Source organism: Triticum urartu, chromosome 6A (genome assembly GCF_056163025.1).
Source record: "Triticum urartu cultivar PI428250 chromosome 6A, HENAU_Tu73, whole genome shotgun sequence".
Taxonomy (NCBI): Eukaryota; Viridiplantae; Streptophyta; class Magnoliopsida; order Poales; family Poaceae; genus Triticum; species Triticum urartu.
This window is the reverse complement of record NC_141878.1, coordinates 477,409,149-477,480,726: the sequence shown is the minus strand read 5'-3', so window position 1 is coordinate 477,480,726 and position 71,578 is coordinate 477,409,149. Positions and strand designations below refer to the sequence as shown.

The window sequence follows — 71,578 nt, the reverse complement described above, 5'->3', positions numbered from 1 at the left end:
TCGTGTTTAGCCATGGTAACGCCATTTGATTAGCTTAAATAAAACTTTTCTTTTGCTTCACACTTTTCTTTGAAGGGGGGGTTTTTACTTTTTATTGTGTTTTTAAACCGACAAACTTTTATCGATTGACGGAACACAGTTCACGTCAATCCGGAGACTATTTGACCGGTTTGATCCGTGTTGTTAACATCCTCTTATGGAGTAACACGGTCTTTATTATAACCCGGCACGGTTTACATGGTAAACCAGCGTCATATATATACAGGAGCTGTTATCTCCTCCAACAGTGTGGGTTTGCAAAACTCCGCTTCAAGATTGGCCAAGCCAACTTCACACTCAATGACGACGGGTATTATGTATCTCAAAAATTTGGTCATATACTTAAACTTTGTTTTGATTTCATATATGCAGACATCATATTCCGCCTGACGGTACAACCGCGGTGGCACTTGACGAATTTTTTCATTTCAGAAAGTGTTTTGGAAAGTTCATTACCACAGGAAGAACAAATTATGCACGAAGGCATATCAACATCAAAGGTATCAGCTAGCCTATTACAAGGCAACATGGTGCCCATAATAATATAATTGTTTTTCGTAAAGGAGAGGCAGTTTTAAAACTGGCTTCCGGTTCAAGCTTGGTCACCAGCCTGGCCTGATGGTTGTGGGTCATCCTGCACCGCTTCAGCCTCCGTGTCCCTGCCTAGTGGCTGAAAATCCACAGTTGTCTAGTCGATTCCCATTAATGCTTGAAAAACAGCTTCATCATGGATCAGCAATGATGGGTCAATATCGGGAGCGTAAGTATGCTTACGGATTGGAGGGATCAGATTTTCCGATTCATGGATTGGTGCAGCTATTCGCTTGTTCTGACTGTCATATTGTGCTTGATAACGAGACAAGTCTGCTTCCTCAGCCAACTGACAAGCTAGTGGACGCACCTCCCGGTTTATCACTCGCAGATCCGCTTCACCAAATTCTGACCTGTCCTCCTTCAAGCTGGGATAGCCCTGAGCCGCTTCAATAGGATCAAAATCCGGCACCCAGGCTTTTGCCCGGATTAAAGCATTGATTGCGCCGGTTCGAGCAGCAGATTTCTTCAGCTCTTCAACCCGGGCAGGAAGCACCGACAGTTTCATCAGAGTATCTTGAATCAAAGTGGGCGCCGGTTTGTTATGAGATGCGGTACAGCTGATCCGCTGGGCACCAGTATACAATTTTTCAACCAATGTATAGACGGCTTTTAGTTTCTTCCGCACATCTGACCCCAAGTGACCAATGCGTGTCCCTGAAATACCATAAAGGGTTAATAAACTGGCGACTCTGTCAGAAGGCAGAGCCAATTCAGAAGGCAAACTGGTTTACCAAAGATAGCAGCAGTCATGGCATGCACGTGCCGCTTTATGCTGGTCAGTTCATCCACCACTGGTTTTAGTGCAGCCTCGGCATCCTCTGCTCGTTTGATCAAAGCGGACTTTTCAGTGGCCCAGTCCACCTGTTTCTTCTTGAAGTTCTCCTTAAGTTGTTCCATGGCGCTTAAAGCACTGGTCAATTCTTCTTTTGCTTTGGAGGTTTCAGCCTGTTGGGTTTTCAGGTTTTCTTGAAGATCGATGACTTGGTTCTCTTTCGTCTTCAGCTCCGCCTGCATGCATACAGATATATGTTTCAACAAATCGGTAGAAGGATTCAAGTACCAACCACATAACAAGTTATGCGCTTAGCACTTGGGGGCTAATGCATATTTGATCTTCATCTTTCAATTGTTTACAAAGTCCCAAGATCAATACAAGTATTCAACTCGGCACTTGGGGGCTAATGGCTATTTGATCATATATATTCTGATGCGGCAGTTTCAATTACTTAAAGTACCGGTTTAACTACGCTAAGTTGAACCGGCCCTTGGGGGCTACATCAGCAAATTTCAAAGCGTCAAGATTTATATTATTTAAGTGTCGGTTTGAAAGAATATTCCAAACCGGCCCTTGGAGGCTAGGAGAGTCAGCAAGAATGGAAGCATACAAGCAGGAAGGAGCATATGGAAATTACCTCATATTTATCTTTCATCATATTAACCAGACCGGCTTCGTAGTCACGACTGGTATACAGCCGGTTCAGATAGCCGGAATGGATATCTTGGGCGTTCAGAGCAGCGTAAGTCGTCAGGTCAGTGTTCCACTTGCCTTTGCCAAAGGCAGCAAATTCTTCCTTGGCAAAATGTTTGGATAAAGCGACAGGATTGTTTGGCTCAGTATGGCCAGTGCCAGTAATAACAACCTCATCATCCTTGGTACCGCTGGCTTGCACTAGAGCTGATGGCTTATCAGTAGTTTTTGCTGGACCGGTGGAGCTTTCAATCCGGATGGAACCCGTGGGCTGATGGGTAGGACTGGAGGTATCAGTAGGTCTCTCTTCAGCAATAAGATCATCATCTTGCTGCGGTGGATCGTTGGGAATATCCTCAGGAATAGCCGCTTCAGCATTGGGTGTCTTGCCTGCTTCAAGAATGACATCTTCTTCGGCCGCTTTATCCAGGCGGGCCTTCTTGCTTGGCCTAGGTTTGGCCCTGAGAAGAATAACAAAATCAAATACAGAATATGTTCTAAGGCAATGTACTGCAAATATCACAATAAGTATAGCTTACCCAAGCACCGTTTTGAGCGGTGGGAGCTGAGTAGCTGATGACTCGCCAGAAGATGAGTGGGAAGTAACCTGATAATCGGAGTCAGACGGATTAAGAGGTTGACGAAAGCAGCCCGCTTTAGGACAAGCACTGACAAGCAAATTAGAGACCTCGGAATGGCGTTTCCGAACCGGGCTGTTCGGTAAACCGGCGGAGGTAACTACCTGCCCGCTGTGCCGGGTGGTGCGGCGAGCTTCGTGTTGTTGGGTCTTCATAAGAAGTTTAGGATCCAAATAAGCAAGAGGATGAGAAAATTTAACTTTCCGGTTTGCCTGACGGATTTTTTGTGAAGGCAAAATTTCTAAATCGGAAGAGAGAATAATTACCTCTGCAGCATCCGCGTGGCTGGCTTCGGCATCATCCTGACAAATATCATCATCAATAAGACGCATGAAAAATAAACCAAGTGAGTCAAGCTCTACCTCAAAGTCCGAATTATCCACCTCATCGTCAAGGGCCGGATTAGAAGATGCAGTGGTTCTTTTCCTATGGGCAGTCTTCTTCACAGCTTTAGTTTTTTGCCGGGTTGCTTTTTCCGGTTTGTCTGGTTTTTCTGGTTTCTCCTGCGGCAATTTTTTGCTCCAAAACGGATCATCGCCCTGATTATGCAGACACTGATATTAAAAAACAATGACCAGACATATCAATAACAGATTCAGCAAAGAGAAAAATCAAAGTCTTACAGCTGGCGGTTTGTTGGTGGCACAGAAGGGAAGCAGGTCGGTTCTAGCGCAGACATGTTCCGATTCATTCAGTATCTTACGCACAGCCTCTGTGATTTTTTCACTAGAAAGCTGGAGTTTTGAATGTCGTAGTGGGTCATCAACACGATCAGTATACTCGCACATCAAACCGGAGCGCTGACTAAGAGGCAGTATGCTCCATGATATCCAACAGCGAGCAAGGTCAACCCCTGTTAAACCATTGGCCATAAAAGCTCTGAGCTTTGATAGCTGAGGAGCATATTTACTTCTCTCCTGTGCAGTCAATCTTTGTGGAAGAGGGTGTGTGTTGCTGAGCCGCTCCGATCGAAAGCCAGGCAAGGGATTCTCACCAGCAGGGGAGGTGTCTTTGCAGTAGAACCATGTCTGATTCCATTCTTTGGGGTGGCTATGCAGTTTAGCGTGAGGGTATGTGGCCTCTTTCCTTTTCTGAATCGCCACGCCACCCAACTCCGTATTGGAGCCGTCAGTAAATTTAGTACGACGGTTTAGATGGAATAGGTCTCTGAACAGTTCCACCGTGGGCTCCTCTTGAAAGAACGCTTCACAGAGCACTTGGAAGTGACACATATTTATAACAGAGTTGGGGCCAGTATCTTGTGGATGGAGCTAGAAATCGGCTAAAACATCTCAGTAAAATTTAGAACCGGGCGACTTAAAGCCCCGGGCTAAGTGATCTACGAAAACAACAACCTCTCCTTCCCGAGGTGTGGGAGGGCATTCTTTGCCAGGAGCCCTCCAATGGATGGTATCTTTGCTGCCTAAAGCACCAATCAGGACTAAATCGTCCAGTTCAGCCTCTGTGACGCGAGAAGGAACCCAATTGCACTCATACACTTGCTTGGCCATGATGGAATCTACAAGGTAAAAGATCCCGGTTCAAAAATGCATTGATTAAAGTGCACTGGCATGTACAATGTTAAACCGGAGATAGCTCTATCTAAACCGGAGTTTCATGAAGCAACCAACATCTGGCGGTTCAACAAGGGGACTAATGGCATATACCGGTTTGGAAAATTTTCTATAAGGTTAAACCGCCTGATCTAAACATTGAAGCAATTGAGATTGCGGATGGTTAAGTATGCAGAAACAGGTTTCACAAGGTCTTGTTACGGCGTTGGATCTGAAGCAAGTTCAGAAAATAAGAAAAATAGTCGAAGATCAAAGCAGAACAGTATTGAATCAATGGGCAGAAGTATATGTGAGATCTATGGTTTTGGGCAGGAAACTAGCGGCGGATACTAAAGGTTACCGCTACACAAAGCAAGGGTTCACATGTGCATCCAGGAGCTAGTACATGAGTATGAACAAGTGATGAACACCGCAAGAACACGAAGCCTTAGATCAGATCTACGTTGAGAAGAGCAGAAGACCTACCAGAGCTGAGGAAGACGCGGAAGGTCGCCACGGTTTTCTGGTGCGTTCAGGTTGATGCAGCGGCCAAGGATGATGCAGAAGACGACGACGGCGGCGGAGCTCTGAGACTGGCGACGTGAGGAAGACGAAGAGGAAGGGCACGAAGGGGAGAAAAGAAATGACCCTTCGGACCTATTTATAAGGCAAAGGACATGGGTCAGGCGCGTGAATCAAGGGACCGCAGATTTTGGAAGTAGAGTTGTCGCCTCGGTCATTGCGAATCTATTAAACAAGAAGATATCATGGATGTTTTCTTTATGACAGATGACGTCACGCCGGTTTACAGCAAACAGAGAAGATGACATCACGGCGGCTCAACAACTACAAGAAGAGGTTGAAGACGAAGATTTTTTGCTAAAGATTGACATGAACCTGTTCAAATCAATCTGGGGCCTAATGTTGGGGATATTACTACTGGGCGTAAACCGGCCTACCTGGGCTGGATTAACTTCATCAGTAGTTCAAAGGTGTTAAAGCCCAAAGAGGCAGATAAAGGCCCAGGGCCCGTAGTCGGTTTAAAACCTGTAGTCGTATACCGGCATTTGTACATATACTTGTACTGAAGTTAGGAACGAGGAGAGACCAACCCGGATACGAGTATGAACCGGTGTAAGGACTCTCTGAACCGACAGGCGTCACCCGTGTATATAAGGGGGCGACCCGGCGGCGGTTCAGGGAGACAGACAACAACTCGAGACATAGGCGAAGCTTGTTTGCTCCCTAGTCATCGAAACCCCATCAATTCCATCACAACTAGACGTAGGCTTTCACCTTCCTCGAAGGGGCCGAACTAGTATAAACTCTCTTGCGTCCTTGTGTCCGCTTTAACCCCTTCAAGCTAACCCGTCGCGATGGCTCCACGACTAAGTCCTTTCTCTAGGACATCTGCCGTGACAAAACCACGACAGTCGGGGAAGGCTCTGATTACCAACTTGTAACACCCTCGATGCGGCTATATCTCCCACGTGTTGAAGCACAACTTAGAGGCATAACCGCATTGAAAGCAATGTCGCAAGTGAGGTAATCTTCACACAACCCATGTAATACATAAGGGAAAGAGATACATAGTTGGCTTACAATCGCCACTTCACACAATACATGAATAAAGCATTACATCATACAAATACAATCAAGGCCCGACTACGGAGCCAAAATAAAAGAAGACTACCCCAAATGCTACACAGATCCCCGATCGACCCCAACTGGGCTCCACTACTGATCAACTAGAACGAAACAACACAAAGGACAAGATCTTCATCGGGCTACTCCTTGAGCTTGGTTGCATCACGTGCTCGGTAACATCGGCACCTGCAAACTGGTTTTGGAAGTATCCGTGAGTCACGGGGACTCAGCAATCTCACACCCTCGCGATCAAGACTATTTAAGCTTATGGGTAAGGTAAAGGTATGAGGTGGAGCTGCAGCAAGCGACTAGCATATTTGGTGGCTAACATATACGAAAAAGAGAGCGAGAAGAGAAGGCAAAGCACGATCGAGAAACTATGATCAAGAAGTGATCCTAGAGCAACCTACGTCAAACATAACTCCAACATCGTGTTCACTTCCCGGACTCCGCCGGAAAGAGAGCATCACGGTCACACACGCGGTTGATGCATTTTAATTAAGGTCAACTTCAGGTTTTCTACAACCGGACATTAACAAATTCCCATCTGCCCATAACCGCGGGCACGGCTTTCGAAAGTTCAAAACCATGCAGGGGTGTCCCAACTTAGCCCATCACAAGCTCTCACGGTCAACGAAGGATATTCCTTCTAGCGGGAAGACCCGATCAGACTCGGAATCCCGGTTACAAGACATTTCGACAATGGTAAAACAAGACCAGCAAAGCCACCCAGATGTGCCGACAAATCCCGATAGGATCTGCACATATCTCGTTCTCAGGGCACACCGGATGAGCAAGACGTCGGGTAAGCCAGCCCAGAGTTGCCCCCGGTAGCCTCGGACATCGCTCAGTTGGACCAACACTTGAGAAGCACTGGCCCGGGGGGGTTAAAATAAGATGACCCCTGAGCCGGCCGACTCAAGGGAAAGAAAAAGGCTAGGTGGCAAATGGTAAAACCAATGTTGGGCCTTGCTGGAGGAGTTTTTATTCAAGGCGAACTGTCAAGGGGTTCCCATTATAACCCAACCGCGTAAGGAATGCAAAATCCGGGAACATAACACCGATATGACGGAAACTAGGGCAGCAAGAGTGGAACAAAACACCAGGCATAAGGCCGAGCCTTCCACCCTTTACCAAGTATATAGATGCATTAATTAAATAAGAGATATTTTGATATCCCAACAAAATATTCATGTTCCAAACATGGAACAAGCTTCAATCTTCACCTGGAACTAACAACGCTATAAGAGGGGCTGAGCAAAGCGGTGACATAGCCAAACAATGGTTTGCTAGGACAAGGTGGGTTAGAGGCTTGGTTCAACAATATGGGAGGCATGATAAGCAAGTGGTAGGTATCGTAGCATAGGCATAGCAAAAGAGCGAGCATCTAGCAAGCAAAGATAGAAGTGATTTCGAGGGTATGGTCATCTTGCCTGAAGTCCCGCAAGGAAGAAGAACGAGTCCATGAAGAAGACAAACGGACGTAGTCAAACGGATCCTCACAACACGACGTTATCGAAACCAACCCGAAGAAGCAACACCGGAAAGGAGCAAACAACATAGTAAACAACCAACACATAATCATGGCATGATGCACAATCAAGTATGATGCATGTTCGGATTAAAGAGGCATGGCATGGCAAAGTGCACCAACCAAAACTACAAATTAAGTGGAGCTCAATATGCAACGGGTTGCATATTGACGGAACACCACATCAATTATTTAGTTCTCTCCCGGTTAGGTACTCAACAATATTAAATGTTGTTTAAACATGGCAAGAGATGATACATAACAAAACTATACCATCTAAACAATTTAAATGGGGCCGGATATAACAAACAACAAATCCGGTAAATCCCCATATGCATTAGTATTTAAATGCAAACAACAATTTAAGCATTTTAATTGTTGTTAACATGATGCGGATGACATGTTCAAGTTATGCAAGTTTTAAGAAAAATGTTAACATGAGCATATTATGAGGCATTTGTCACCGTGGTGGAAAGAAAAGGGGGTGCCACGGCAACGATAACGAAAACGGTGCCACTGCAACGTTGCGGTTCCGGTAACTCGATTGAGATACCGATGCAAAGGAGAAGTATGCGGATGCGTGCAAAAGATGGTGGGGCACTCCCGGATACCGGGTGTCCCATGAGTCGACGATGGTGACAAGGCAAAAGAGGGTCAACGTGCAGCGACAATTCGAGCACGGAGCAAGCACAAGCATCTCATACATCACACATGCATTAGTTCACGGGCGGCCGTCTCGGCGGTTATACCTTTCGGAGCGTGCATTATCGGAGCAGTTTGGGCCAAGCGGTGTAGTCGTTCATGATCGTAGTGGGAAGTAGTGGTTCACGCGACGGTAGTTGAACTTGACGTTTGCGTTACACGGGTCTTCGGCGACGGTCGTCGTACATGGTTCGGAGTGGTACTTGCATCTTCGGACTTGTCGGTCTCGATTCTTGCAACGATAGCGGTATACGTCTCGTTTTCGGAGAGGTACTTGGGGTCATTTGAACTTGTCGGTCTCGTCATCTCGAAGGGGTGCTAGACGTTCTTAGCGATTCCGAAGGTGACGGTAGAGGTACAAACGTTCTCGCGGTACTTGGGTCGTCGTGGAACTTGGCGCTTGCGGTATTGATAGCTCGAAGGGGTACTTGGCGGGCCCGAGGTCTCCAGTCGTAGTGGTTCTTGATGATACGGGTAGTCGAACTTGACGAAAACGGGTCTCCTCGGGGACTTGATGCATCCGAATTCTTCGGGTTTGTAGTGGTACTTGGTGTTCGGAGTCCGGGTCTTGCGGGTGGTGTTGGTCGGTGGTGAGTAATAGCTCAGGCAGGGGGGCCGTGATGGTGCTGCTCCACACCAAGGAGGACGGACCAAAAGGAGTAACGACGCTGGTCAGAGGCGAGCATCCACGCGACAGCACGCTACAGGAAGAGAGATGGGTGGCAGAGCTCCATGGCGAGGCAGAGCCGCGAGGGGCGCGGACGGGGGCGACGGGAGCCGGCGGGGCTCCTGCTGGGCGCAGAGGAACGATGGCTGTAGGCGCGGGCGCTCGAGGAGCTCCTCTCCTCGAGTGCTCGGCGACGGGGACTTCGCAAGGAGGAGGCACGCAGGAGGCAGGAGGTGAGGCATGTAGGAGGCAGCTTGCGAGGGGCCATGGCAAGGAGGCGGACGGCAGCGGCCTGCTAGCCGGCCAGGCTGGAAGCAGAGGACACCGGGTGCAGGCGCATCGGGCGCGCCCAAGGGAGGCGGCTTGAGGGAGAACGAGAGCAGGGGAACGAAGGAGAGGGAGGTTGCTCGGGCGCTGCTCCAGTGAAAGAGATCAAGGGAGAGAAGGAGGAGCGATGCGGGAGGGAAGACGAGGTGGGAGGCGGCGCTGGATGAGGACGAGAGGGAGAGGGAGTCGGCTCCCTGGTTTTCCTGGCGGCGTAAGGAGGCTGACGAGGGAAAAGAAAGGATCGGGAGAGAGAGGGATCGAGAGGGATATGGTTTCGGTCAGCGCTAGGGTTACAAGCGTTAGGTGGGCTTGGGGCAAATGGGCCTTAGAGGCCGGCCCAATGCTGTTGCTGGTTGGAGACCCCAGATGGGCTGATTTGGCTCTCCCTCTCTCTTTTTAAAACTATTTCAAAGAAACCCAAACTTGGAAGAAAAGCCTAGAGGGATAGCAATGGAGTTTGAACATGACGTAAATTTTCTCAGAGTCACAAAAATGAGCCTGATCCACGAAAAATGGGAATGATCACGTGGGTGAAGTTTGAAACGAAATCATTTGGATATAATTCAAATGGTTTTGCATAGGAAGTAGGTGATAGGGAGGTCCAAAAATGTTCGGATTTTTGGTGGAGCTCCGGAAAATGATGAAAGAAATATAAGGCAAGGTTAGAGAGTCAACACTTGAAGAAGAAAAAGGCCAAGGGATTTAATATGCAAGTGTGTTAAGGTGAATTCCAAAACAATGGAATGGTTTTATATAGCTCCCTAAATATTGGGAGGATATGTTATAAAGAGAATCACCATGTGAATTCCCTCAGTTTAAATGGATCAAAGATCCATGCCATTTATTTAGTTGAGTTAAGAAAAGAAATGACATGATGCAATGCACATGATGCAATGATGAATTGCAAAGAACCAAACAAATTACACGACGAAACCCGGAAATCCTGGAAGGCATCTGAAGCTCCGGTCTTGGGGCGTTACACTAACCCTAGTCAGATTACTAGCAGAAATCATTTGCACAAATCAAACAACTTATCACTTATCACCTATACCATTCAAACAATCAATACACTACACGGATCTAATGAAACCTACTCAGATTTGATGGATTGGGAGAACATAACCACAGGATTTCTATTCCAAAAAGGGGGAGGCAGGAGTAACCAGAGAAACCCTATGATCTATTTGACACATAAATGGGTATAGATGACTAACCAGCTGTCCGTCGTCGTCGGAGTCATCGCCGGAGTGGTCGTCGGAGTCGGTGTGAAACTCCACCTCCGGCTGTGGAAGCTCGACGACGTCAATGTGCAGCGATAACTCGCCGGCGGTGACAGCAACCTCTGTCTCCATCTCCACGTCGTGCTCCGGTGCTTTAGCAGCCCCGGCATCGCCACTCCCTCCGATGGGGCGCTTCGGCGGCATCCTCATACACTGACCGCTCTGAGGACTGAGAGCGGCGTCAAGGTTGCAAGCGGAGAGAGAGGATTGTGTGTGCGTAGCGATGATGGGGGTGCGGCCGCTCGGGCGCACCATTAATATGGAGTAGCGGGAGTTGTGGGAGAGGGGCGTGCAGCGGTCAAACCGATGGCTCGCCTCCCGATGAGCCTGCGCACCGGACTGCTGGCATGCCTACCAAAGTTTCACACAGCTACTCGCACGCCTCCCGATGACACTGCGCAGCGAGCACGCCTCCATCAATTCACACACCTGCACGCACGCCTCCCCGTTTGCCTGCGCGGCGGACTTCTCACATGCGTCCTGTCAACTCACGCCTGCTCGCACGCCACACGGGTCGCGCGGCGGCACGTATATTGTTTTTCTATTTGGATGATTAATGTTGCCACTTTATTGCTTAATCGAAGCATGGCACGTATCCATTGTTGGTCTAACGCTCACGGTTCGAATAAATAATCCGTTTGGGATATTGGTTCCCAATTATTAATAATCTCCCGTCTATAATTAGATAAAGATTACATCAAAACTGGTTTCAAATTTGACAAAAAAAGTATAATGCCACTTTGTATTGGTATCCATATGACAACACGATAAGTTTCATGAACTTCAAATAAGTTTTAAATGTACTAGAATTTAAAAATCAAGATTCTCAATGTTTGAAATTTGCTGCACGGGGAGTAAACATGCACCCAGTGAGACACATGTGTTTTTGCAATCCATTTAGGTGCACTGTCACATGTGCATGTAGCTCAGATTTGATTTGTGCACATTATACCCATAGGAAATCAATCAATCAATGTACTAAAACGTCTTAATGATCTCTCTGAATTTTTTGAAATTAAAACGTCCCTCCTTTGGTAACGTGTATGTTCACCGCGGGATAATTAATTTAACATGCATCGTAGTTGCAGTGGATTCACGGTGTGGGTGTGGGTGTGTGCGTCTGGGGGTGGCGGTGGCTCGCAGTACACTACGAGTTGTGAGCCACCGTGTGGGTTGGTCATTTTGTTAGGTAGGCTGATGCCACATCAGAGTCGTGAAATCATTATTTAAAACATTACACGACCCATTCATACATAAATGTTTTGGCCACATGCAGTCGATGGTTGTCCTACATGACACTTGATACTCGCGTGTGATGCTTTCTGTGGGCCTACGAGGTCATCGTCCATCACTTTGACAAACAGCCGGCAGTGAGGTTAATTTGACCAGCAAGGTATAATTTTTTTTGTTTGTGTTATGATGGTATATAGTATGCGTCAAAGAGGTGGGAGGGGACTAGCATATATATACTATACGTATGCGTCCGTGAACAAGTACACCTCACTCAGTGTCGACTTTTTGGTTACCGAGGCACGTGCCACATCAAAATTGTGAAATTGGTTATTCAAACATCACACAACATCTTTTTGGGCCACATGCATATATATCCTAGATAGGACACTCACGTGTGACGCTTCCATCTGTGGGCCCACGAGGCCATCGTCGATGCATGCATGCATGCATCACTTTGACCTACATCGGGAGAGGTTAATTAATTTCACCATTGATGAGGATTCTTTTGGGTTGTACTTGTACATATATTACGGCAGGAGCATATAGTATGCGGTGAAGAGGGGGGAAGGGGACCATCATATGTAGTACGCTTGATATGAACCTCGCTCTGTGTGGGTGCATGGTTTACGGTTTTTGAGGCATGTGGCACATCAAAGTTGTGCATTTTGGGTATTCAACATATATATGTTTGGCCCACATGCAAAGTGGTGGTGGTTATCCTCTCGCACCCAATTAACGGTTATCAGAGATATCGATGATTTCCATCTATGGGCCCGCTTGGTCCATCACTTCTTTTTGCCTGACAATAAGAGAGGTTAATTTGACTTAGGAGGGGATTATTATTTTTGCTCTGGGATGACATGCATGATACACTTTGAGCACACAGATATGCATGTGTACGCATGAATCCCTCCCATCGAGTCGAAGTGGCTAGTACAACGACACCATCATGAACTGATCTCGCTCTGTGTGGGGAGCTAGTGTACGATTTTTGACACACGCGCCAGATCAATGTTGTGTATTCAAACATGCATGCATGCATCACCTCCATACATATGCATGTAGTGGTTGCCTTCGAATGATACACTCCCTCGCGTGGTTATCGGCGACAAGCCTATATATTCGTGGGCCCGCGTGGACATCCATGATCACCTTGACCAACAACAAGATAGGTTACCATGGCGGATTCTTCATTTGGTTAGTGTTATTGTAGTATAGGTCATGGTGAGATTCAGACCTAATTAAGTTTGAGCGCATATACTATATATGCACGCATGCATGCATATATGAATCCCCGTCGTTGGCTTCAAGTGTGGTGTAACATACATATGCATCGTCAACCTAACCCTCACTCGGTGTGGGGATTTCTAGTTCAAAATCACGGTGCCACATCAAAGTTGTTCATTGTTATTCGAAACACACCTCTCCATACATATGTTTGGGCCACACGCATGCAGTGGTTGTCTTAGGGGACTAGCTACTTGCGTGATTATTGGCGAGCTAGCCCATCTCCAGGGTCGCATGGACGGCCTTCACTTTGACCAACAACAAAAGAGAGGTTGTACGACCAAGGTGGATTGTTCTTGGTCCGTTTTACGATCCATCTTGGTGAGATATATGCCTCTCTGGTCCGCTGACTGAAAGTGTGTGGGGGGGGGGGTTGCTACATCGCACTTTGCTATGTGAACCTTGGTTGGGAGGCATGCATTCATAGCTTAATTAGGATTCCCTTCATGGCGACACGAGGGGGGTAGGGGCTGCTAGCTACTTCGCACTTTGCTAGGTGAACCTCGGTTGGGGGGAGGGGGCATGCTCATAGCTTAGGATTCCCTTCGTGTCGACACGAGGGGGGCTGCTAGCTACTTCGCACTTTGCTAGGTGAACCTCGTTTGGGGGGGGGGGGCATGTGCATTCATAGCTTACGATTCCCTTCGTGCCGACACGAGGGAGGGGTGGCTGCTAGCTACTTCGCACTTTGCTAAGGTGAACCTTGGTTTGGGGGAGGGCATGCATTCATAGCTTAGCTAGGATTCCCTTCGTGCCGACACGAGGGAGGGGGCTGCTAGCTACTTCTCACTTTGCTAGGTGAACCTCAGTTGGGGGGCATGCATTCATAGCTTAGGAATCCCTTCGTGCCGACACGAGGGAGGGGGGCGTGTAGCTCTACTTCACACTTTGCTAGGTGAACCTCGGTGGTTATGCATTCATAGCTTAGGATTCCATTCATGCCGACACGAGGGAGGGGGGCTGGTAACTACTTCGCACTTTGCTACGGTGAACCTCGGTTGGGAGGGGCATGCGTTCATATATAGCTTAGAATTCCCTTCGTGCCGACACGAGGGAGGAGAGGGGCTGGTAGCTACTATGCACTTTGCTAGGTGAACCTTGGTTGAGAGGGAGGGGGCATGCATTCATAATATATAGCTTAGGATTCCCTTCGTGCCGGAACAAGGGAAGAGGGGGGCTGCTAGCTACTTCGCACTTTGCTAGGTGAACCTCGGTTGAGGGGAGGGGGCATGCATTCATAGCTTAGGATTCCCTTCATGCCGACACGAGAGGGTGGGAGCAAGCAATACCGTGCGCTTTGCGAGAGAGGTGTCACATCGAAGTTGCATTTGGTATTTGAAAATCAAACCACCCTTTTGATACATAAATTTGGTCCACATGCAAGTGTGTTCGTGTTCTGACCCTCTCCCGCGTTATTTTTTGCCAAATTTATGAACATTAGACAAGTCGGATGACACAACAGACACGGTTCACTCAAACTAACCATGTGCCACGTCGGTGCACCTGTCACGCACACATACGCATAGTATATTGGGCTCCACGAGGCTCCCCCTCTCAAAAATATCTGCCCAATTTGAGGGTTTTTCTGTTTCATAACACATGGTTGTTATCTACAGACCGTGTGCGATGTTTCTTGTTCCCAATCCCGCCTGCATCAAAAATATCTGCCCGCCTCGAGGGTTTTTCTTTTTCATAACACACGGTTGTTATCTCCGGACCGTGTGCGATGCACTATCATCAAAATTTTCAATAGCCCGGCATTTCACTCCCGTGTTTGACTCCCGCGTAGTAAAATTTTCAGTACCCGCGTCATTTCCTAAAACACCCCCCCCCTCCACACACACACACACCAAAACCTTCTCGGGCGTGCGCGCGCGCGCACACACACACACCCTCCCTCGTTCAAAACCCTGGCAAAGTCCCCGCCGCCACTGCCGCCACCGCAAGGCCAACATTGTCAACATCTGCCGGTTTGCCTGTGCAGCTTACCCACCGATCTCCATACCCAGGCCGCCCTGAGTTTCTTAGATGACGCCTGCCAAACGCCCCCTTTCCCACAGATCCCCATCCCCCACTCCAGAGCGTCACAGCCTAAGCCCAGCTATGCTTCCCGTGGAGCTCGAGGAGCGAATGGCCCAAAAAAGGTGTATAGCGGTCTCTTCGCCCGACGTCGCCAAGGAAGCTGACGACCATTACTGGCGGCAGGCACTCAAGCAGCGGGCTAGCGTATGCGGGCATGTCTCGTCCGCCGGCTACGACATCAAGGTCATCGACAGCGACGCCATGAGGCGGGCCGTGTCACAGGTTAAGTGGCCCACCCCCAACCCCTCGGGTTCAACCGTCGTCGATCTCATCCATGGCCCCGCTGCTGATCTCCCCTGGTTGGCTGTCAACAATTTGCCATTCTACATCACCATCGAGCCCCTTTTGTCATTTTTGAAGGACACGTTCTGACGCTGGCTTGGGATTCACAGCTTCCAAGTCAGACCTCATCGACGGCGACCATGAGGACGGCACCCTCTCCGGCTCTTCCAAGGGGAAAGAGCCCATCTGCTCTTCCAAGGGGAAAGCGCCCGTCTGCAACATTAGGGAGGGCACCCTACAGTCGCGCTCTTCCAAGGGGAAGGAGCCCATCTGCGACAACATGGAGCGCATCCAGGGTCCGTGCTCTTCCCACTGGAACGAGCCCATCTGTGATAAGTGAGGAAACCCATGATTTGTTTATTTCAGTTGTTCACAACGTGATGCTCTATATGTGCAATTATTTACTGTGCAGTACATTTCATCAATCCAGTTTTAAACATACTGATAGGAATGCATATATTTGCTTGCTGTTAAGCCTGTTATAGCTAGCATATGCCTCTTTTAAAGTTTTTTGATTGTTCAGTTGTTTGTAGTTAGCATATGTTCAGTTTCAAATAATATCTTTGGTTGTTCGTAGTATGCCTTGTTTATTCCAGTTATTCACAATGTGATGTTCTATATGTGCAAGTATGAACTGTGCAGTTCAATTTCATCAGTATCAGTTTCAACAATACCACTATGAATGACTATATTTGGTTGCTGCATCTTGTAGTTAACACGCCTTTCCATTTTTATTTAACCATAACCAGTGTACTTAGACCGGCACAATACCAGTTTGAATGACCATGTTTGCTTGTTGTTTAATGTTAGGCCTGTTGCAGTTAGCACACCTTTCCACTTGTTTTGCTTTACTAACGTGCTTAAACCTGCACACTGAAGCTATCTTTTGGAGATTATTTTGTCTGCCATGTGTAATTTTGGTTGATGTTTAGCCTGTTGTGCTTAACATGCTTCTTGATGTACCTACACAGGACAATTTTGGGAACGACTGTTGTTTTCCATCGAGGTTAGTTTCATCCCATTGCTTATATCTGCTCATTGTTCAGGATATCCGTAGCTGGTACCATATAGGCTGGCGGCTGATAAGGGACTAATCGGTGAATCGGACTTTTAACTGAATATATCTGCAACCCATTTTTCCTTAGGTTAACTATGGCCATATGTAATATATCTGAGGCTACATAGCAACATGCAGTGTACTTCATGTCTAAATATGCAATCCTAGGCTACATAGCAACAAGGAAGAGTGTTACATTAATGTTCTAATGATGTCTAGATATACGTAGAAGAGCAGCAGCAGCAACAACACAACCCTGTTTGGATACTCAACTTAGCTAGAGGTTAGAGTTAGTTTCTAGCTCATTACTAACCCTGAACTAACTCCATCCAAAGAGTTGTTTGGATGGCAGGGTTAGATTGACAATAAATGCACTAGGAGAACTAGCTCCAATTAGCACCTCTTGGGTTGGATACTAGTTTTTTGGGGTGGGTTATAGATGCAACTAGCTCAAACTAGCCCTCATGTTTAGATATACTTTAGGGCTATTTGAGCTCGAACTAGCTCAAACTAACTGTAACCCGTGGATACATCAGCAGATAATTTTTAAGAATGGACTAAACTCCTTCCGGCCCATAATATAATATGTTAATTCATCTAATATGTGAGTATATTGGATGTTATAAGATACTCCCTCCGTTCCTAAATATTTGTCTTTTTAGAGATTTCAAATGGACTACCACATACGGATGTATATAGACATATTATAAAAGAGTGTTGTACTACATCATTGTGCCATTGATGTTTAGCTTCTAATATTAACTTGGTGCTTTTAGGTACATATGTCATTGGTAAAGATCCGTGTTTTGACCCTTTCTGCGTATGGGGCAATGAGATATCAATGAACCAGCATCAAGTGAGGAAGCTGATAAAGATTGTTAGTAAAATGGGTCCAAAGATGGCAATTAAACTGTTTGTTTACACTTTATCCAAGACAACAGCGAACTGCAGGATGGTAAGTAAGAACTCTGCAGCCTTGTTTTTACTGCCCATAATGAGTTGTGTTAGATGACAATGTTTGAAATCTTATTCCTTTGCAGTGGTTGCCAAAGCAGTTTACTCAAGATTACCTCTCAAACTACATGATTGGTGGGCATGCAAAGGTTAAAGTATTTCTACCAGAACACGATGATTATCTAGATGTTTTCATGAAAACCGTGAAGGATGAGCGGTCAGCCATCACAAGGGGTTGGACTAGAGTCGTGTGTGCCTTCTGCATGGAGGAGGGCACAATATGGGCATTCCGCTTCACCTTGTTCAGCAACCAGAATATATTTCGCCTCTTTCTTTAACGTCTTTAATAGTACAAGTATACAACTGTGATTCATCATTCTTTATTTGGTTCTTATGTAATTCTTGAACATATGTACCTATGAATCGAATAATGCATTGGTTGTTTAAACCTGATGAATATGAATAAAGTTGTAGCATACATTCAAATTCAAATCCAAATCCGGTACAATTTGGAAAAGCAGCAATTAAATTATGGTGAAATTACGCTCTCCGGGTTGTTACGGCACACACGGTTGGTAAAACACAAACGTTTGTGATATGCACCATAATCCGAGACAGTTCACAGAGAGGAAACGTGTGCAAGCATGCACACAGTTGCCGTTTGCAAAACGTGTGCGATGTCAGACAATATCACAAACGGTGCGGGCAAACTAAATGTTTGTGTTAGTTGCCTTATCGTACACGATTCGCAACCATGAATTGTTTCTGATGAAGTATGCATCGTAAACGTTGCACCACAGAATAGCGTGTGCGATAGTTGTCGTGTACGACGATGTTACGATGGTCCGACGTTTCGTAATCCTGTCCGACACTCGTATGACGATTAGCTAATCTTCTTAACGGTGAACCGTTTGTGATGGGCCGCGCATCATACACGTTCTATAATAGTGAACCGTTTGTGATGGGCCGCGCATCGTAAACGTAGCACCACAGAATACCGACTGCGATGGCAATGCGAGCAGAAACGAGTAGGAGTACTGTAGGGGCCCTATCCCTGATGGTTTCTGGGTTGTGTGGGAAGGACCCCCCCTATCGCCCACACTTACTTGGAGACGGTTCCATATGCCGTCGCGGAAAGGGGTTAAAAACCATTTGTTAGGACCGACGCGCACCAGTGATCCCTTAGTTTCCATTAGGACCCCGCTGCCACGGGAGGGTAGGACAAAAGATGCCATGCAAGTTCTTTTCCATAAGCACATATGACTATATACGGAATACATGCCTACATTATATTGATGAATTGGAGCTAGTTCTGTGTCACCCTAGGTTATAATTGTTGCATGATGAATGCCATCCGACATAATTATCCATCACTGATTCATTGCCTATGAGATTTTCACATATTGATCTTTGCTAAGTTACTTTGTCGTTGCCACTGTTGCAATTGCTACAAAACTGCTACTGTTACTTTTGCCACTGTTACCGTTACTTCCATACTACTTTGCTACTAAAAACTTTGTTGTAGATATTAAGTCTTTCAAGTGTGGTTGAATTGACAACTCAACTGCTAATACTTAAGAATATTCTTTGGCCCCCCTTGTGTCGAATCAATAAATTTGGGTTGAATACTCTACCCTCGAAAACTGTTGTGATCCCCTATACTTGTGGGCTATCAAGACTTTTTTTCTGGCGCCGTTGTCGGGGAGCATAGCTCTATTCTCTGAGTCACTTGGTATTTATATCTATTGATCACTATGAATAATTTGAAAGATACCAAAACCAAGATCTATTACTCTAGTACGAGGGGAGGTAAGGAACTGTCATCTAGCTCTGCACTTGATTCACCTTCTGTTTTGAGTAAGCTTGCGACACCACCACCTGCTAGTAATTCTGATATGTCGCAAGTAATTGATCATGCTACTTCTGCTATGCATGATGCTTATGATGATACTACTGCTTTGCTTGATAATACTGTGTCACTGGGTGAATTTCTTGATGAACAACTTGCTAGGGTTAGAGAGAATGGAATTACTGAAACCGATGAAATTATTGAAACTGGAGAATATGATTCTCCTCCTAGATATGAATTGCCTGCTATACCTGATGGTTATGTTATGAATGAAGAAACAACTAGAGACTTCTTTGCTTGTAATGATAGAGAGGATCTTAAGAAATTGTTAGCCAAACTGAAGGAAAAATCTTTGAATTCTAGAATGAAATATGATCCTACGTTTGCTACTTCACCTATCTTTGTTACTGATAAGGATTATGAATTCTCTGTCGATCCTGAGTTAAACGGTGATCCTTGGTTGAATCTGATCCTTTCCATGGTTATGAAACTGAAACTGTTGTGACACATCTTACTAAATTGAATGACATAGCCACCCTATTTTCTCATGAGGAAAAAATTCGCTATTACTATATTCTTAAGTTGTTTCCTTTCTCATTAAAGGGTGATGCTAAGATATGGTTTAATTCTCTTGCTTCTAGTTGTGTGCGTAGCCCCCAAGATATGATATATTACTTCTCTGAAAAACATTTTCCTGCTCATAAGAAACAAGCTCCTTTACAGGAAATATTTAACTTTGTGCAAATTGAAGAAGAGAGTCTCCCACAAGCTTGGGGGAGGCTTCTCAAATTACTTAATGCTTTGCCTGATCATCCTCTCAAGAAAAATGAAATGCTTGATATCTTTTATAATGGACTAACCGATACTTCTAGGGACCACCTAGATAGTTGTGATGGTTGTGTTTTTAGGGAACGAACTGTTGAACAAGATGAAATACTATTGAATAATATATTGAGCAATGATAATGATTGGACTCTTCCTGAACCACCACCTAAGCCAACTCCGAAGAAGAGGGGTATTCTATTTCTCAGTCCTGAAGATATGTAAGAGGCAAAGAAATCTATGAAAGAAAAAAGGTATTAAAGCTAAAGATGTTAAGAATTTACCACCTATTAAGGTATTCTTCCGGTATTCGAGAGTTGCATAATCTCATAGTCAAAGGAATATGTATTTGACATGAAGAAAGCAATAGCAATAAACTGAACGATCAATATGCTAAGCTAACGGGCGGGTCTTTTCCATCACATCATTCTGCTAATGATGTGATCCCATTATCAAATGACAACATATGTCAATGGTTAGGAAACCTTAACCATCTTTGAACAACGAGCTAGTTTAGTAGAGGATTACTAGGGACACGGTATTTGTTTATGTATTCACACATGTATTTAAGTTTTCGATCAATACAATTCTAGCATGAATATAAACCTTTATCATGAATAAGGAAATATAAAATAACAATTTTATTATTACCTCTAGGGCATATTTCCTTCAGATTATTTATCTCACTCTGTAAGGTTTCAATCTGAAAGCCTCATGCTTCACCATGTTCGTGCTTGTGGATTAACAACCTCCGACAATTTATACATGACATGATTTATGCTCCCTCTGTTCCACAATGCAATGAATATTTCTTTTTTCGAAAGTCAAAGATGTCCACATTTGACAAAGTTTCTAGAATAAACTATCAATATCCAAAGTACTAAATAAATAAACTATAAAAGTACACGTGGGTGTTGACTTTTTTAAAACTTGGTCAAACATTGATACGCTTCACTTTTTAAAACAAAGTATGTACTATATTTTAGAACGCGAGGAGTATTAATTAGCATATGGTTCCACGCCTAGGGAGCACGGTCTCTACCTGAACTTAATTGGCACTAAAACAATAAGACAAGATGAGAACAAAGTTTTTCTGTGAAAATAATTTGGCTAATTGTCACCGGGTCGCTGATGTATACAGCTGGTCAGGCCTTAATGCAGCATTAATGTTACACTAAAATGAAAACCGAGATCAATCACTTGTACATATATCTTGATCCTCGCATTCCCGTCTCTTCCTCTTAGAGGCCGCTATAAACATGCTTCATTCCCTTTTCTCTTGTTCGTCAGTGCAAAGCATTGCTTTTATTTCAAATATGTTCCTTCTATTTTGATTCTAACTGCGCATCTGAATGATCAATATTGAAAACCAGAAGCCATATAATTTGGTGCAGCGCCGCAGCTTCCAAGTATTTCTCACTTCCACTACCCTTTAATTGTTATTGCATACCATTATTGTTGGTGGTTTGTACTATTTGTATGTGACCAAGGTAAGTTATGAAATATTGGTTGGTCAATCATAGAGCTATATGATTATTGTAGATGAATACTACAATCAGAAGCCGCAATTACGCAAATCATAGTTTTGAATTAGTTTTGTAGATGAATGTTATCATGTCCATCCAGTACTGTAGTTTAACCCTGCAGGCCTGGGACATGTGTGACGTCAACCACTACTTGTGACGCCAACCACTACTTTGGATACATCTTTTGTAGTGATGCTAACATATCATTTAACAATAGTTGTAAAAAAAACTAAGTAATATGCTACCAGGCAAATGAGGATGTGTCTTAGTATCTGGACATATCCTACAATGCAATAAAGGGTGTTCTCACCCTAGAATTATGTAAGCCAAAATATAGAAGGCCCACGAACTGAGCAACGACCCCCGACCCGCAAATAGAGCGGTAAGGAATCTATTCATGAATAAACTATCAAACAAATAAACGGTAGGAAGGTAGAACGGCGCAGCAAGGCGCGGTATGCTTCCAGTGTATATCCATACCCGATGAATTTTCATTGGTTTTGGATCTAAGCATGATTTTCTGCCCATGGATTGTTTTCGTAGGCGGGCAGAGAATGTCTCGATGGATTTGGTTATGGAACGAAAACAGAGAAGGAGGCCTCCCATTTTATATATGTAAAAATGCACGCGTATTAATTAATCTTGGTCAGCCCACCAAACTGCAGTGAAGAGACATCTGAAGCTCTGACATGAGGGTAACTTTGTAGCCGAATCCAACGGCAGCTCTGAGACAAATCCCCTCCACCACTGCACCAGCTTGGGCCTGACCCGGTGGCCCTAGGAGCGATCGAGTTTAACTGCCGAACCCCTTCGACCCTGCTCAGCTCAGCTGCTGTGCTCTACCACGCGGATCGCCTCTTCGGCGGTGGCCTACGGCTACCTACGCAGGCGCACGGCGCGCCCACAGCTAACATGGAGGCAAGTTACAACCACTCCAACGGGTGTCCAAGCCAGTCTTTAAAGCCCTACCATCCCACGCACACACGCGCAGATCCTTCTCCACCCACAGTCTCAATCACGACGAACGAGCACGGCTCGACCCATCGATCTCCGCCGTGGAGCCAGTGAGGACGACGACATGAGCTCGTCGGTGCACGGCGTCGGCCAGAACCAGAACGAGGCGGGAGGCGGCGGCGGCGATAATGGCAGAAAGAAGGCGGGGGCGGAGGAGAAGGTGGAGAAGGTGCCGTTCATGAAGCTCTTCTCGTTCGCCGACCGGTGGGACTACGTGCTGATGGCGGTGGGCTCGGTGGGCGCGTGCGCGCACGGCGCCTCCGTGCCCGTCTTCTTCATCTTCTTCGGCAAGCTCATCAACATCATCGGCATCGCCTCCTTCTTCCCCGCCATGGTCTCCGGCCGCGTCGCCAAGGTACGTGCCCCCATGCACAAACCGGCATTGTTGGCTGGCTCCTTCAATTACCCGGCCAGCGACGACGACGCGCGGTGGTAGGTTAACCATTGTTTCTGTTTCGGCCGTCGTTTTCGTTTCGCAGTACTCGCTGGACTTCGTGTACCTGGGCGTGGTCATACTCTTCTCGTCGTGGACCGGTGAGCGCGTCTTCTCAATGCAACCGAGCTGATCTTGTCCGGATGCACATCTGTGCAGAGGGGACAAAGACGCAAAACGTTAGTAGTACGTGCTCTCATCACGCGCATGGCTCCATGCGCTTGCTTTGCTTGCTGCAGAGGTGGCGTGCTGGATGCACACGGGGGAGCGGCAGGCGGCGAAGATGCGGCTGGCGTACCTGCGGTCGATGCTGGACCAGGACATCGCCGTCTTCGACACCGAGGCGTCCACCGGCGAGGTCATCAACGCCATCACCAGCGACGTCCTCGTCGTCCAGGACGCCATCTCCGAGAAGGTGCGTACGCTCCTCCACTCCATGCATGCGCGTGCTGCCGCCTTTCTTGCCGTTGCGCTGGCCCATGCCAAACCGGCCGGCCGGAGAGAGAGAAGCGGGGATGGTGGTGGTGAGCTCAGCTCAGTCCGTCGATATGGTGGGGAGTTATGAGAGTTGGTGAAGGGCATTGAAGGCGTTGGGGGTGCAGGACAGCGGGAGGAGGATCAAGTCATCCATCGAACCACTATACACTATAGCTCCGTCATGTAGATTGGATTCTACGTCACGGGATACACTCCCGGTCGAATTCCACCCGCCTTTGCGCTCCCTCCAACTGAATTTCACGTCAGGCGCGAGTGCGTGACACAGCCGCGATGCATATTCAGGCACACGCATCTCTCCTGCCGTAAAAAGAAAGTACTAGTAGATGAAGATTTTCAAAATCAAATGCGCTGATTTGTCATTAAATTTTGCATCGGCACGTACGTACGTACAACATCTTGTCCCATGCATCCAGTAACTTCCTTCGATAAAATATCTAAAATTTTCAAGTCCGGTGAAATGTGAATTTTCACCAGATTCATATTCCCAACTCATGTGTACTGTCTACGGGGAACTCGTTGCTTATTCTACTCGCCACTCTTTTTTCCTACACTGCAAAGAGATAAATGTGATTTGATGCACGACTCTGTCTCTCTCTTTCCAGATTGACATGGATCACAATAAATGAAGGTCTTGATCCACCGACTGTTTAGATAGAGCACAACGCGCACGCACTGTTCCCATCTGTCCTACTGTAGTGGCTTGATCTGATCCGGGCACACGACCTATATATGCATGCTTATTTATGACCAGTGGACGGTTTATGTTGCAATAGCAACAGTTCTCTATCATGAGCTGGCTATCACTGTCTGTCATAAAAATTCTCTACTCTTTGCTACAGTCGTATACTGGCCACTCTGGCCATAAAAAAAATCGTACGATCGTACCGAGGGCAAAAATGAATACGCTCCTTCAAGTAGAAAGAGCACTGCTATGGACGACATTGTGTTCACGATTCCACGACATATATCACATCCTCCATGCATGTATCAAAGTGAAGCAAACGACTGGATTGCCCGTCGTGGAGCAATCGTGCAAACATGCATCGTCCACACAACAATTCCGAAGTAGAAATGTTCTCCTTCGGGTGATTATTCGAAAAAATGGCCAACGTTTAGTGGTTTCTCCACGTTAACATTATGAGGATTGGTTTTTACCAAATACGACGGGTTAGAAGTCCGATCCTGTCATAAGATCGGACTAATGTGGAAAATCAAATAGTCGTGACATTTTTCCACATTTTCTAAGGATTCTCAGAAGTTCTAGAAAGAAAAGATATTGAAATCCAAGCAAAGACACAGAGCTTACCCTCTCTAACATGTGATACATTTTCAGAGGTTTCTAAGTTACAAACTATTGCACCAAGTTATGCGGAAAATATAGTTTACACCCAAAATTGTTTTGTGCACATAATACGTCTTTTTTATATACTTGTGTGCAACGACATTGTTCGATTTAATCAACAAGCTATGGGTACTACATGATCCATAAGTTGTCACCATTGTAATTCTTTTTCTTTTGGGGCAGGTCTTTTTTTATAGCTAGGACTGTTCATTGTAATTGTAATTCACGAAAAAAACACTCCATCCGATCGATATTAACTTGTCATTGATTTAGTTAAAAAAATGAATTGGGGGAGTAGAAAAGAAATGTTTTCTCTGCTTCGAGGAGAATTCTAGTGGTCATCCTGATAAACGTGTCACGTACATCTCGACCTTGCTTCTGCTCTTGTGGACTCTGCTCCCCATAATGCTCTGTGGGGCCGGCATGAGAGGATCGCTTAATCGCACGGCCTTCTGCAGACCTTCACACCTCGCAGAGGCGTGAGCGTGACCAGCTGCTGCTACTCTCTTTTTTCTTTTTTTTTACCTCACCAGTTGACCGGTCAATTTGATCACCATTGCAGTCTCGGTGAACATGTTGCTCGTGCTGACAAATTAAGCCGTGTGTCCGTGTGGCCGCAGGTGGGCAACTTCATGCACTACATCAGCCGGTTCCTGGCCGGGTTCGCCATCGGCTTCTCGCGCGTGTGGCAGATCAGCCTCGTCACGCTCGCCATCGTGCCGCTCATCGCCATCGCCGGCGGCACCTACGCCTACGTCACCATCGGCCTCATGGCGCGCGTCCGCAAGTCCTACGTCAAGGCCGGCGAGATCGCCGAGGAGGTGATCGGCAACGTGCGCACGGTGCAGGCCTTCGTCGGCGAGGAGAAGGCCGTGAGGACGTACCGCGAGGCGCTGCTGCGAACGTACAAGTACGGCAAGCGGGGCGGCCTCGCCAAGGGCCTCGGCCTCGGCTCCATGCACTCGGTGCTCTTCCTCTCCTGGGCGCTGCTCGTCTGGTTCACCGGCATCGTCGTCCACAAGCGCATCTCCAACGGCGGCGAGTCCTTCACCACCATGCTCAACGTCGTCATCGCCGGCCTGTGAGTACAGTGCAGACCTTCATTCCCACGTCCATGTCGACCATGGCTAGCTAATGGATGTCGATTATGTGCAATGTGCGCGCGCAGGTCGCTTGGCCAGGCGGCGCCCAACATATCGACGTTCCTCCGGGCGAGGACGGCGGCGTACCCGATCTTCCAGATGATCGAGAGGAGCACCGTGAACAAGAGCAGCTCCAGGGCCGGCCGCACGCTGCAGGCGGTGGAGGGCAACATCCACTTCCGCGACGTGCGGTTCGCGTACCCGTCCCGCCCGGACGTGGTCATCCTCGACCGCCTCAGCCTGGACTTCCCGGCCGGCAAGATCGTCGCCCTCGTCGGCGGCAGCGGCTCCGGCAAGAGCACCGTGGTCTCCCTCATCGAGCGGTTCTACGAGCCGCTCTCCGGCGCGGTCCTCCTCGACGGGCACGACATCAGGGACCTGGACGTCAAGTGGCTGCGCGGGCAGATCGGGCTCGTCAACCAGGAGCCGGCGCTGTTCGCGACGAGCATCCGGGAGAACATACTCTACGGCAAGAGCGACGCCACCGCGGACGAGATCGACCACGCGGCGAAGCTGTCGGAGGCCATCACCTTCATCAACAACCTCCCCGAGCGGTACGAGACGCAGGTCGGCGAGCGAGGGATACAGCTCTCTGGAGGGCAGAAGCAGCGGATCGCCATCTCGAGGGCGATACTCAAGAACCCATCCATACTGCTCCTCGACGAGGCCACCAGCGCGCTCGACGCCGAGTCCGAGAAGAGCGTGCAGGAGGCGCTGGACCGCGTCATGGTCGGCCGCACCACCGTGGTGATCGCGCACCGGCTGTCCACCATCAGGAACGCCGACACCATCGCCGTCGTGGACGGGGGCAGGATCGTCGAGACCGGCACGCACGAGCAGCTCATGGCCAACCCTCTCAGCGCCTACTCGTCGCTGATCCAGCTGCAGGAGGCTGCTCAGCTTCAGCGCAAGCCCTCTTTCTCGCACAGCACGAGCATCACCAGGCCACTAAGGCACGTGTCCGTACATGGCATCGACATTGTTTCGTGCAGGCGGTCAGCGTGAGCTAACTAATAGTCATTTTTAACATGGTTTCAGCTTCAAGTATTCGAGGGAGCTGTCAAGGACGAGCAGGGGTGGCAGCTTCCGCTCCGACAAGGACTCGATAAGCCGGTACGGCGCCGGGGAGGCGAACGACGAAGGGCAGGGCAAGGGGAAGCCCGTGTCCATGAAGAAGCTCTACTCCATGGTGCGGCCGGACTGGGTGTTCGGCGTGTCGGGCACCCTCAGCGCGTTCGTGGCGGGCGCCCAGATGCCGCTCTTCGCCCTGGGCGTGACGCAGGCGCTGGTGTCCTACTACATGGGGTGGGAGACCACCAAGAGGGAGGTGCGCAAGATCGCCACGCTCTTCTGCGGCGGCGCCGTGCTCACCGTGGTGTTCCACGTGATCGAGCACCTCAGCTTCGGCATCATGGGCGAGCGGCTCACGCTGCGCGTCCGGGAGAAGATGTTCGCGGCCATCCTGCGGAACGAGATCGGGTGGTTCGACAGCACCACCCACACCAGCTCCATGCTGGCGTCGCGGCTCGAGACCGACGCCACGCTGGTGCGCACCATCGTCGTCGATCGCTCCACCATCCTGCTGCAGAACGTCGGCATGATCGTCACCTCGCTCATCATCGCCTTCATACTCAACTGGAGGATTACGCTGGTCGTGCTCGCCACGTATCCCCTCATGGTCAGCGGCCACATCAGTGAGGTGAACACAGCTTCATCTTGATTTTAACCATGTTGGTGTATATTTCAGTGGCCTCGCCGACTCTTCTTTGGCCTAATCAGAATGATGTCGATTATGATGTGCTGCAACAGAAAATGTTCATGAAAGGATACGGAGGGAACCTTGGCAAGTCGTATCTGAAGGCCAACATGCTCGCCGCCGAGGCGGTGAGCAACATGAGGACGGTGGCCGCCTTCTGCGCGGAGGAGAAGGTGATAAAGCTCTACGCTGATGAGCTCAAGGAGCCCGGGAAGCGGTCCTTCCGGCGAGGACAGGGAGCCGGCGTCTTCTATGGAGTCTCTCAGTTCTTCCTCTTCTCTTCCTATGCGCTGGCTTTATGGTAAGTAAATTGTTACTGAAACACAGCCCAGCTCAGTCTAAACCTGCTGTACTCCAAGAGCAACTGGTGAAATGTTTGAAAATTTCAGGTACGGTTCGCATCTGATGAGCAAGGAGTTGGCCACCTTCAGGTCCGTGATGAAGTCCTTCATGGTGCTCATAGTGACAGCGCTGGCAATGGGCGAGACGCTGGCGATGGCGCCGGACATCATCAAGGGGAACCAGATGGCGTCCTCGGTGTTCGAGATCCTGGACAGGAAGACCGAGGTCCAGATCGACACCGGCGACGACATCAAGAAGGTGGAGGGAGTGATCCAACTGCGGGACGTTGAATTCCGTTACCCGTCGAGGTCGGAGGTGGCCGTGTTCAAAGGTCTCGACCTCCTGATGAAGGCCGGCAAGAGCATGGCGCTCGTCGGGATGAGCGGCTCCGGCAAGAGCACCGTTCTCTCGCTCATCCTCCGCTTCTACGATCCGATCGCCGGAAAAGTTTTGGTCGATGGTATTTTGTTGTTCAAATTTCAAACGTGACAGCTTCTGTTCCAGATAAGCGGGCTGAACAAAGTACAATGATGGATTTTGCAGGAAAGGACATCAAGAAGCTTAAGCTGAAGTCGCTGAGGAGGCACATCGGCCTGGTGCAGCAAGAGCCGGCGCTGTTCGCGACGACGATCTACAAAAACATCCTCTATGGCAAGGACGGCGCGACAGAGGCCGAGGTCATCGAGGCGGCGAAGCTGGCGAACGCGCACACCTTCATCAGCTCGCTGCCGGAGGGGTACCAGACCAAGGTCGGGGAGCGCGGCGTGCAGCTGTCGGGCGGGCAGAAGCAGCGCATCGCCATCGCGCGCGCCATCGTCAAGGACCCGGCCATCCTGCTCCTGGACGAGGCGACGAGCGCGCTGGACGTGGAGTCGGAGCGTGTGGTGCAGCAGGCGCTGGACAGGGTGATGAAGAACCGGACAACAGTGATGGTGGCGCACCGGCTGTCGACGATCAAGAACGCCAACGTCATCTCGGTGATCCAGGACGGCAAGATCATCGAGCAGGGGGATCACCAGCACCTGATCGAGAACAAGAATGGCGCCTACCACAAGCTCGTCAACTTGCAGCAGCAGCAGCAGCAACAGCTGCAGGGGGGGCAGAGCTCATGAGCTCCCTGGGGAAGAACCATGTGCTTCTGTATCCAGCTGGGCTTCCCTCAAGTTCATCGAATGTAAAAGCTGTGCTCTACATTTTCTTTTTCTTAAAGTGTGTGTTCACCATTATACAGGGAGAAGTGCTCTCATGTTGATTTCTTTGTAGCAGTAGATAGTAATTGCAAATTTTCATTTAGGATTATATAAATTTATATATATATATGGATGTTGCTGGGTGATAAAAGTTTTTTTTAATTATATAGCATTGCAGCCCCTGCTCCATTCAATTGAAGCAAGTTATAAACGTTTCATTACACTTCATAGTTTTTTCTTTAGCCCAAGCTGTTCTTTGCTGCTCACTCCATCTGGAAATACTTGTCATAGAAATATTTCCAGAGAGGGAGTACTTTTTTTAGCAATGGGTTTCCCCCGATTTTCATTACTGAAAACCATCAACTATCTTACAGACAACTGCCAAAACATAGAGAGGGGAAAATATAACAGCAGCATAGAATCCTAGCATCAGCCAGTACAGGCAATACAAGAAGCTTTTCAGCAACCACAGCAAACTGCCTGAATAAACTTGACTGGATGCAGAAATTCTGTAATATGGTGAACAGGTTTTGTTCTTTGCTACTTGTCTCTTTTTCGCCAGTAATCAGTATTTTTGTCCAGGAAAAGAAACAAAGTTTATAACGGTGCAGCCTGTATGTGACTGGTGTATTAGACTGTCAGTACAGGATTGACTCTGTCAAACAAGCTGCTACAAAATGACGTGGGCCTGGACCAGGTTAAATTCAACTGTGGGCTGCTCTTTCCTGGGAATCCCTAGAACCAAACAAAGCCTAAACAAAATGGCCAGTGACTCAAGCAAAAATATATTTTATATATATAGGCAAGGAATTCCGTATCAGAAAGCAGAAAAGAAAATCTTAGCCTAAACTCTTAAGCTCTATTGCATCCTGAGTTGATCCCCAAGAAAAGGGACGGATTGGAAACTACGTACAGCAAAAGGATTTAGACATTCTAACCTGACTAGAAAAATAATCAGTACTGAAGAACTGCCACCGAGTTGGTGTCCAGCTTCCTCTTCTTTTTGCCCAGAGGGTCACTTCGAGAGCCCCTGCGGGGCTCCTGCGCAACATTCTGCTGTGAGATCATGCAGTCCAGCAGGCCTTTTCTTCGTGCAGATGGCATGCCCCTCATCAACCGTGTTGCGTTTTTGTCCACACTAGGGCCCTTCACAGATTTAGATGCAGAAGCAGCCTTCGGTTTCTTCACCTTCAGTTGATGCTCAGACTTTGGCATCAGAGGAGTGTCCTTGTCATCTGCAAATGAGACATACAGAACAGGGAACCATTAATCCTTCTTTTCTTTTAAAATAAACTAAAATAGCATGTAACATAATGAACAGACAGGGTTATGGAACTAGAACCACATTCTCTACAGTTTGTTCACTTGCCATTAAATTGTTATATGTATACTATGACAAGAGACCCTAAATTGAGGATGCACCAGGGATTGTACTGCAATGCACTTGTTTGCATAACATAAGACAGATGACTGTCGTTGAAAATAAAACCTTACCAAATTCCTCAAACTTAAACACCTCAAAGTCATCAACAGAGATCGTTCGCTTGGGACATGGAGGTGGAGTTGATGGTCTCTCCAGATTGGTGATTTCTGAAGCACTAGGGGCATGCCTCCTCCCCACATCATCTTGGAAAGATGCTCTGAGTGGAGTGGTTTCTTCTTTTTTCTTTGTGCTGTTGGAAGCATCAACTGAAGATCTCTTAGTTGGTTCCTCAGCAAGGAGAGATGTTTTGCATTCACTTGTTTCACCAATCTCAAACTTATCGCCAGGACTTCTATTACTGGAAGTTAAACAGTCTGCATCTATATTATCCAAAACTGACACAGGAGATGCACCACTCCTGGCCTCCTCTAGCAAACTTGAGAACCACGGAAACATGCCCTGCCTAACATAGAAGAGTATATATGCTTCCTGGTTTAGTGCACACGTCTCAGTAATAGAATCAACCTGCAACACAAGTGTGATTATTACAAGGTGAAAAGATGTCTCATAAAAGCAAGAGCAACTAATTGCACCTACATTTGAATCATTCATCAAGTGCCAGGTGCTTGGTGAAGAACGAATAGTGCACACATAATGGCCATAGTTAGGTAAGCCAGAATGCTCAACAACGCCATAAAGATCATACATTAGTTCCTGAAGCATGTGAAAATACAATTAAACATCAAATCATGTCTTCATGGTAAGCCTACCAGCAGAGAAAAGCATAAAACTAACCTCCTTGTCTGGATTATTGTGGAAAGGCTTCAAATCAAGTTCTGGTGGGTATGCCACATGTTTGTCAATCTTTTCAATGGAATTGTCAAGGGTGGTGAAGCGCTTGAGTTGAAATGCAATGACATCAGGTGCTTTATCAAGCACAAGCCGCTTATCCTTACAAACTTGAACTTTACAACTTTCACAGGTGAGCTTGTTCTCATCGTCACCAACTTGCTCCACCTTGGTAAAAGATTCCAAAGCAGCAACAAGGTCATCAACCTGATCAATCTCCAAGCTGAGATCCAGGAAGGGCTCAAATGTCTCCGAACAGTGACCACAATCACGGCATGTCAACTATGCAAGAAGAATAGCATTAGTTGAAAGACAAACCACAAAGAGAAAACAAATATGCAATGACAGAGTACATACCAGGCTTTTAAGCCGACCACCAAACACCTGTTTGACAATACTTTCCTCATCAAAAGATGAGGGCTTCCCCTTTGACTTGGGATCAAGGGTGCATTTGTGCAAATTATCGAGCAAGCAACGAAGGAACTCATGTGCATCCTCTTGCTGTCCTGGTCTAAAATCTGACGATAATTCTGGCAAGTTTTCATCAAGGAATCCAACAAAATTCATAACATTGTCGTCAAAATGGCAATACTTCGAATAGTAGCAAGATGTAAGAATTTACTCCCTCCGTCCAGAAATACTTGTCCTAGAAATGGATAAAATGGATGTATCTATAACTAAAATAAGTCTAGATACAACCATTTCTAATACAAGTATTTTCGGACGGAGGGAGTAATATAAAGTCAAGAGAAAGCATGCACATTTCAAGGTGCAAAATCAGGGGAAATGACCATGAATGCTGACAACACTAATTTGAGATGAAATTAATAGATGAGGCATAGAACTCAAAAGCAAAGGATACTGCTTAAATTATCTTTGAACCTCGCTGGCACTAAAACAGCTCCAGACCTTCGAATTGATTCTTCAATGTGTTCTTTAAGGGCGCAAAAGGAACAGAACCCATCTTCATCATCTGGAAGGTAGCAATAGAATGAATCATGTTAAGCAAAATAAAAAAGATTCAGGACACTTTCACACAATTAAAATGATTATCAGAAACTATCCATACATGAGCATGGAGTAGAGTGGTCAGTGCAGCGGAGCTTCTTAAAAAGTGGGACAGTATGAGTTATGCACTGAAGAGTTGCATTTAAGAAGCATGTGTTCCCCATATTCCGAAGACCAGCTCCCTGCACATGGAGAATATTTTGTAACAATTTAAAAATGAATAAACACCAAAACATGACACTAGCATATCAAAACTTGGCAAAGAATATAATGCATACCACTGACTGGGGTTGTCTGAAGCGAGAAAAAAACAAGGAGAGCGGCTTATTTTCATTGTCAGAAGGTTCAAGGGCACGCTGTTAAGCAGAAGCAGTCAGTACAATTGTCACAAACAATGCAAGGAAAGGTCTAATCTGAAATATTGCATGATAAATGTCAGATAATAGAAGGCCACTTACATTTGAGCTCCAATGCTTAGTGTTATGAAGGGGTGGTGAGTGCTGCTTAGTATCCGCCCCCCATTTTTTGATTTCATCCTGCAGCAGTACCAACAAAAAAAGTAGGGAATGTTATACACCTAAAAGAAAAATTATTTGACAAACATATTCCAACCACAGTTTATCATGTATATCATTAAGCACACATAATTGGATCACATGCTCCACAAGGACTTTAGGTAGAAATGCAGATGTACACAGTAAAAAACTTACAACAGAACTGGGTTCATCTGTGGTAAGGGGTTCTGACTGCTGCCTTATTTCCCCATCTAGCACACCTGAGTCATCCTAAAATAGCAACCACCAAAACAGAAGACAGGGTTAGAGAACTGTTACATACAAAAGGACTCCATGCAGGAATGCCACATACAACTAAGTTCAGGATATCATATGTAATTAAATTGCATATGAGCTGGCTGAATGGTAATAGGTTTTGGCAGCACAAGCTGTAAGTCTTGTGAATTGCCAAAATTCAGGGAAACTGTTTTTAGATAAAAGGCTTGTAAGTGGCCGAGTTACAGAAAGTTCCAGTGTGCAGAACTTAATTAAATTTGAATTTACACCAGATGTCAATTATAAGACTTTCAAATAGAATATAATGTACACAACTGTTACAAGTTTCAATTAATAGATGGCAGAAAATGAGGCAAGTCACTGTAAAATTCCCTGGAGAAAGCCACGCAAAAATTGCCAAGGTTCAAATGGCATACCAATAATTCCTCAGATTCCAGCTGAAGTTGTTCCACATCACATTCCTTATCCGTAGGTGAAGGTGGTGAACATAACTTGTTTGATTCATCTACTACAGCAGAAATGCTCTGAAACAGCACATTGATAGACACCACTTAGCAAACATCGCCATCACATGAGTTCAAACAGACTAACTGTGAAATCAAACTCTTGAATAAAGGCCTGGGGCAAGAGAACATACCTCAGAATGGGGCTGCTGGCTATCAGGAAAAGAAGGTGCACTTGGCATGTATTCATCATCCACTGAATCCAAGCCGCTCTGTGCCAGAGAAAATGCACACCATCAGAACTACAAAAATTCAATATCACACATTTGCACTAAATATGAAGGTTACAGTAGCTTCTAGCTCACAGTTTGACAAGGTTCTGTTGCTGCAGGAGCACAAACACTATCCCAGGAATTTGAATAGCTCTGTTAAGCATAAGGGAGGACCAACATGACCAAATTAGGGTTTTGTGTATGGTAGCAAAATATATTGTACAAATTTGATCAGGCATTAGCATAATTCATTATCTTACAACAGCCTGAAGCGGTTGGCACATGGAGAAGAATGGTTGGCACTGCTTACTTTTCTCATCCCCATTTTCTAGAGAGATGTCGCCCTGAAAAAACAACAATTCTTACCGTCAGATCTGCATTTAGATGACATGATACTATAAAACTACCTTTTATGAAAGGTATTCACGTATTTGCCCCAAATAGGGCACAACAGAAGGCTCGGATTAAAGGGAAACCAAAACTATCACCATTCTAATTCGCGCAACTACGGGCAGCCCATCGCGTCGAAACATTTTGACCAGACAAAATGATCACCATCATGATTGCGGCCGTCTACTAGCTAGTAAAAATGGCAGCGCGGATTAACCAAATCGGGATTCTCAGACCCACTCCGACGGGGATTCGAGATTCAACCGCGCGCAAAAACAAATCACACCCTGAGTTAGCTGCTGAGGACCGAGTCGTACCGCGCGAGGTAAAAGCTGATTACGATACTTTCACGGGGTGTTCGAAGTCCCGAACGAATCAAACACCGAAACTAACAAACCGGGCAATTGAATCTCACCTTCGCGGGGGAGGGCTGGCTCAGGCTCGCGGCGGCGTCGTCGTCCGCCATCAGTCGGGCAGCAAGCGCCGGCTAGGGTTTGGCAGGGGTAGGTGGCGGAGAGGTTGGTGCGAGATGGGGGAGAGGGGGGCCGCGGAAATTGGGGGGAAATCGGAAGGCGAGAGATTGTTCAGTGGATTGGAGGGGGGTGGGGAGACTAATCGAGGCGGTGGCCTGGCGGGGGATCAAAAAGGCGGGGCGAATTGCTCGGCGGAAGGGGGGAGAGGAGGGAAATTTTGGGGGTTTGAAACGGAGGGGGGGCGAGGAGAACTGTCGCACGCGGCGGGATAGGGGAAATGGGGAACGGGCAAGGTGGGAAAGCGGAAAACGCCCAAAATCGAGGGCGGCGGCCGACTGGGCGCTGGGGAACGTGGTGTGGTTTCCCGTTTTCGTTTCCCGCTCGCTGGCCGGTCTGGTGCCCGGTCTTTTGCCGCGCTCTCGGCGCGACGGGGCGAGGCCGGCCGACGGGCCCCGAGCAAACCAGGCCACATGGGCACGGCCCGGCTGTAAAAGGGCCTGGCACCGCATGGCATGGCCATGCTCGGCACGCCAGTTATAAAGGTCGGCCCGGCCTGGTACCGCTGCCGGCCAGCCCATGTTGGTTTTCGGCCTTGTGGGTTGTTTGTTTTCTGGAAAACAGGAAGAACTAAAAAATAGTTTTTTTTTGGGGGGGGGGGGGGGGACATATGGCCCTCATATCGTCCCGCTCACATGCGCGTGCCGGACGGGCCGCGTTGGGCCCGTCATCAAAAGGGTTGTGTCGTGACCGGTCAACACGCCTGGCTTTTGGGGTCGCCCTTGTTCTGTGGCGGGGCAAAGGCCGGTTCAGCCCTTTTAATCACGTGCGGGGCAAAAATTGTCAGCCCGCAAGGCACGACACATATGTCCAAGTTTGGCCCCGGGGCATTTGAATAGGCTCTCCTATTTATCTAAGTTAAATTGTGTGGATCAAAAGACTCTCTTACAACTCTAATGGAGAGGAGGAGGGTCGTCTTCCTAAAAAGGGAAAATGAGGGGATCATCTGCCACGTTCGCTCGACAGGCTGGATCCACCCATGAACCCTTTAAAGGATCGAGAAGATAGGTTCAGATGAAGGGTGAATGGATACTTAACAAGGCAGAGGTGTGATTTTGAAATTTTCTGGATTTAGGCAAATATTAACATAAGTTAAATGGCAACCAATACTTCCTACACATGCATATCTAGAGATTGGACAGCGGATAAAGGAACAGAATGCAAGTGCAGGAAAGTAAAGGGAGGTGGAGATCGAAAAATCAAACGCATGAAGAAACATGGTGATTTTTGGCATGGTTCTGATAGGTGGTGCTATCGTACGTCCACGTTGATGGAGACTTCAACCCATGGGGAGTAACGGTTGCGCGAGTCCATGAAGGGTCCGTGAAGAAGCAACCTTGTCTATGCCATCATGGCTTACGTCCACGAAGGACTAGCCTCACTCGAGGTAGATCTTCATTAAGTAGGCGATCTTCTTGACCTTACAAACTCCTTGGTTCAACTCCACAAGATTTGAAGGCTCCCAAGTGATACTTAATCAATCTAGAAGACACCACTTTTCAAAAGGTAATAAATGTTGATGATGATGATGAACTCCTTGCTCTTGTGCTTCAGAAGATAGTCTTCTCAACACTCAATCACTCTCTCATAGATTTGGCATGGTAGTAATATAAGGATCTGGGTGGAAAGCAACTTGAGGGGGCTATAAATCAAAAATCAAATGGTTGGAGTGGAATCTCTTGATCTCAACACAAGTGTAGGTGGTTCTCTCTCATAAAATGGATATGGAAAGTGGTGGCTTTGTCCTGGTTGCTCTCCCTGAGGGTAGGTGGTGTGGGTGGGGTATTTATAGCCTTCACCAAAAATCTTACACAACTTTATGCACAACTCGGTGACACCGGCTGGAAAACTTGGTGAGACCGATTAGTGCAAAAGGTTTGAACTTTAGATGTTTCAGTGGGACATTTTGGTGATGACCTAAGCACTATCAACACTTTGGCAATTCCAATGGGTTTCACTCGGTAATTCCGAGATGAAGTCGATGGGTTACAAAAAATTTTCCAGTGCACTTCGGTGGGACCGAATGTCATCTTGGTGAGACGGAGTTTATAGGGTTTAGGCAGTGGCTCTGTCAAGTGTATCTCGGTGGGTCCGGGTGTATGTGTATCGGTGGGACTGAGATGAACTTTAGGGTTTTTAGACGGATTCGAATGTGAGGGTGTGGCTAAGGGTGTTGGAGCAATATCTTCAAGCACTTGAGCAAATGACTCTTGGTCAAAACATCATCCCCATTCAATAGTATGGGCTTTCCTATGGACTCAATGTGATCTTGGATCACTTAACCAAAAATGCAGAGTCTTGGAGCTTTTGCCAATCCATGTATTTTGTAGCTTGAGGGGTCAACATCTCCATCCATCTACTTTCCTAGGTTGAACTTTTCCTTAAATGTACTTAAGGAAAACATTAGTCCTACAACATGTATGTTGGCATTAATTACCAAAACCATCAAGGGATAAAATATGCTTTCACCCTCCTTTCCCCTCCCCCTTCCTACCACTTCATTGCCATCACTCGTTGGGTGCATTTTACATAATTTTTTGTCACGCTTGCAACGGCTTGTGAAGTGAGCTAGCATATTTGCATCGATACGGTGGCCCCTCAATGTAAGTTCGGGCTGGTGGACGATTGACGTGTGTGATAAGTGTGTTTATTATTCAAAGTGACTATGTAATTACCCGTGCATCGCTACGGGAACCAAACAATTTTCAGCCCAACAAAGGTATCATGGAAAAACATGATGTTTTTTGGATCACTAGACAAACTACTCGATTTTACAAACATGACCCATACCAAAAAACATAAACATATTTTTTACATAGTAGGATCAAACAAGCATTTACAGAGGACAGTAAAAACAATGATAGGCAGGTTCAAATTAAAAGAATCAAATTCACATCATGATGATACGTCTTCACATCATGATGATACGTCTCCAACGTATCTATAACTTTTGATTGCTCCATGCTATTATATTATCAACCTTGCATGTTTTATATGCATTATTATGTTATTTTATATTATTTTTTGGGACTAACCTATTAACCTAGTGCCAAGTGTCAGTTGTTATTTTTTCTTTGTTTTTGTCTGTACAGAAAATCAATACCAAACAGAGTCCAAACGGAACAAAACTTTTTGACGATTTTTCTTGGACCACAAGACACCCTAGAAGCTTCGGGAGGAGGCCAGATGGGGCACGAGGCGGCGACAAGCTCAGGGGGCGTGCCCCCCAAGCTTGCAGCCCCCCTGTGGCTCATCTAACCCTAATTCTTCTTCTATAAATACCCAAATATTCCCCGTAGACCAGAAGGCACAAAAAATAATAATTTTCCGCCGCCGCAAGTTTCTCTCCTCGTGAGATCCCATTTGGAGGGTTTTTCGGTACTCCGCTGGAGGGGGATTTGATCACGGAGGGCTTCTACATCAACCTTGTTGCCCTTCCTTGATCACGGAGAGCTCCTACATCAACCTTGTTGCCCTTCCAATGATGGAAAAAAGGATGTATCTAGAACTAAAATACATCTAGATACATCCCCTTTTATTCATTTTGATGACAAGTATTTTCGGACGAAGGGAGTACTAAAACTTTATTCTACTAGATCAAGATATAACCAAAAGGATCGAACTAATATAAGCGATAAAGATAAAGATGTGATGGTGATATGATACTGGGGCACCTCCCCCAAGCTTGGCAGTTGCCAAGGGGAGTGCCCATACCCATGTATCTAGATCTCTTTCTTCGGAGGTGGTGATGAAGGAGTTGTTGATGAAGTAGGCTTGTCATCCATCTTCCAAGGCATAGGTTCACCATCATATAAAGATGAACAAGTCTCCGGGATCCTCAAATCTGTAGCCAAACTCATCCTCTTAAATCTGTATTCATTCTCACAGTTTTGGTTTTGCAGGTCATAGATCTGGGCTTGGAGATGCTTGATTTTCTCATGAAGCTTGAAGATGGCCTCCTCAATGCCTTGGCATCCAGCTTGTGATTGTTGGTGAACTCTGCGATCATCATCTGATTGGCGTTGAGTCCATGCTCCACCATCCCTTGACACTTGAAAACTTGTTGCTCCAGTTCTTCGAGTCTTGTCTCCACGCTTCTGGTCTTCTCAGGCCCCTCAACATCGCGGATGTGCAGCACCCCCTCACGCATCTCAATAGCTTGAGGGTGTCGCAGCACCTCCGCAAGGTAGGGGCTGATGACCTTCTCGAAAAACTTGTCATTGGGGGCGCTTGGAGACGTCATGGCAATCTAGATCTGTCAGGAAAAAGAGCTCGAAACACAAACATGAGATTTTTGCGTGGTACGGTGGTCAAAACCTTTAAGAGATTATATAATGATTTTTACCAACCAAAAGAAGTATCGTGCAAGAAAACGGAGTCTGGAAGGCACATGAGGTGGCCACAAGGATGGGGGGGCACGCCCTCACCCCTTGTGGTGGCCTCGTGTCTCTTTCAGACTACTTTTAATTTTCCTAATTTTTAAAATATTCCAAAACGGAGAAAATTTATCATTGGAAATGTTTTGGAGTCAGTTTACTTACCGTACCACATACCTATTCCTTTTCGGAGTCTGAAACGTTCTGGAAAGTGTCCCTTATGTACTCCTCTGGTGTTACGGTATGAATAATATTGGTCTCAACATTTATGGGAGTACCTAAGATATAATGTTTGATTCTTTGACCGTTTGTAAGTGCATCTAGTGCCACCCCTAGTTGGTTTTGGAGTATTGACGACAAACCTGGTTGAGGGACTAATGTGTTTGTGAGAATTGCAGGATAACACAGGTAGAAGTCCCTCATTGATTCGGTTTTCCTACCAGAGATGACCCCTAAAAATGTATGAAGACATTGAAGTCAAAGGTGGGATGTGAAGACATTCACATTGAAGACTATGACAAGAGAAGACATCGTGTGAAGACTATGGAGCGCGAAGACTTAGTTGTTTCGTCGTTCTTTTTCTTCTTCGTTGAGTCATAGGAACCACCGTACTGTTAAGTGGGGTCCAAGAGAACCAGTCAGAATGACTGAAGTGGTGCTTAACCAAAATCCTATATCTTCGAGCGAAGTCTATGAGAGCAAATCTTGTCCAGAATTGGATAAGTCAGCTTTGCTTGTAGCCCAAGTAAAGTTGCCGTGTGTGTTTGAAATCTGACCGTTGGAACATGTGTCAGTTCCTTAGTGACCCAGGGTCATTTTGAACAAATCAGGTCAGGTTGCCTAGTGGCTATAAATAGCCCACCCCCTACAACCATAAACGGTTGGCTGCTCAGATTTAGTGTACGGCTTTTGTCGTTTGAGAGCAACCCACCTCGAAGCCTTTGAGAGAGAATTCATTGCGAGGATAAAGCCATAAACACCCAGAGCCAAAGAGTGTTAGGCATCACTTAAGTCTTCCTGTCTGTGTGATCTGAAGACTTATTACACTTGAGGATTGTGAATCCTCCAGCCAGTTAGGCGTCGCGTTCTGAGCATCCAAGAGTCATTGTGGATCGCCGGTGAACGAAGTCTGTGAAGGTTTGGAAGTCTGCCTTGAAACTTACCAGGGTGATTGGGCGAGGACTGGGTGTCCTTAGCTCAAGGGGAATAAGGTGAAGACACGGTCTTCTGAGTTGAATCTCAGCCTCCCTAACCAGACGTACAGTTGTCACAACAACTGGAACTGGTCCAACAAATCATTGTCTTCAACGAGTCACTGGTTCTATCCTTCTCATCTCTTTATTTATAGTTGGTCCTTGTGAAGTCATTGTTCGTTTGCATTATCTTTTGTCTTCACTGAGTGACTGCTTGTTCTGATTGGCTTCGTACTATCTTCCTACCTGATCCATACTGCCTAACTGCCATTAGTTGTTGTGCTTTCACTTCATTGAATACTTGACTATGGTTTGCTTAGTGTAGTCTACCTTCCGCTGCATGGTAATAGGTTTGTTTCTATCGTTTGTCTTCGAAACTCACATGTTTTGAAGACTTTCTTAAAAATCGCCTATTCACCCCCCCTCTAGTCGATCACTAGCACTTTCAATTGGTATCATAGCAAGGTACTCCCTTGTTCTGTGTGATTCGGTTTAACCACCTGGAGTTTTAGCTATGTCGACTGCAGGGATAATCAAAGTCTCCGTTGCGTGCCCAGTCTTCGATGGAATTGAATATCCCTACTGGAAGAATAAGATGCGCATGCATCTTGAAGCCATTGATGTCGACCTATGGTATGTCGTCAAGAATGGCGTTCCCAAGGCTGGTGAAGGTGTCACCGCTGCTGATGTCAAGAAGTTCGTTCAACTAGACTCCACTGCCAAGAACATCATCTGTGGTCATCTGACCAAAGGACAGTATGGCCATGTGAGTCATCAAGACACTCCATCACCAAGCATGAAGTCACCAAGACACTCCTGAGATCACCTGACAGCTCGTTTGACACCCTAGCCTTGATGATTCAAGAACGTCCTGACTTCAAGACACTCGATCCGTCTGACATACTTGAAAGGCTCAACACACATGAGTTTCAACTTTATGAGAAAAGAGACATCTACGGTCCCAACTATGGGCGAACTCGTGCCTTGAAGGCAAAAGTTGTCTCCTCATCTGAAGAAGAATCTGACAGCAGTTCTGATGATCCTGAAGACATTGGAAAGGAGCTTGCTATGCTTGCGAAGAAGTTCCAAAAATTCACCAAGAAGAAAGGCTTCATAAAGGCTTCACGATCAAGCTCAAGGAATGATGAAGCTTCTGCTCATGACTATAAGAAGAGAACATGCCACAAGTGCAAGAAACCTGGCCACTACATCTCTGAGTGTCCACAGTGGGACAATGAGAACAACAACAAGAAGAAGAGCAAGGAGTGTGATTCTGATGACAAGAAGAAGAAGAAATACTCAAAGTCTTCTTCCAAGTCTTCCTCAAAGTCTTCATCACACAAGGAGAGCTCATCTGGCAAGGCTCGTGCGTTCGTTGGCAAGGAAATGGATTCAGAGGAGGAGTCCGCTTCTGAGGAGGCGGAGGTGGAGTCTGAGGAGGAGTCCGATTCTGGCGTTGCAAGTCTGGCTACATCATACGTTGCCAAGTCCATCTTCAACACTGAAGACAATGGCTTCATCACCGACGCTGATGCAAATGACAAGGACTACTCTGCTCCCACCTACTGCTTCATGACACGTGGTGCCAAGGTAAACACACACACTACTCACTATCAAACATCCAGTGAAGATGACTCTAATTGTGGTTCCAAACCCAGCTACAAAACACTTGCTAAAATTGCAACTGAACAACAGAAAGCTATGGAACATATTCAAAAACTGTTAGACAAAAGCGATGACCTGTTAGATGCTGAAATGACTTGATCTCAGTCCTTAATTGAAGACATAAAAAATCTTCATGTTAAGTATGAGGAACTTGAAAGTCGTCATGAAACGCTCTCAACAACTCATGAAAATCTTTCCTATGATTATCTTCAAAGGAAGCAAGATCTTGAGAAATTGAGAGCGGCTCATGAAGATCTTCAAAAGGAAAACAAGTCACTTCGCGCCAAACAGATCAGTTCCGCTCAGGAAGGATTTGAACCACCATGTCTTAAATGCATTGAGCGTGACAACACTACTTCTATTGCTAGATGTTCTACTGCTGCTACTATTGCAATATCTTCAACTGTTGATGTGGTAACTAACCCCTCTGCTGAGGATACCACTGCTATTGCTGATTAAAATGCTAGGTTGAAGACATTGCTTGAAACAGGGATGTACAAAAGTCTCAAAGGGCATCAGACACTATGTGATGTCCTCAAAAGGCAGATCCTGAACCGAAACCCTGGGAAAGAGGGTCTTGGGTTCGAAAGAAAAATGAATGCTGATGGCTCTTACTGGAAACCTGAGCAGTACCCCAAAACCACATGGGTTCTTGCAAAGGAACCTTCAGTGGATCCATCCACCCTGTCTGGCTTCACTTGTGCTAATCCCATTGTTATTGATGAATCCTTTGATGCGAACTATAAACTGTTTAAGAATCAAAATGGTCAAGTGTTTGCCAGGTATATTGGTACTAACTGCAGGAATGGGCCACCTATGAAGAAATTCTGGGTGCCAAAAAAGTGGTTGGAGAATCTTCCTGTGAATGTCGTCATGACACCACAGGTGAAGAAGACAAACCCCAGACCACAGGCTTCATATGGTCCAAAGGCTTCATACAGACAAAGGACTCACCTGAGTCGCACTAACGCAAATGTTTTGCAGGGAAACCATACTCAGGCCTATGAATATAAGCGTGTTTCATCAAACCGCCATGTTCATAAGACCAAGAACTACTCTGCTTATTCTTATGAGTACTATTGTCCACCTGCAAGACTATTTGCTAGGGCTCCAAAGCCAAAGTTCTCAGATGCTGCACTTAGACTTATTGCTTCGAAGCCACCCTTGAAGATGTGGGTGGCTAAGAAAGCTTAACTCTCTTTTGCAGGGAAGGGTCTCCAGCCAAAAATCAAATTCGTCTGAAGCCATTGCTGGGGACCTTAAACATCTTGTAGGGCGCAAGATCAAATGCCCAAATGGTCTTATTATGTATTTTGTTCCTGAGTCGCTTGTTACTTGCCCTATCAGTCCTAACCTCTATCTAAGCTTTCATAATCCACTTGCTTGTCAAATGTTTATGCTTCACAATTCTCTTCGTGAAGCCTATCCCCCTAACTGCACTATAGGGTATGACACCAGCTGCTTCAGAATGGATTATTGATAGTGGGTGTACTAATCACATGATTGGCAAGCGAAGTATTCTCATGGACTCAACTTTACGTCCATCTGACAAGAGTCACATCACATTTGCTAATACTGGTAAAAGCAAGGTATTGGGTCTAGGTAGAGTTGCAATCTCGAGGGATCAACACATGGATAAAGTAATGCTTGTTGAATCCCTTGGTTTCAGCTTAATGTCTGTCTCAATGCTTTGTGATTTAAACATGATTGTGATATTTGGAAAATATCATTGCCTTGTTCTAATGGAATCTTACAAGTCTCTAGTATTTGAAGGGTATCGGAAAGATGATTTGTACGTGGTAGATTTCTCAGCAGGACCACAGCTTGCCGTATGTCTTCTAGCAAAAGCTTCAGAATGCTGGCTCTGGCATCGGAGGCTAGGGCATGCTGGCATGAGGAACTTGCACACTCTTGCAAAGAAGAAGCATGTCATAGGCATCGAGGGTGTTAAGTTCAAGAAGGATCACTTATGCGGTGCCTGTGAAGCAGGAAAGATGACGAGGGCCAAGCATCCCTCGAAGACAATCATGACAACGACTCAACCCTTCGAACTTCTCCACATGGACCTCTTCGTTCCCACTCACTACTCAACTCTTACTACTACTACTTGTCTCTATGGCTTTGTCATTGTTGATGATTATTCAAGATATACTTTGGTGCATATAATCCTCTACAAGACTGAAGTGCAGGATGTCTTCAAACGATTCGCCAATCGAGCCATGAACAACTATGGCGTCAAGATCAAGCACATCAGAAGTGACAATGGCACTGAATTCAAGAACACTGGCCTCGACACTTATCTTGATACTTTGGGCATCACTCATGAATTCTCAGCTCCGTACACGCCGCAGCAGAATGGCATTGTGGAACGCAAGAACAGAACACTTATTGAGATGGCACGGACGATGCTCGATGAATACAAGACTCAAAGAAAGTTCTGGCCTGAAGCCATTGATACTGCATGCCATATCATCAACCATGTTTATCTTCACAAACTTCTGAACAAGACATCCTATGAGCTCCTTACTGGCAAGAAACCAAATGTCAGTTACTTCAGAGTCTTTGGTGCCAGGTGTTGGATCAAGGATCCACATCACACTTCAAAATTTGCACCGAAAGCACATGAAGGTTTTATGCTTGGATATGGAAAGGATTCGCACTCCTACAGAGTCTTCAACCTCTTTCACTATAAAGTGGTTGAAACTGTGGATGTGCGGTTCGATGAGACTAACGGCTCGCAAAGAGAGCACCTGCCAAATGTGCTAGATGAAGTTCCATCTAGTGAAACCATCAAACTCATGGGAACTGGAGAAATCATACCGTCTGAAGCTCAGCCTGAAGAGGAACTCATTATCTTTGCACCAGATCAACCTGAAGACAATGCTTAGCCTGACGACAATCCTTATAACGATGACAATGATCAGCAAGAGCAAAATCTTCGTCCTAATCATCCTCCTGTTGCAAATGAAGTATAGATTGAGAGAATAATTGATAGCATCAATGCACCAGGTCCACTCACTCGTTCAAGGGCAACACATCTAGCAATTTTCTATGGGCACTTCGCATTCGTCTCAATATCTAAACCCAAGAAAGTTGATGAAGCCTTCATGGAACCTGAATGGATTCAAGCTATGCAAGGAGAGCTTCAACAATTTGAGTTGAATAATGTATGGGAACTGTCAGATTTCGGGTTCCGGCAGACCCTTGAGGTTCGAACACTGGGGTGCGCGCGGAGATTTCGCCTTCTACCTACCTGCACCCATCCGCCTTGCTAAGATCTAAGCTATGGAAAGAACAGCACAAGAGACACAGGGTTTATACTGGTTCGGGCCACCGTTGTGGTGTAATACCCTACTCCAGTGTGTGGTGTGGTGGATTGCCTCTTGGGCTGATGATGATGAGCAATACAAGGAAGAACAACCTCGTGAGGGTCTATTCTTGGCTGTGGGGATGAACTGCTAGGAGAAGTTCAGTCACCCTTCTCTCTCTCTCTCTCTGTGGTGTTACTCGATCCGATTTTCCCTCCTCCTTTTCTACCCTGTGGGTGGCTAGTCCTATTTATAGGCAAAGGCCCTGTGCCTCTTCCCAAATATTGAGCGGGAAGGGCGCCAACAATTGGCCATTTTGAAGGGGAACATCTGGTACACTTATCCTGACTAAAGTTAGTCCTCGCCTGCCAAAGACTCTGGTGGTGATGCTGGCTTGGGCTCCACAATGACTTCCTCCCTGCCGTTGGACTGGTCTTGGTCTCGTTGCACCGAAACGGGTGCCTTTGCTTGATGCTCTCGCCTGCGCTTGCTCCCTTTGCACCAAAGAGGAAAGGAGGACACTGCGTGGGCTGGCGCCCGCCTGGCGCCCTTGGTCGTCATGGCTTGCATCACGGGCACCTCGTAAGGTACCCCGCCTTGATCTCTCCGCCTCCTCATGAGCTAGCTTGATGTGTCCGTGCCTGAGGAAGCTCCGTGTCGTCCGCCCCGCGAGGCTTGGCCCCTCGCGAGGGTCTTGGGTCTGCGTTGATGAAGACGGGACGTGCTGGGCCCCCTTTGAGCCACGCCGCAGGCCGCAGGCAGGCAAGTCTGGGGACCCTCGTTCCCAGAACGCTGACAGTAGCCCCCAGGCCCAAGGCGCGCTCGGACTTGGCCGTGCAGGGAGGCGAAAGGGAAAGGGCAAAGCGCCGCGGGCCCTAACAGCCTGCGGCCTTGGGCGCAGCGTGGCGGTTGATTGGACGTGGGCGTCTCCACTTCCCCATGGCACCTCGGCAACTGTGCGGATTGGACAAGTCCCTGCATGCAAAATCGGGTCATAATTACCTGCGATCGTGGGGGGGCGACGGTTGGCCCTCGCCGGCTATAAGTACGAATCGGCGCGCGCCCTTCCAGTTCATCCCCCCTTGCTTCTCCTTCTTCTTCATGGCCCCGTCGAGGAGGTTCTCGGCCGCAGAGGAGGGGAAGGCTCGTCAGGTTGAGCCTGCCTCTCCCCCGCCCAAGCGCGGCCGAGGGCGCCCTCGCAAACATCCTGTGGCCACGAGGGCAGCTCCCCATGGCCGCGGAGACGATTTCCAGCATGGTGACGGGCGGACCGCTGCGGGCGGGGGATGCGTTTTGGTTGCGCGTCCCCCTAGGCCGCGCTTTCGCGCGGCAGAGGTGCTGCCGAAGTTCGTTGTGTGGTCGGCGGAGCCGACTAGCACCCGGCTTCCGCTTCCTCGCTTCCTCCTCGGTGAGCTCCCGGCCGGCGCCCAGGGCGGCCTCTGGCTCTAGGCAGACAGCTGCTACAGCCGGGCCTCATGGGCTTCACTGGAGGTCTCCGCAGCCGGGAGCCTGGCCTTGGCCCGCGGTTGGCAGACGTTTGCCCGCGCGCGTGGCCTAAGCCGTCGGTGCACCCTGCACTTCAAGTTTGACGGCGACGCCACCCTCTACGTGAGGGTGTTTGGGGAAGATGGTCGCCGCGCAGGGTGCTGCCCTGAGGACGACGATCGCGGCCGGGAACCCAGCCCCGGCGATGATGGAGAGGACAACGCTCGCGTGATTGGCGGCGCTCAGGGTTCCCCAAGCTTCACCAGTTCTTCTTCAGGCGACGGCTCTTCTAGCGGTGGCCGCGGTCAGCGTCCACGCCATCGTATCTGCTTGAGAGGTGGCAGCGTGTCTGCCCGCCGTCGCGCATCGGTGAAGCGCGAGAGGGAGTCTGCCTGAGCGCCGGAGGCAGCTCGGGTCTTCCCTGCAGGCCGGTGTGAGGCGAGCCGCGCCTGATTTGTTCTTCCTTTTCCTTTTTCCCGCGTAAAAAGACAGTAGTGTGGAGCCCCGCGGGGGCGTGTTTGGGTTATTGCTGTTAATCGTCGCTTTGCTACCGTTTCGTGCCTTCCGGCTATGTGCCCACGCATGGGTAGTTCCCGGCCCCAGCCGTGGGGGGGCGACCGACCCAGGCCCTGTGTTTGTGTCGCGGTGCCCGTGGGGCACGGACTGGAGGGGTGCTCCTATAATGGACCCAGGTCGCGAAACCTTTGAACGACTAGGACAGGAACTCTCGCGAGGGCGCTCGGCTGCCCCCCCTCGTGAGGCCTTGCATAAGAGAAATCGAGGCAGGAGAGTGAAAAGTCGAAGAACCACAAGCCAAAGACGGCAACAACTTCAATAAAACTTCGAATGAGAACGAACAAGCCAACTGTGAAAAGCAAATGAAAAAGCCGCGTCCAGCACCTAATCTAGTCTTCGACGTCTTCTCACCAGCGCAAAGCTAAGTGCTGCCACTGAGCATGGGAGGGAGCCCCAGGGCCTGAGGCCGGCGCTCCTAAGACTCCGGGGCGTGTACAGCCCCAACTCATTATTACGTGAGAGTATCATGGGCGGCGAGCTTCACAGGCGTTGGCCTTCTTCACAGGCTCCGGGCCTTTTCCAAAACGCGACAGCTTCACAGGCATTCACCTTCTTCACAGGCTCCGGGCCTTTTCCAAAACGCGACAGCTTCACAGGCATTCGCCTTCTTCACAGGCTCTGGGCCTTTTCCAAAACGCGACAGCTTCACAGGCATTCGCCTTCTTCACAGGCTCCGGGCCTTTTCCAAAACGCGACAGCTTCACAGGCATTCGCCTTCTTCACAGGCTCCGGGCCTTTTCCAAAACGCGACAGCTTCACATGCATTCGCCTTCTTCACAGGCTCCGGGCCTTTTCCAAAACGCGACACTTCACAGGCATTCGTCTTCTTCACAGGCTCCGGGCCTTTTCCAAAACGCGACAGCTTCACAGGCATTCGCCTTCTTCACAGGCTCCGGGCCTTTTCCAAAACGTGACAGCTTCACAGGCATTCGCCTTCTTCACAGGCTCCGGGCCTTTTCCAAAACGCGACAGCTTCACAAGCATTCGCCTTCTTCACAGGCTCCGGGCCTTTTCCAAAACGCGACAGCTTCACAGGCATTCGCCTTCTTCACAGGCTCCGGGCCTTTTCCAAAATGCGACAGCTTCACAGGCATTCGCCTTCTTCACAGGCTCTGGGCCTTTTTAGGGGTAGAACCTCCGGAGGTGCTGGATGTTCCATGCGTTCTGGACCTGCACCCCCTCCTGAGTCTCCAAGCGCGCGGAGCCGGGCCTGGAAACATGAACAACCTTGAACGGGCCCTCCCACATGGGAGAGAGCTTGTGCAGTCCCTCCCTAGAGAGAACCCGCCTGAGCATGAGGTCTCCTACCTCGAGAGTTCTGGGGCGGATGTTGCGGCAGTGATATCGTCGCAGTGCTTGTTGGTACCTCGCCGCTCGCAGCGCGGCTTCTCGGCGACGTTCCTCCCCCAGCACGAGGTCCATCCCCCGCATGGCGTCCTGCTGCGCCTCGTCGAAAGCCAGGACCCGCGCAGAGCGACGTCTGACCTCGTGAGGGAGGACCGCTTCGGCTCCGTAGACCAGGAAGAACGGGGTCTCTCCAGTTGGCTTGGTCGCGGTTGTGCGGATGGACCACAACACGGACTGAAGCTCGTCGTACCAACCTCTGCCGCAGGCCTCCAGCTTCTTCTTGAACGTCCTGGTCTTGAGGCCCCTTAGGACCTCTGCGTTGGCTCGCTCGGCCTGGCCGTTGCTTCGGGGGTGCGCCACCAAAGCGTAGCATATCTGCGTTCCAAGGTTAGCACAGTATGTTTTGAAGAGGTTACTGGTGAACTGCGAACCGTTGTCCGTGATGATGCGGTTCGGCACCCCGAACCGGCTCACGATGCCCCTGATGAACTTGACTGCGGAACCCACGGGGATGGTGCGGACGGCCTCTACTTCAGCCCACTTGGTGAACTTGTCCACGGCGACGTAGAGGTAGCGGTAGCCCCCTGGCGCCCGAGGATGTCCAGCCCCCAGACTGTGAATGGCCACGAAAGGGGTATAGTCTGCAGGCCTCCTGCCGACTGATGGATCTGCTTGGCATGGAACTGGCAGGCCTCACAAGCTTTCACTAGTTCGATGGCGTCATTGAGTGCGGTGGGCCAATAAAACCCACTACAGAATGCCTTGCCGACGAGGGTCCGTGATGATGAATGATGTCCACAGTCTCCGCCGTGTATATCTTCCAGCAGTTCCTTTCCTTGCTCCCTGGAGATGCAGCACAGGGACACATCGTTTGGTCGCTTCTGGTAGAGCTCTCCATCCTTGATGCAGTATGCCGTGGCCTGTCGTGCCACATGCTCCGCTTCCTCCTCCTTCTCCGGCAGGGTCCCTCGTGTTAAGTAACTCCGGAGCTCCGTGATCCAGCACCCCTCCTGAGGTTCCATCGTCAGGAGCAGGCGTGCTCCTGAGGCCGGGCCACAGACCGGGGCTCCTGAGGCAGGTGGCTGGGGGAGCTCCTCCCGAGGCTGAGCCGTGTTTGATAATGACGGCAAGGCTGAGGGCTTGAAGAGCCGCTCCTCGAAAACGCCAGGCTCCTGAGGTAACCGCCTGGACGCCCGTTTGGCGATGTCGTCGGCCTCCTGACTGGTGCCACGAGGCACATGCTGCAACTCCAACCCCCAGAACTGCTTCTCCATCCTGCGGACCTCCGCAAGGTAGGCTTCCATGTGCTCATCTTTTGGCTCGTACACCTTGTTGGAGAAATTGACAAGGAGCTGCGAATTGCCCTTGATGGTGAGGCGTTTCACCCCCAGGGCAGCTGCGGCCTTCAAGCCCGCTATTAAACCTTCATACTCCGCTATGTTGTTGGAGACCTTTTCACCTTGCTGGAAACAGAGCTGTACAGCATAGTAGAGCTTGTCCTGAGTGGGCGATATAAGCACCGCCCCAGCCCCAGCGCCATGCCTGGAGAACGCCCCATCGAAGTACATGACCCGGCCTTCTGGCGCCTCACCTCCCGGGGAGAGGGACCGATCCTCGTCGGCCTTGAGGCCTGGTGCCTCCGTCCATTCTGCCACAAAATCCGCCAATGCTGCTCCCTTGATGACCCTGGTCGTGCTGAATTCGAGCTGAAACGCTTGTAGTTCTATGTTCCACTCAGCGACCCTTCCAGCTGAGTTAGGGCTCGTGAGCACTCTCTCCAGGGGGTATGACGAGACGACCTTGATGGGGTGACCCTGAAAATAGTGTCGCAACTTGCGCGAGGCCACCAGTAGCGCGAGGAGGAGCTTCTGAGGCATGGGGTATCGTGCCCTCGCGTCCCGCAACACCGTGCTGATGAAGTACACTGGGTGCTCAACAAGGTTGGGTGCGTCAGTGATGGTGGCGCCCTTCGGAGACCATGGCGCCTCCTGAGGCGGTGAGGCCTCCTAAGGCTGGCCATCCGGGAGAGGGGCCTCTTCCGCCTCCGGTGCACTCCTCCGCGGCGGCTGATCCTCCTCTGCCGCGGTGGCGGTTTCTGTGGGCCTTCCTTGTTCCTGTTTTGCCTTGTCCCGGGCTGCTGCTGTGGTTTTGATTCGACGCTCCTCTCTAACCGCCACCAGGGCTGCGCTGGCGGAGTAGGAAGTGGCGGCGAGGTAAAGCACCAGGGGCTCTTGAGGGCGCGGAGCCACCATGACCGGAGGGCTGGTCAGGTATCTCTTGAGATCCTGGAACGCCTTGTCGGCCTCTTCGGTCCACTCAAAGGGCCCCTTTTTCTTCATTAGCTGGAAGAAGGGCAGCGCTCGCTCCCCCAACTTGGAGATGAAGCGCCCTAGCGCGGTCACGCGCCCAGTGAGCTTCTGCATTTCTCTAAGGGTCTTTGGCAGGCTCATGTCCTCGACCGCCTTGACCTTTTCCGGGTTAGCCTCGATGCCTCGGTGGGACACGAGGAAACCCAAGAGCTTGCCCGAGGGGACTCCGAACACACACTTCTCTGGGTTGAGCCGCAGGTCCACTGCGTTGAGGCTCGCGAAGGTTTCCTCCAGGTCTTGTATCAGGGTCCTGGCCTCCCAAGACTTCACCACAATGTCATCGACGTAAGCCTCAACATTCTTCCCGAGCTGCGGGCCTAAGGTGATGTGCATCAGCAGCTGAAAGGTCGCCCCTGCGTTACGCAGCCCGAAGGGCATGCATGTGTAGCAGTACACTCCACACGGGGTTAGGAAGGCTGTATTTTCGACGTCTTCTACCGCCATCTTGATCTGGTGATACCCAGAGAAGGCATCCAAGAAGCATAGCAGGTCGCATTCCGCGGTGGAATCGACGATTTGGTCGATGCGGGGGAGCGGGAATGGATCTTGCGGGCATGCCTTGTTGAGGTTGGTGAAGTTGACACACATGCGCTCCTTCCCTCCCTTCTTTGGCACGACGACAGGGTTGGCCAACCAATCCGGGTATCGGACCTCGCGAATAACCCCGGTGGCTTCTAGTTTGCGGGTCTCTTGGACGATGAAGGCCTGCTTTTCTGTGGACTGCCGCCTTGCCTTCTGCTTCACAGGGCGCACGTTGGGGCACACGTTGAGGTGATGCTCGATTACGCTCCTAGGAATCCCCGCCAACTGGTCAGGCTCCCAAGCGTATACCTTCTTGTTTGCACGCAGGAACCCGACCAGGGCCTCCTCCTGCTCGGGTTCGAGGTTGGCACCTATGGTGAAAGTGGCGTTGGTGGACCCGTCCTCATCGATGGGTATCTGCTTGGTTTCTGCCTTGTCTTGGGTGAACAACTGTTTCTTCTTGGCGGGTGCAGCCCCCATGGGCTCGGGGGTCTTCGAGTCGGCGGGCTGTGCCGACGCCGCCGTCTTGAAGGCGAGCTTGAGCACTCGCAGCGCGTCTCCGGTGTCCCCGTGCACGGTGAGGACACCGCTGCTCCCGGGCATCTTCATGAGGTTGTACGCCGGGTGCGTCGCGGCCATGAACTGGGCCAGCACTGGGTAGCCGAGGATGGCGTTGTAGGGGAGGCCGATGGGGGCGATGTCGAAGTCGACCAGCTCCGTGCGGAAGTTGTTGTAGGTGCCGAAGGTTACTGGGAGCCGGATCTGTCCCAAGGAGCTGGACGATCCGCCCCCAACGTCTGAGAAGGGTCGGCTCGGTTGCAGCCGTTCCAGGGGTATGCAGAGGAGGTTGAAGGCCTCAACCGAGAGCACGCTGAGGCCCGCACCGCCGTCGATGAGAGTTCTGGTGACGTCCACCTGGCAGATGGTGGGTGTGCACAGCACGGGGAGCGCACCCGAGCAGGCTGAGTTGGAGGGGTGGTCCTCCAAGCTGAAGGTCAGGCCGGCCTTGGGCGCCGCCCGGTCCGGGAGAGCCCCCTGCCGCGTGGAAGCGGCGCTGACCCGGCGGATGAAAGGCTTGACGTGGTGACTTGTAGGCGGCGCCTGCGAGCCGCCCAGGAGGGCCGCGACGACCGGGGGTGCTGGTGTAGCTTGGTGGGCGGGGGAGAGGCCGCGGAGCTCTTCCCAAGAGGCCATGGAGGCTGCCGGCAGGTGGAGCAGCCATGCGCACGGAGCGCCGGTGAGGGCCATGGGGAGCCAGTTGTCCATGACCCTATCGTCACCTCCAGCTTTGAGGATGGCCTCCTCGTACGCCAGCAAGAAGGCCAGCAGATCAGTCGCGCCGCCGTAGCGCGGCGGCGTCGTTGGCTTGAACTGGTCCGGCCACCGTACCCGTTGCAGGGCTGGGGCCAGGGCTCGGAGCCCCCTGGCCCCCGTGCTGGTGCTGGCGCCGGCGGCCGGAGCAGGCGACACGCTTCTCATCGTGAGGCAGGTCGTGGCGGTGGCGGAAGGGAAAACTCCGGTGCACCCCCTACCTGGTGCGCCAAATGTCGGATTTCGGGTTCTGGCAGACCCTTGAGGTTCGAACACCGGGGTGTGCGCGGAGATTTCGCCTTCTACCTACCTGCACCCCTCCGCCTTGCTAAGATCTAAGCTATGGAAAGAACAGCACAAGAGACACAGGGTTTATACTGGTTCGGGCCACCGTTGTGGTGTAATACCCTACTCCAGTGTGAGGTGTGGTGGATTGCCTCTTGGGCTGATGATGATGAGCAATACAAGGAAGAACAACCTCGCGAGGGTCTGTTCTTGGTTGGGAGGATGAACTGCTAGGGGGAGTTCAGTCACCCTTCTCTCTCTCTCTCTCTCTCTCTCTCTCTCTCTCTCTTCTCGATTGCGACCCTAGCTAGTTTCTGGGTTGGCCGATTCTGGATCTCCCCTACCCTGGGGGTGGCTAGTCCTATTTATAGGCAAAGGCCCTGGGCCTCTTCCCAAATATTGAGCGGGAAGGGCGCCAACAATTGGCCATTTTGAAGGGGAACATCGGGTACACTTATCCTGACTAAAGTTGGTCCTCGCCTGCCAAAGGCTCTGGTGGTGACGCTGGCTTGGGCTCCACAATGACTTCCTTCCTGCCGTTGGACTGGTCTTGGTCTCGTTGCACCGAAACGGGTGCCTTTGCTTGATGCTCTCGCCTGCGCTTGCTCCCTTTGCACCAAAGAGGAAAGGAGGACGCTACGCGGGCTGGCGCCCGCCTGGCGCCTTTGGTCGTCATGGCTTGCGTCACGGGCACCTCGTGAGGTACCCCGCCTTAATCTCTCTGCCTCCTCGCGAGCCAGCCTGATGCGGTCGTGCCTGAGGAAGCTCCGTGTCGCCCGTCCCGCAAGGCTTGGCCCCTCGCGAGGGTCTTGGGTCTGCGTCGATGAAGACGGGCCGTGCTGGGCCCCCTTTTGAGCCACGCCGCAGGCAGGCAAGTCTGGGGACCCCCGTTCCCAGAACGCCGACACTCTCTTTATGTTTCAATTCTTATCCTTTATGTGAGCATCATTGAAATCATCATGCCTAGCTAGGGGCGTTAAACGATAGCACTTGTTGGGAGGCAACCCAATTTTATTTTTGTTATTTGCTTTTTGTTCCTGTTTAGCAATAAATAATTTATCTAGCCTCTATTATTATTGAGTTTTTATGTTTTAATTAGTGTTTGTGCCAAGTAGAACCGTTGGGAAGACTTGGGGAAAGTCTTGTTGATCATGCTGTAAAAAACAGAAACTTTAGCGCTCACGAGAACTGCTGCCAATTTTATTTGGAAAGTGATATTTAGTTAATTCTTTTTGAATATGATTAATAGATAAATTCCTCACGTCCAGAAATTTATTTTAGAATTTTTGGGGTTCCAGAAGTTTGCGTTATTTACAGATTACTACAAACTGTTCTGTTTTGACAGATTCTGTTTTTCGTGTGTTGTTTGCTTATTTTGATGAATCTATGGCTAGTAAAAGAGTTTATAAACCATAGAGAAGTTGGAATACATTAGGTTTAACACCAATATAAATCAATAATGAGTTCATTACAGTACCTTGAAGTGGTGTTTTGTTTTCTTTCGCTAACGGAGCTCACGAGATTTTCTATTTAAGTTTTGTGTTGTGAAGTTTTCAAGTTTTGGGTAAAGATTTGATGGATTATGGAATAAGGAGTGGCAAGAGCCTAAGCTTGGGGATGCCCAAGGCACCCCAAGGTAATATTCAAGGACAACCAAAAGCCTAAGCTTGGGGATGCCCCGAAAGGCATCCCCTCTTTCGTCTTCGTTCATCGGTAACTTTACTTGGAGCTATATTTTTATTTACCACATGATATGTGTTTTGCTTGGAGCGTCATTTAATTTTATTTTGTTTTTCTTGCTGTTTGAATAAAATACCAAGATCTGAAATTATTAAATGTTAGAGAGTCTTCACATAGTTGCATAATTATTCGACTACTCATTGATCTTCACTTATATCTTTCGGAGTAGTTTGTCATTTGCTCTAGTGCTTCACTTATATCGTTTTAGAGCACGGCAGTGGTTTTATTTTGAAGAAATAGATGAACTCTTGTGCTTCACTTATATTATTTTTAGAGTCTTTAGAACAGCATGGTAGTTTTCTTTGGTTATGAAACTAGTCCTAATATGATGGGCATCCAAGTGGGGTATAATAAAAACTTTCATATAGAGTGCATTGAATACTATGAGAAGTTTGATACTTGATGATTGTTTTGAGATATGGAGATGGTAATATTAGAGTCATGCTAGTGAGTAGTTGTGAATTTGAGAGATACTTGTGTTAAAGTTTGTGATTCCCGTAGCATGCACGTATGGTGAACCGTTATGTGATGAAGTCGGAGCATGATTTATTTATTGATTGTCTTCCTTATGAGTGGCGGTCGGGGACGAGCGATGGTCTTTTCCTACCAATATACCCCCCTAGGAGCATGCGCGTAGTACTTTGTTATGATAACTAATAGATTTTTGCAATAAGTATGTGAGTTCTTTATGACTAATGTTGAGTCCATGGATTATACGCACTCTCACCCTTCCACCATTGCTAGCCTCTCTAATACCGCGCACCTTTCGCCGGTATCATACACCCACCATATACTTTCCTCAAAACAGCCACCATACCTACCTATCATGGCATTTCCATAGCCATTCCGAGATATATTACCATGCAACTTTCCACCGTTCCATTTATTATGACACGCTCCATCATTGTCATATTGCTTTGCATGATCATGTAGTTGACATTGTATTTGTGGCAAAGCCACCGTTCATAATTCTTCCATACATGTCACTCCTGATTCATTGCACATCCCGGTACACCGCCGGAGGCATTCATATAGAGTCATATTTTTTTCTAAGTATCGAGTTGTAATTCTTGAGTTGTAAGTAAATAAAAGTGTGATGATCATCATTATTAGAGCATTGTCCCAGTGAGGAAAGGATGATGGAGACTATGATTCCCCCACAAGTCGGGATGAGACTCCAGACGAAAATAAATAATTAAAAGAGGCCAAAGAAGCCCAAATAAAAAAAGAGAAGAGAAAAGAGGCCATAAAAAAGAGAAGGCCCAAATAAAAAATAAAAAATGAGAGAAAAAGAGAGAAGGGGCAATGCTACTATCCTTTTACCACACTTGTGCTTCAAAGTAGCACCATGATCTTCATGATAGAGAGTCTCCTATGTTGTCACTTTCATATACTAGTGGGAATCTTACATTATAGAACTTGGCTTGTATATTCCAATGATGGGCTTCCTCAAAATGCCCTAGGTCTTCGTGAGCAAGCGAGTTGGATGCACACCCACTTAGTTCCTTTTGTTGAGCTTTCATATACTTATAGCTCTAGTGCATCCGTTGCATGGCAATCCCTACTCACTCACATTTATATCTATTGATGGGCATCTCCATAGCCCGTTGATACGCCTAGGTTATGTGAGAGTATCTTCTCCTTTTTGTCTTCTCCACAACCACCATTCTAGTCCACCTATAGTGCTATATCCATGGCTCACGCTCATGTATTGCGTGAAGATTGAAAAAGTTTGTGAACACCAAAAGTATGAAACAATTGCTTGGCTTGTCATCGGGGTTGTGCATGATTTAAATATTTTGTGTGGTGAAGATGGAGCATAGCCAGACTATATGATTTTGTAGGGATATCTTTCTTTGGCCATGTTATTTTGAGAAGACATGATTACTTTGTTAGTATGCTTGAAGTATTATTATTTTTATGTGAATATTAAACTTTTGTCTTGAATCTTATGGATCTGAATATTCTTGCCATAATAAAGAGAATTACATAGAGAAATATGTTAGGTAGCATTCCACATCAAAAATTCTATTTTTATCATTTACCTACTCGAGGACGAGCAGGAATTAAGCTTGGGGATGCTGATACGTCTCCAAAGTATCTATAATTTTTGATTGTTCCATGCTATTATATTATCAACCTTGGATGTTTTATATGCATTTATATGCTATTTTATATGATTTTTGGGACTAACCTATTAACCTAGAGCCCAGTGCCAGTTTCTGTTTTTTCCTTGTTTTAGAGTATCACAGAAAAGGAAAATCAAACAGAGTCCAATTGACCTGAAACTTCATGGAACTTATTTTTGGACCAGAAGAAGCCCACAGAGTATCGGAGTTGGACCAGGAGAGTCCCGGGCTACCCACGAGGGTGGGGGCGCGCCCACCCCCCTGGGCGCACCCCCCTGCCTCATGGGCAGCCCGGAGGTCCACCGACATACTTCTTCCTCCCATATATACCCATATACACTAAAAACTTCGAGGAGCACAATAGATCGGGAGTTCCGCCGCCAGAAGCCTCCGTAGCCACCGAAAACCAATCTAGACCCGTTCCGGCACCCTACCGGAGGGGGTAATCCCTCTCCGGTGTCCATCTTCATCATCCCGGTGCTCTCCATGATGAGGAGGGAGTAGTTCTCCCTCGGGGCTGAGGGTATGTACTAGTATCTATGTGTTTGATCTCTCTCTCTCTCTCTCGTGTTCTTGAGGTGGTACAATCTTGATGTACGCGAGCTTTGCTATTATAGTTGGATCTTATGATGTTTCTCCCCCTCTGCTCTCTTGTAATGGATTGAGTTTTCCCTTTGAAGTTATCTTATCGGATTGAGTCTTTAAAGATTTGAGAACACTTGATGTATGTCTTGCGTGGGATACCCGTGGTGACAATGGGGTATTCTATTGATCCACTTGATGTATGTTTTGGTGATCAACTTGCGGGTTCTGCCCATGAACCTATGCATAGGGGTTGGCACACGTTTTCATCTTGACTCTTCGGTAGAATATTTGGGGCACTCGTTGAAGTACTTTGTGTTGGTTTGAATAGATGAATCCGAGATTGTGTGATGCATATCGTGTAATCATACCCACGGATACTTGAGGTGACATTGGAGTATCTAGGTGACATTAGGGTTTTGGTTGATTTGTGTCTTGAGGTGTTATTCTAGTATGAACTCTATAATAGATTGAACGGAAAGAATAGCTTCATGTTATTTTACTACAGACTTTTGAATAGATCGATCAGAAAGGATAACTTTGAGGTGGTTTCATACCCTACCATAATCTCTTCGTTTGTTCTCCTCTATTAGTGACTTTGGACTAACTCTTTGTTGCATGTTGAGGGATAGTTATATGATCCAATTATGTTATTATTGTTGAGAGAACTTGCACTAGTGAAAGTATGAACCCTAGGCCTTGTTTCAACGCATTGCAATGCCGTTTGTGCTCACTTTTATCATTATTTACCTTGCTGTTTTTATATTTTCAGATTACAAAAACCATTATCTACCATCCATATTGCACTTGTATCACCATCTCTTCGCCGAACTAGTGCACCTATACAATTTACCATTGTATTGGGTGTGTTGGGGACACAAGAGACTCTTTATTATTTGGTTGCAGGGTTGCTTGAGAGAGACAATCTTCATCCTACGCCTCCTATGGATTGATAAACCATAGGTCATCCAGTTGAGGGAAATTTGCTACTGTCTTACAAACCTCTGCACTTGGAGGCCCAACAACGTCTACAAGAACAAGGTTGTGTAGTAGACATCAATATGCTCCACAACCCTCAACCACTTTCTCATATCCAAATATATCCCAAACCAAAAGTCAAACTCGGCCCCACCGATTTGATCTATCCGGCGCCACCGAGTTCACTTGACATAGCCACTGCCACAAACCCTAGTCTTTTTGGTCCTACTGATAGGGATCTCGGTCTCATTGAGATGGGATTGTAATCTCTCTGTTTCCCTTCGTAATGTTTCGGTCCAACCGAGATGAGCGATTGGTCCCACCGAGATTGCAATGCAAACTCTCTGTTTCCCTTTCGTAACATTTCTGTCCTACCGAGAGAGCGAATCAGTCCCACCGAGATTGCCTGACCAACTTTCTGGTTAGTCTATTACCAAAATCGGTCTCACTGAGTTTGTGTAATCGGTCTCACCGAGATTACGTTATGCCCTAACCCTAATGATATCGGTCCCACCGAGTTGACATGTCGGTCCCACCAAAAACCCTAACGGTCACATTATGAACTAAATCGGTCTGACCGAGTTGTATGATTTGGTCCCACCGAGTTTGGTGATTTGTGTGTAACGGTTAGATTTTATGTGGAGGCTATATATGCCCCTCCACCCACTCTTCATTCATGGAGAGAGCCATCAGAACACGCCTACACTTCCAACATACATTTTCTGAGAGAGAACCACCTACACTCGTGTTGAGGTCAAGATACTTCATTCCAATCACATAAATCTTGAGATCTAGCCTTCCCCAAGTTGCTTTCCACTCAAATAATCTTTCCACCAAATCCTATCCTATGAGAGAGAGTTGAGTGTTGGGGAGACTATCAGTTGAAGCACAAGAGCAAGGAGTTCATCATCAACACACCATTTATTACCTCTTGGAGAGTGGTGTCTCCTAGATTGGTTAGGTGTCACTTGGGAGCCTCCGTCAGGATTGTGGAGTTGAACCAAGGAGTTTGTACGGGCAAGGAGATCGCCTACTTCGTGAAGATCTACCCTAGTGAGGCAAGTCCTTCGTGGGCGATGGCCATGGTGGGATAGACAAGGTTGCTTCTTCGTGGACCCTTCATGGGTGGAGCCCTCCGTGGACTCGCGCAACTGTTACCCTTCGTGGGTTGAAGTCTCCATCAACGTGGATGTACGATAGCATCACCTATCAGAACCACGCCAAAAATCTCCATGTCTACATTGCGTTTGCTCCCTCCAAACGCCTCCCTTTACCTTCATATGCAATTGTTTTACATTCCTCTGCTATACTCTTAGAATTGCATGTGTAGGTTGTTCGCTTGACTTGTGCTAAGTTGCTAAAATCTGCCAAGAATTAAAATTGGGAAAAGGCTAGATTTTTATTTGGTCAAGTAGTCTAATCACCCCCCTCTAGACATACTTTCGATCCTACAAGTGGTATCAGAGCTTTGGTCTCCATTTGCCTTGATTTCCATAGCTTTGGTGATCATAGCCTTGGTTTCACAACCTAGGAGAGTATGGCGTCTAGTGAGGGAAATTACCACCGTAGAGGTCCTTATTTTGATGGTACTAATTTTGCTAGTTGGAAGCATAAGATGAAAATGCATATTCTTGGACATAACCCCACCGTTTTGGATATTGTGTGTATTGGCCTGCAAGGTGAATTCTTTGATGGGAGGGAACCGAACCGTGAGGCTAGCACAGAAGAGTTGAAGATGCTGCAATACAATGCTCAAGCTTGTGATATTCTCTTCAACGGATTGTGCCCCGAAGAATTCAACAAAACAAGCCGTCTTGGGAATGCAAAGGAAATTTGGATACTTTGATTGATATGCACGAAGGTACCGACTTGTAGCGACCCGACCCGAATGGATCAAGTCTCTGTGCTTAAGTGTCATCCCTGGATCGGTATGCTGACACACATAGTACTCAAGGATTTATAACAGAGGTAAATCACATGTAAAAAATAACGTAAATACTATTACCTCAATCCAACTAGCGAAAGTAACAAGGTTGTGGATTCCATCAACACCAACGGCAAAGTTGAGTGTAGAAATCGTAACCCTAACGTATCACTTACTCGTTGTAAGATTCCTGCAACATGAGACGTTGCAGCCACAAAGGGTCAGTACATTGAATGTACTGGCAAATTCACACCATAGAGAATGATGAACAATGGCTATCACTACATGCATATTTGGCTGGTGGAAAAGCTCTATGGTTATATGGTTTTTGCAAAAAGCCAAATTTTCCCTACTACAAAGGAATAAATTTTATTTAACTTTCATGGTGGTTGTTGAACATTGAGAATGGTTGACAGCATTCTCAATCCCAATTAAGTAACATCATTAAACCCAACAAACTTAATTTAAAGTAACGTGATGAGATTCACATGATAATCCACGTACTAGATACTCAAGATGTCCAAAACCGGGGACACGGCTAATCATGATTAGTTTATACACTCTGCAGAGGTTTGCGCACTTTTCCCCACAAGACTCGATCTCCTCCGTTGGATTTCTCGCACTACATGGTGTTTGAGAAATGGATGACCGACACATAGTCTTTCAAAAGCGTTTGCACCTTACGATGGGTAGACCGTACCACCTACAACCCCTACATCTGCTAGTCTACCACTGTAAGAGTTCACACGACTTAATCAACTATGCTAGAGCCCATAATATCTTGTGGCTGCACACGGAAGTTTCTAGCATGAATAATCGTATGATCCCTTTGAGCCTGGGTGGCGGACCGTAGGATGATCACACGGTATATCCCCGGGATCTCCTAGGACAACACTGGTATTTCCCCAGGTGTCCGGGCAAGTCCACTGGTATATCCCCAGGGTGCCCCTAGCAATCCACCTAGATGTGTATTAAAGTTGCCACCTTAAGTTGAACCATTAATTAACAATCTCACATCTGTCATGAAATACTCTCAAACCCAATCCACGTCTACGAGCATAGCATGGCATCGTAAGCATAACGTAATAGTAACTCCCAAGGTTTGAATGCAGGGCAATAGGTTCCTACCTCAGCAACTACTTCCCAATACCCACATGTTATCAATCCTACTCATGCAATGTTTGAGGGTGAAACTAATGCATAAACTGGGTATGAAAGGGGATATGATCAAAGTATGAACTTGCCTGCAATGTTGATGAAGATGATTCACACTCAAAACTCTTGATATCTCTACTTGTCACACTCCGGTCAATCTATCGTAAGCAAGCAATAGTAACCACACATAAGCAATCACTCAAAAGATCGGGAAGAACGAGGAAGACAATTCGAAAAACGTCAAAACCAAGAAAATAACTCTTGCAACATAAAACAATTTCTAACAGTACCAAAATTATGTGAATTTGGCCTTATCAGAATGTTTAGGTCAAGAGTTTCGATTTGCAAAAAGAATCAACTGAAACGGAGCTACGAAACTCAAGTTATGATCAAACGAAGTTTGAATTCAAATCTGATCTAATTCAAATTTTAAACTTTTCAAAAACATGTTTAAGTTGTTTATCTGGATAGAGGGGATCATAACGAAGATGTGGCCGTTGGTTTCGTTGAATTTGGACTAACGAGTAAAAATTTATAGTCATTTGAAAAACAGGGGCCAATCTGTAAATAAAATATTCACAAATGAGTCCCTGGCCGAAAATTAATAGAAAAAAAACTTAAATAACGAACGTTCGTCTTCTAAACCTAACCAGCGAACGTTCTCTAAATAATAACCTAAACAAAAACTGGTTTTAAAAGAAAACCAGAGAAAACCTATATAAAATAAACCGGACCGGGGCGGTTTATACTGGTTCGGGGCGGATCGGATCCGGCGGCGGCAGACCGGTCAACTCCGGCGCGATGAGGCGCCGGCGAGCGGCGGTCGGGCAAGCGGCGCGGTGTGCACGGCGAGGCGGCGGAGGGGCGCGGCGCGGGCGGCTCCGGCATGCGGCGCGGCAGAGCGGCACAGGACCGGCGGAGGCGGCGCGGCCTTAGCAGTGAGGCGGCGGCGGCAGCCAATGACGGCGGTGAGTGCGGCGGTGACGAGAAGCGGGTAGGGGAGGAGGAGGCGGCGGGGCTTTAAAGGGGGTCAGGGGAGGCGAGGGCGGCTTGGGCGAGGGGCAATGGAGGCGGGGCGGCGCCGGACTCCGGGGAGAGTCCCGGTCGGGGACGACGGGGAAGGCGACGCGGAGCTGGGCCTTGGCCTGGCTTCGGCTGGGCCGGCCCAGTCGGGAAGGAATTTTTTTAAAACATTTCCAGCCATATAAAATAATAAAACAAATTAAATGAAAATATTATATAGGCATATAATTGTCGGTGTACTAAAGTAGGGGTACCCTTAGTACCCTGAACTTGTGCACGGGCAGTCGCAGCGTCCCGCGGCAAGGCCTGCCAGGTCACCGCCAAGATCCTCCGTGGTCCCTTTGAAGACCATTCAAGAACAAAGTACTCAAGACAAGGCCCCGGCAAGAGGAGCTTGCCGGGAAGAAGGCAAGACCCCGGCAAGAGGAGCTTGCCGGGAAGGCCATTAGAAGCACCCCAAGACCCCGGCAAGAGGCGCTTGCCGGGAAGGCCATCCAAGGCATTCCAAGGAACTTGCCGCGGCGCACTACGTGCCCCGACAAGGCCCGGTGAGCGACAAGCTCCCGGAAGCGACAAGTCGACGGCCGCGGCAAGGCGCTTGCCGCGGCAAGCCCCCACTCCACGCCCGCGCTCCAGCACATCCACCCACGTGTCGCTCCGGGGCCCCTCCCAAGCGCACGTGGCAGGAGGCTGTGCAGCTAGGGGCGTGCGGTGGCACGCAGGCGCTGACAAGACAACCATCGTGGCAAGACGGTGGCGTCCCTAGCGGTCCCTTTCGGTGCTGTCTAGGCGACACAGACGGGCATTTAATGCCCTTGTCCCCTGCCGTCAGGGTTAGGTATGATAACACTGTAGCCGCTAGCTGTGCCTACTACAGCACCTAGCTGTGCCTACCCACGGCACCTTTTCCACTTTTGCCCTCCGTTGCCCTATGTCGGTAACCCCTTGAGCATATAAAAGGAGGCCCGGGGCAACGTAGAAGGGGGTTCAGCAATTCCACACACCCACGCTCGATCTCAGGTTCAGCAATTCCACACACTCACGCTCGATCTCAGGTTGAGCAATTCCACACTCACGCTCGATCTCGCTTCCGAGCTAGAAATCAATACCAATCCACAAAGCAGGAGTAGGGTTTTACGCATCCTTGCGGCCCGAACCTGGGTAAATCGCTCGCGTGCTTCGCCTCGATTTACTCCTCGCACGACCAACCTTCCGCGTGCTTCGCCTCGATCTGCTCTTTGCGCAACCTCCGCCCCCCGCCGAACCAAAAGGGACCCGGTCCGCCGGTCCCATAGGTGCCCGTGGATCAGAAATCCCCGCATCTCTGGCGCGCCAGGTAGGGGGCGTCGAAGTTGTGTGAATCAGATCCGGCGTTCTCGCGAGCCAGATCTTCAGCTTCTTCATCGATCTTCGCCGTCTTCGTCGACATGCCACCGAAGAAGAAGGTTTCGGAGGCAGCTGCTCCGTCCGCGCCGAGCTAGCCACCGCCGGAGCAAACGGCCGGTGGGGCGGGCGCCGGCGGAGGAACACGCGTCGACGAGGAGACTCGCGGTGCTGCCAGGTCTCAGGGCAAGGCTGCGCTGCCCATCGGCGGCGTGGCCGGCTCCCACAACGACCGGGCGCACTCCAAGACCTCGGCGTCCGTGCATGCACCGCGCCCATCTCAGGAGGCGCGGGACCGGCAGCGTCATGGTACTCACGGTACCATGCGCTCGCTGGATCAAGATCGAGCTGGTGGATCCCGGAGCGCCCAGGACCACCATGCGCGTCAACAAGCCGGCGCAAGCGAGACGCGGTCGCCTGGACGGGATGCTGCTCCTTCTAACGTGGTTAGGAGTCCGAGCATATCCCGCTCCTCGCACCGTTCGCTACCGCCGCCCGCCACCGCAGCGGAAGCTTTGGCGCGAGCTCAGCTGCTCCTAGACTACCCTCCAGCGGCGGACAAGATCGACGACTGGAGGGCCACTATCCAGAGTCTCATCGGCTTCGCCAACGGCGACACTCCTCGGCAGCCAAGCACGTTGCAGCCGCAGCGAGTCAGCCAGGCGCGAACCGGTGGAGACAAGACTGGTGGGGGTGCAACTACTGTGCACTCCCCACCCCGAAGGCCAAGATCACCGACTCGCCGGATCCACCTCGACAGCGACTCCACCGCGTCGTCTGATCCCCGAGCTCATCGCGATCAGCGCCAAATTCTTCAAGAACGATAGCGGGAAGACGCTCGTACTCGCATCGAGCGCCGGAGAGAAGTGCGACGTCAGTCAGACCAGCGCGCTGGGCCCTCTGTTGACATGCATGCGCCAGGGGAACCAGGCGACTTGCCGTACCCGGTAGGTTGCCCTGCGTTCACTCGTGAGCTGCGGCAAGTCCAGTGGCCCAGTACGAAGAACTTTAAGCCAGATGTACCAGAGAAGTGTGTGTTTGGAGTTCCCTCCGGCAAGCTTCTCGGGTTCTTCGTGTCTCAGCGGGGGATTGAAGCCAATCCCGACAAGATCAAGGCCATTGAGCAGGTTGAAGCCCCAAAGCGCGTCAAAGATGTTCAGAAACTTGCCAGTTGCGTGGCTGCTCTCAGCAGGTTTATCTCTCGGTCTGCTGAGCGCGCCCTGCCGTTTTTCAAACTATTGAAAAAGGCAGGTCCAATGAAATGGACTCCGGACGCGGAGGCTGCGCTGCAAGACCTGAAGAGATACCTGTCCTCCCCTCCAATACTTGTCGCGCCTAAGCCACGAGAGAAGTTGCTGCTGTACATAGCGGCAACCAATCAAGTGGTTAGTGCTGCGTTAGTGGCAGAGAGGGAGGTGGATAATGAGCCAGCAACCGCGGCAAGCGCATCCAGCGACAAGCAGGGGGCTTCCCCGACAAGCTCTGGTCCCGACAAAGATGAACCCGCGCTGATACACGAGGAGATACGGAAGAAAACGGTGCAGTGCCCAGTTTACTTTGTCAGTTCCCTCTTGCAGGGGGCTAGGTCAAGGTACTCTGGTGTGCAGAAACTGCTTTTCGGCCTTCTCATGGCCTCGAGAAAGCTACGCCATTACTTCCAAGCACATGAGATCACAGTGGTCACTCGCTTTCCGCTGAAGAGGATACTGCAGAATCCTGAAGCGACAGGCAGGATTGTTGAGTGGGCACTGGAACTGTCAAGCTTTGGTCTCAAGTTTGAAAGCACTTCAACTATCCAGAGCAGAGCATTGGCAGAATTCATAGCGGAATGGACGCCAACTCCGGACGAAGAAATTTCGGAGACGAGCATCCCCGACAAAGAAGCGAGCAAAGAGTGGCTGATGTACTTTGATGGTGCCTTCTCGCTGCAAGGCGCCGGCGCTGGTGTGCTGCTTATCGCACCCACCGAAGAGCACCTCAAGTACATAGTCCAGATGCACTTTCCCAAGGAGCAAGCAACAAACAATACTGCAGAGTATGAGGGATTGCTTGCCGGTCTCAGGATCGCGGCAGACCTTGGGATTAAGAAGCTCATTGTCAGGGGTGACTCACAGCTTGTCGTCCGCCAAGTAAACAAGAATTATCAGAGTCCGTTGATGGAAGCTTACGTCGACGAAGTGAGAAAGCTAGAAGAGTGCTTTGATGGCCTACAAATGGAGCACGTTCCGAGAACTCAGAACGCCATTGCAGATGGCCTGTCAAAGTGCGCCGCACTTAAGTTACCTGTGGAACCAGGGACCTTTGTGCTCAAGCTGACTCAACCGTCCGTGACACCATCAACTGGACAAACCAAGAAGAGGAAGTTGATTCCTGGTGACTGCCTGCCGGCAGAGCTTCCCGAAGCCGCCGCCAAGAAGGTCCCCAAGATCAACACTGAAGGCGCTGAGGAGCAGTTTGCTCCGGCAAGCCCTAGGGCTTGTTCTGTTGAAGCAAAAGCTCCTGGCAAGCTTGTCGCGAAATGTCATGCTCCGGCAGAGACACAGCTTCTCGCCGTAGAAGCAGATATTCCTGCAGCAACCTCCAAGATCAACGCCAAGAGTGCCGGGGAGCCAGATGCTCCGGCAAGCCCTAGGGTTTGTTCCGTTGAAGCTGAAGCTCCCGGCAAGCTTGTCGCGGAACGTCAAGCTCCGGCAGAAACACAGCTTCTCGCCGTAGAAGCGGATGTTCCCGCGGCAGCAGAGTCGCCTTTAGTCCTTGTTGTCGAGCCACAGGCTCCAACATGGGCGCAGTAGATTGTCCGTTTCCTTCAGACAGGAGAACTTCCCGAAGAGCAAGAAGAAGCCGAAAGAGTAGCCCGGCAGTCAAGTATGTACCAGTTCGTCGACAAGACGCTGTACAGAAGAAGACTCAACGGTGTGAAATTGAGGTGCATTCCCCGGGAAGACGGACAGAAGCTGTTGGCAGAGATACACGGAGGCATATGTGGTCACCACATTGGCGCAAGAGCACTCGTCGGCAAAGCATTCCGGCAAGGATTCTTCTGGCCAACAGCCCTCCAGGATGCAACTGCACAAGTAACCAAGTGTAAAGCGTGCCAGTTCCATTCCAAGCAGATACACCAGCCAGCTCAAGCTCTCCAGACGATCCCTTTATCCTGGCCCTTTTCGGTCTGGGGGCTCGACATCCTCGGCCCCTTCCCCCGAGCTGTCGGGGGCTTTGAGTACTTGTACGTCGCAATCGACAAGTTCACAAAGTGGCCGGAAGTGGAACCAGTGAGGAAGGTGACCGCACAGTCAGCCGTCAAGTTCTTCAGGTCGATTGTTTGCCGCTTCGGGATCCCTAACCGGATAATCACCGACAACGGCACACAGTTCACGAGCCACGCCTTCATGCAGTACATCCAAGATCTCGGCGCCAAAGTCTGCTTCGCTTTTGTTGCTCACCCAAGGAAGGGCAAATGCTGAGGTGCTGCGCGGGCTCAAGACCAGAACTTCCGACAGGCTGCGCAAGTGCGGAAGAAACTGGATCGAGGAGCTACCGGTGGTTCTTTGGTCGATCAGAACGACGCCAAATCGAGCCACTGGACAGACACCCTTTGCTCTAGTCTATGGAGCAGAGGCAGTTACCCCCACAGAACTCGTATACGGGTCACCTCGAGTGCTCACTTACGATGAGCTTGAGCAAGAGCGGCTGCGGCAAGATGACACGCTGCTCCTTGAGGAAGATCGTCTCCAGGCTGCTGTGCGAGCTGCTCGCTACCAGCAAGCTCTGCGCCGCTACCACAGCCGCAGAGTCAATGCCAGGAGTCTCGAGGAAGGCGACCTTGTTCTTCGGCGCGTTCAGTCGGCCAAGAATTCCAACAAGTTGACGCCGAAGTGGGAAGGCCCTTACCGGGTGAAACGAGTCACAAGGCCTGGCGCTGTCCGCCTTGAGACCGAAGATGGCATTCCAGTGAGCAACTCCTGGAACATCGAGCATCTTCGTAAGTTTTACCCGTAAGGCGCGGTTGTCGGACCCCGTCCGGCAACCACCTTTCTGTACGAGTCTTGCCGCTGTTGCATGTAAACCTCTGTACAGAGCCAGGCGCAGACCCTGAGCACCAGAGAATGAAGCGCTGCATACCCCGGGGGCTATAGCATGCATGCTAGATTGAGTCTGAGTCTCGTCCTTGGTTAGGGTCGATAGTCCCTTACAGCGACTAACCCCTAGCTTAGAGGTCGAGTGTCCGTCCCTTTGCTTTTCCTTCGTTCGCAGGGCTCGCACGTCCTGGCCAGGCCACCTGGAGATGAAAAGGAGAAGAAGGGCGCGCCGGCACCTGGGCCCCGGCAAGAACACCGGGGGCTGCGAATGCCAAGATGTCACCCCCGGCAAGCCAGAGTTGCTAGGGGCTGCGATATCAGATAAGTCTTTCATCCCTCTTCATGCATCCTCTTATGGACTGGGGAATGTGAAACCGCGTTTCTTCCCGTAAACTGCCGTGCTCCCCCGACTCTAGGCCCTGGAGCGCGTTCCCGGGGCCAAGTTTGGTCGTAGCCGCGACAGCAAAGGGATGAAACGAGGAGGCCGCACCCACCTTGTTCCCGCCTCCGTCAAAGGCGTGAGAGCGGTCGAAGCGACGTGGGAAGGCGGCAGGGCCTGTTGCCGGGAATGTCTGTCCGAGGGATACTAAGGAGTTGTTCCTTGGCGTGGGTTCGACCCGCGAGGCAAATAACCCGGCAAACATCCCCTTTTCATTAAAAAACATCCCATACAGGTACAGTCCATAGAGGATGAAAAACATGAAAGAGAGGATTACAAGTTCTAGATACAGCTAAGGCCCGAAGGCTTACAATTAAAAAGATAAGGTGCCCGTAATCCCTTTCCTATCCCTCTCTTCAAGAGGTAGGTCAAGGAGGCGAAAGGGGGAAAGGGGCGCCAAGGCAAGCTACAGGCGCCAGAAGACACCAAGAGAACATCCTGGGGGCCGGACGGTGATGACGACGCCGGGAGAAGGGTGCGAAGGAGGGGCGACAGGACGTCAGCACGCTGTCGAGGGCACCACGCCCTCGTACTCCGACCTGACGGCCTTGTCGCCAGCCCTCTTCCCCTTCCGTGGCCTCCCTACGCCAGCCGCCCAAGGAGATGCCCCCGGGGAGTTCAAGAAGCCGGCGGCGCGGATGACGGGGTCGCCGGTGCCGCGCGAGACGGTGCCCGACACCTAGTCGGAGCCGCCATCCTGCCGCCCGCCACCCTCACCATCACTGCCGCTCTCCTCCTCATCACTCTCGCTCGAGGAGGAGCCTTCGCTATCGGAGGAGCTGTCCACGCAGCACTTCGCCCGGGTGCCGAAGCACCCGAAGACCTTGACGGAGAGGAGATCGCCCTCCACCAGCTTAAAATGGAGGGTGAGTCCCCCCGTCAAGCTGTGGATGCGGGCGAACGTCTTCCACCCTCGATCGAGATACATCACACTAGGGGCTGGGAACACCACGCGGACTCTCGTGCCGCTGATCCCACAGCCCCTCATGTGTAATCTCAGAGTTTCGGGCGGGTCCGACTCCATCGCGTTCGTGAACGGAGCCGGAAGCCGGAGGCGACGACGAGGCGCCCGGCGCAGCTTGACGAAGAACTCGCAAGGGTTGTCCCCTATATGGACCGCCGCGGGGGGAGGAGCCGCCGGCGGGGGCGAAGCTGGCGCGTCGCCCGTCCGCCTCTTCCCCGAGCTCCTCGACCTCGTCCTCGACCTCGTCCACGACCTCGCCCCCTCCCTCTTCCCCTTACGGCTGGCTCTGCCACCACGAGCGAGGAAAAGGGGAGGGTGCGCTGTCTGGCGGCGACCCTCGCCGCCACCGATGAAGGCCCAGGATTCCCTTTCTCCATGTTGAATGAGAGAAAGGGGAGCAGAAGCTGAAGAAAGGAGGAGACGGGAGAGTGCAGGCTTCGGTGCTCCCTTCCCGCTCCTTATAAAGGAGCGAAGTGGGAGCCCAGCTGCCCCGCTCAGCGAATCAAGGCACGGGAAGAGCCGGGAGGCGGGCCGACCCGCCCCCTCTGCTCGCAATGGCCCAGGTTCCCGCTCCCACCGTCCGCGATCCCAAGTGCATGGGAGCCACGTGGCGGAGATGCAGAACTGAGGCGACGAATGGGGCGGCCTCGCCCTACCCCGTGATCTCGGGGAGTGGGCGCTTCGGAAACCGCGCACCAGCCCCGTCCAGTAAATGCGCCACGCCCCCACGCCTACCTCCGTTTGGAGAAGAGGGCGTGGGCCGTTCCCCTTCATCATGGCTTGACGCACGCTCGCAGGGCTCAGCCCCGCGCGCCCGCGCCGCCAGCATCACCCACGACGCCGCGTTTGACGCGTGCCGTTACGGGCGTGCGTGATGAAAGCGGAGGGACGTTCGGCGTAGCCTAGGCCGCGCGTGCCCGTGCACTGTTTTGGGCCTGGCCCAACAGCGCCCGGCACCGTGTCTGGCCCAGGCCCGGGGGCTCCTGTCGGTGTACTAAAGTAGGGGTACCCTTAGTACCCCGAACTTGTGCACGGGCAGTCGCAGCGTCCCGCGGCAAGGCCTGCCAGGTCACCGCCAAGATCCTCCGTGGTCCCTTTGAAGACCATTCAAGAACAAAGTACTCAAGACAAGGCCCCGGCAAGAGGAGCTTGCCGGGAAGAAGGCAAGACCCCGGCAAGAGGAGCTTGCCGGGAAGGCCATCAGAAGCACCCCAAGACCCCGGCAAGAGGCGCTTGCCGGGAAGGCCATCCAAGGCATTCCAAGGAACTTGCCGCGGCGCACTACGTGCCCCGACAAGGCCCGGTGAGCGACAAGCTCCCGGAAGCGACAAGTCGACGGCCGCGGCAAGGCGCTTGCCGCGGAAAGCCCCCACTCCACGCCCGCGCTCCAGCACATCCACCCACGTGTCGCTCCGGGGCCCCTCCCAAACGCACGTGGCAGGAGGCTGTGCAGCTAGGGGCGTGCGGTGGCACGCAGGCGCTGACAAGACAACCATCGTGGCAAGACGGTGGCGTCCCTAGCGGTCCCTTTCGGTGCTGTCTAGGCGACACAGACGGTCATTTAATGCCCTTGTCCCCTGCCGTCAGGGTTAGGTATGATAACACTGTAGCCGCTAGCTGTGCCTACTACAGCACCTAGCTGTGCCTACCCACGACACCTTTTCCACTTTTGCCCTCCGTTGCCCTATGTCGGTAACCCCTTGAGCATATAAAAGGAGGCCCGGGGCAACGTAGAAGGGGGTTCAGCAATTCCACACACCCACGCTCGATCTCAGGTTCAGCAA

The 71,578-nt window shown here is 49.2% G+C and overlaps 2 protein-coding genes across 2 annotated transcripts; one reads left to right on the top strand and one right to left on the bottom strand.

Annotated features, from left to right (window-relative positions):
* Window positions 1-22,439: 22,439 nt before the first annotated feature.
* On the top strand, window positions 22,440-29,417 carry LOC125514194 (ABC transporter B family member 2). Its single transcript, XM_048679475.2, has 9 exons — window positions 22,440-22,907; window positions 23,032-23,086; window positions 23,225-23,400; window positions 25,446-25,906; window positions 25,994-26,920; window positions 27,006-27,666; window positions 27,777-28,024; window positions 28,113-28,525; window positions 28,609-29,417. Exons 1-9 carry the CDS (start codon window positions 22,617-22,619, stop codon window positions 29,175-29,177), a joined length of 3,801 nt encoding a protein of 1,266 aa, XP_048535432.2. The 5' UTR covers window positions 22,440-22,616; the 3' UTR covers window positions 29,178-29,417.
* A 611-nt stretch (window positions 29,418-30,028) lies between these two features.
* On the bottom strand, window positions 30,029-35,133 carry LOC125514195 (uncharacterized). The gene is made up of 15 exons (XM_048679476.2): window positions 34,847-35,133; window positions 34,302-34,385; window positions 34,135-34,194; window positions 33,964-34,041; window positions 33,743-33,850; window positions 33,246-33,320; window positions 32,994-33,071; window positions 32,814-32,891; window positions 32,597-32,717; window positions 32,390-32,500; window positions 31,885-32,057; window positions 31,474-31,809; window positions 31,276-31,392; window positions 30,750-31,203; window positions 30,029-30,490 (listed from the first exon to the last, which is right to left on the bottom strand). Exons 1-15 carry the CDS (start codon window positions 34,895-34,897, stop codon window positions 30,210-30,212), a joined length of 2,205 nt encoding a protein of 734 aa, XP_048535433.1. The 5' UTR covers window positions 34,898-35,133; the 3' UTR covers window positions 30,029-30,209.
* Window positions 35,134-71,578: the final 36,445 nt, after the last annotated feature.

Bases quoted from the DNA above. Each gene is read 5' to 3' on its own strand.
- LOC125514194 (XM_048679475.2), top strand. From the start codon at position 22,617: ATGAGCTCGTCGGTGCACGGCGTCGGCCAGAACCAGAACGAGGCGGGA. The intron at 28,025-28,112 runs GTAAGTAAATTG...TGAAAATTTCAG, and splicing joins TCCTATGCGCTGGCTTTATG to GTACGGTTCGCATCTGATGA. The intron at 28,526-28,608 runs GTATTTTGTTGT...TGGATTTTGCAG, and splicing joins CGGAAAAGTTTTGGTCGATG to GAAAGGACATCAAGAAGCTT.
- LOC125514195 (XM_048679476.2), bottom strand. From the start codon at position 34,897: ATGGCGGACGACGACGCCGCCGCGAGCCTGAGCCAGCCCTCCCCCGCG. The intron at 34,386-34,846 runs GTGAGATTCAAT...TTGTTTTTTCAG, and splicing joins GCCAGCCCTCCCCCGCGAAG to GGCGACATCTCTCTAGAAAA. The intron at 34,195-34,301 runs GTAAGATAATGA...TATGCTTAACAG, and splicing joins GCCAACCGCTTCAGGCTGTT to AGCTATTCAAATTCCTGGGA.